Source organism: Ceratotherium simum, chromosome 40 (assembly GCF_057802395.1).
Source record: "Ceratotherium simum simum isolate JZ-2026a chromosome 40, ASM5780239v1, whole genome shotgun sequence".
NCBI classification, from domain to species: Eukaryota; Metazoa; Chordata; class Mammalia; order Perissodactyla; family Rhinocerotidae; genus Ceratotherium; species Ceratotherium simum.
In genome coordinates, this window is record NC_141939.1 from 14,144,016 (window position 1) to 14,216,104 (window position 72,089).

Below are 72,089 nucleotides of genomic sequence, written 5' to 3' on the forward strand. Positions count from 1 at the left end.
TCCTGTAAATCTCTAAGCCATTGGCTGCTCTACAGCCATCGTTCTTGCTGTAGCTTACTTGGAATCTCGACTGGAGATAAAGACGTGGCAGCAGAACTGACTCTTCTGAAGGATTTAAACAAGAGCACTGCACAAACCTCTGATTGATATCAAGGATTTTGTAGACATTAAAAGTGCTTCTTTCTCAATAAAAACGGGAAGATTCCTACACTGACCAAATATATTAAGTGATAAGTTGGTCTTAAATGTAATTGGCTTACACACTTTACCAAACACTATTAGTGGGGGTACTACCTGTTGGTTTCTTTTCCCCCAATATTTTATTATAAGAATGTTCAAATATACGGAGAAATTGAAAGAACTATATGGTGAACACACATAGTCTCATCACCCAGATTCTATAATTAACATCTTGTGATATTTGCAAATTCACACATCTATTCATATTTCTACCCATTAATCAATCCACCTTATTTTTTCTGGGTTTCAAAGCAAGTTGTCCACATCACATTTCAACCATAAACATTTCATTATGCATATTAATATTTGTTTATGGTTTTTGAGGTAGAACTTACAAAGTAAAATATATAAATCTCAAGTGTTACGTTTGCAAAATTTTAGCAAATCTATATACACACACTGCTAGCAAACTACCGTTGAGATGGCAAAATTACCATCATACCTGAAGTTTCCTTGATGTTCCTTTCCACTCCAACAGAGGGAACTACTATTCTAATATTTTGCACTATAAATCAGTTTAGCCTGTCCTAGAACTTCATATAATTGCACTCATATATTCTGTACTCCTTTGTGAAGGGCATATTACACTTAACAAACAGATTTTGAGATTCATCCATGTTGTTTTATAACAGATTTATTGAGATATAATTTACACATCACAAAATACATCTACTTTTATTTTTTTTTAAGAGCAGGGAGTGGAATGAGGCAGAACAATCAGAAAAAGAACGATTTATTGAACATGCTGTATGCTAGGCACAGTTAGAAGAATCACTAACATTTTATTACTCAAGATCCACACGAACAGCTGAGAGGAAAGTATTATATTCAGTTCCATTATACTGAACAGGAAACTGAGGCAAGAGATGAAGAGACTTGTCCAAGTTACACAACTAGTAGATAGTAGAGTTGCTTCTCTCTCTAAACCTATCTTCTTTTTTTTTTTGTCTCTTATGGCTGCCGAAAAAAGTGAGTATCAACTTGGTTTGTATTAACGGAAACATGGCTGTCAGAAGCAGGAAGGGGATAGAGCACTGTGCAACGTCAAGGTCGGTCTGCAGATGGAACAGCATGTCTGGTCTGGTCCCCAGAGTGTCAGGGAGATAAGCAAAGGGATACATGTCAGAGGACAAGGCCTGGAAACCAAGTCAATCAAGAAAGAGTTGACAGCCTCAGGATGTGTCTGCCAGTCTTGAGGTGCTAAGATTCCAAATGCTGTACTGTGTAGTGCAATCTGTGTGGCTGGATTTCAAGGAAGTGGCTGCAGAGGTCAGGGAAGGCCTTTTGGAAGAAGTGAGACCGATGGCAGATCACGCAGGCTGGGTGGGACTTGGAAAGGCAAAGGCGTGACAGCAGTGGAGAGACAGGAGTGAGCGTGAGTAGCGGTGAGTGGGATCAGATTACAGAGATCTCAAACACCTGTTTTAGGATTTCAGGTCCACGCTGTGGTCTTTCTCACCTCAATCTCTAATGCTGCTGCCTACAGTGCTTTTTCTCTAGTTCTGGCCTCAGCAGAAACAGATGGAAACTGCAACCTCATAGACATCAGTCTAGCCACTCTGCCTGCCCAGAGATGCTCCCTGAGAATCCTGAAAGGGGCCTGAGAAAACATTCAGTCCAACCTCTCCCTTGGGCTAGGTCCCAGATCTTCTCTAAACTAACTAGCCCGGTCCTCTGGAAAGCCTGGCTCTAAAGGGAAATCATAGGCATCATAGGGTCCTGAACACTAAGGGTCAACAGGCAGAAGTCCAAGCCTGGCTGAGTGGAAGTCCCAGTGTCCTGACAGAAACAAGAACCTGGGCGGCTATTTGGGGGAGGTGGAGTTATAAAATGGCAAAGGCTAGACTTTTGTCAACACTATGTGTGGATGTGTGTTGGGGCAGGGGTGAGAGAGGGGTCATTTGAAAGGAGTCACATTCTTCCAAAGGTTGGCTACATGGAGAGTCTAGGTTGGAAACAAGCCGAGCAAGAGCTGGGTTCAGGCTTCATGGGGTATTTGGTGAGGAAGAAGTGCCCAGGCATCACTCAGACAGATGGCCTGGTGGAAATGGAGAGTCCCCAGGTGTTATGTACCTGAGGTTCTGATCCTGGCTTCTCTTTCAGAGAAGCTTCACAGACCACCAGAGCTGGACACTGCTGGGCTATGCAGTTCAAAAACACCATGGAGAATGTGGAATTGGATTATGCCTGGAGCTATCTTTTCCTCCCTCTTTGCTTTTTTTTTAAAGAATTTTTATTCAATTTATTTAAACTAAATAAATGTTCCCACATCTCTCCCACCCCTCACTCCCTGCATCTTGCAACCACCAATCTGTTCTCTGCAACCGAGACTGCTTTTTTTTTTTAAGATTCCACATGTAACAGAGATCCTGCAGTATTTTTCTTTCTCTGTCTGACTTATTTTACTTAGCATAATGCCTTTGAGATCCATCCATGTTGTCACAAATGGCAAGATTCCATTTTTTAATTGCTAAATAATATTCCATTGTATATATGTATACCACAATTTCTTTATCTATTCATCCATTGATGGTCACTTAGGTTCTTTCTATATCCTGGCTATTGTAAATAATGCTGCAATGAATATGGGGTATATATACATTTTTGAGTTAGTGTTTTCATTTCTTTGGGTAAATACCTAGAAGTAGAATTGCTGGATGATATGGTTGTTCTATTTTTAATTTTTTGAGACAACTCCATACTGTTTTCCACAGTGTTTGCACCAATTTGCATTCCCCGCCAACAGTGCACAAGGGTCACCTTTTCTCCACTTTCTTGCCAACACCTATTATTTCTTGCCTTTTTGATACTAGCCATTCTAATAGGTGTGAGGTGATATTTCATTACGGTTTTGATTTACATTTCCCTGATGATTAATGATGTTGAGCATCTTTTCATATACTAGTTGGCCATCTGTATGTCTTCTTTGAAATGTGTCTATTCAGATCTTCTTCCCGTTTCTTAATTGGATTTTTTGTTTTCTCACTATTGAATTGTATGAATTCTTTGTACATTGTGGGTATTAGCCCCTTATCAGATATACGATTTGCAATTATTTTATCCCATTCAGTAGGTTGCCTTTTCATTTTGTTGATTTCCTTTGTTGTGCAAAAACTTTTTACTTTAATGTAGTCCCACTTGTTTATTTTTTGTTTTGTTGCTTTTTCTTTTGGTGTCAGATTAAAAAAATCATCACCAAGATGTATGTCAAAGAGCTTACCACCTATGTTTTCTTCTAGGAGTTTTGTGGTTTGAGGTGTTGTGTTCAAGACTTTAATCGATTTTGAGTTAATTTTTATGTGTGGTGTAAGACAGTGGTCCAGTTTCATTCTTTTGCATGTGGCTGTCCAATTTTTCTCAACTCCATTTATTGAAGAGATTGTCATTTCCCCATTGTATATTCTTGGCTCCTTTGTCATAAATTAGTTGACCATATATGCATGGGTTTATTTCTGGGTTCTCTATTCTGTTTAATCGACCTATGCATCTGTTTTTATGCCGATATCACACTACTGTAATTATTATAGCTTTGTAATGTAGTTTGAAATCAAGGAGTGTGATGCCTCCAGCTTTGTTCTTCTTTGTCAAGATTGCTTTAGCTATTTGGGGTTTTTTGTGGTTCCATACAAATTTTAGGATTGTTTGTTCTGTTTCTGTGAAAAATGCCACCAGAATTTCAATAGGGTTTGCAATGAATCTGTATATTTTTTGGATAGTAGGGACACTTTAACAATATTAATTCTTCCAATCCATTTATTTGTGCCTTCTTCAGTTTCTTTCATTAGGGTCTTATAGTTTCAATATACAGGTCTTTCACCTTCTTGGTTAAATTTATTTTTAGTTATTTTATTATTTTTGATACAATCGTAAATGGGATTTTTTTCTTAATTTCTCTTTCTGGTAGTTCATTCTTAGGTTAAAGAAATGCAACTGATTTTGCATGTTGATTTTGTATCCTGAAATTTTGCTGAGATTTTTATTAGTTCTAACAGTTTTTTGATGGAATCTTCAGGGTTTTCTATATATAATATCGTGTCATCTGCAAATAGTGACAATTTGACTTCTTCCTTTCCAGTTTGGATGACTTTTATTTATTTTTCTTGCCTAACTGCTCTGGCTAAGGCTTCCAATACTATGTTGACTAAAAGTGGCGAGAGTGGACATCATTGTCTTGTTCCTGAACTTTGAGGAAAAACTTTGCACTTTTCACCATTGAGTATGATGTTAGCTCTAGGTTTGTCATATATGGCCTTTATTATGTTGAGGTATGTTCCCTCTATACCTGCATTGTTGAGAGTTTTTGTCACATGCTTTTTTTGCATCTATTGAAATGATCATATGATTTTTATCCTTCATTTTGTTAATATAGTGTATCACATTGATTGACTGATTTGCAGATGTTGAACCATCTTTGCATCCCAAGAATAAAGCCCACTTGACCCTGGTATAGATCCTTTTAATGTACAGTTGAGTTTAGTTTGCTAATATTTTGTTAAAGAAATCATCTATTTTAAGTATAAAAATCAATGAATTTTTAGTCATCAATGAAAATATACAGAATTGTGTAACAATACTGTAATTCAGTTTTAAATATCCCCTTTAGCCCAAAAAGTTGCCTCATGGCAGTATGCAATTAATTTCCACTCCCAACCTCCAGCCATAGGCAAATAATAATCTCTCTACTGTTACTATAAATTTACTATTGTATGGAATCATACAATATATAGTCTTTTAAGTCTGTCTTTCACTTAATATAATGTTTTTGAGGTTCATCCATATTGTAGGATGTATCAGTAGTTCATTTCTTTTATTAAATAGTATTCCACTGGATGGTTATACTACATATTGTTTACTCATTCACCAGTTTATGGACATTTGGAGTATCTACCATTAGAGTATTTAGAATAATATTACTATGAACATTTACATATAAATCTTTGTATGGATACCTATTTTCAGTTTTCTTGGGATTTCTGGGTTTTATGTTATGATTATGTTTAAAGTTTTAAGAAACTGCCAAACTATTTTCCAAAGTGGATGTATCATTTTATGTTCCTGGCAGCATTGTACATGATACCAATTTCTACACATCCTTCCCAACACTTGTTATTGCTTATCTCTAATCTGTTCTCTATTTCTAAAATTTTGTCGTTGCAAAATGCTGTAAAAATTGAATTATACCATATGTAACCTTTAGGGATTGGCTTTTTTCACTCCATACAATTCCCTGGGGATTCATCCAAGTAGTTGCATTTATTAATAGTTCTTTTTATTGTTGAATACTATCTTATGGTATTGATATACCACAGTTTGTTTATGCCTTCGTCTGTTGAAAGAAATCTGGGCTATTTCCAGTTTTTTGTTATTACAAATAAAGTTACTATGAAAGCTCTTGTATGGGTTTTTGTGTGAACTTAAGTTTTCATTTCTCTGGGATGCATGCCCAAGAGTGCAAATGTTGGGATGTATGGTAATCACATGTAAATTTTATGAGTGCCAAACTTTTCCCAAAGTTATTCTAACATTTTACAACCAATGTGTGAATTTTATATTTTACTGTCTTACCATTTTATAGCAATATCTCACAGATCCAAGTTTCTCCACAATCTTGCAGCATTTGGTGTTGTCACAATATTTTTTAGCCATTTTATTGGCTAGGTGATGATATTGTGGTTTTAATTTGTATTTTGCAGTTTTAATTACTATTTTCCTAAAGGCAAATGATGCTGAGCGTCTTTCCATATGCTTATTAGCCACCTATACATCCTCTTCAGGGAAATGTCTTTTCATGTGTTTTTCCCACCTTCTAATTGGACCGTTAATTTTTACTGTTGAATTTTGAGAGTTCTTAATATATTCTAGATATTAGTCCTTTGATGGATAAGGTTTGCAAATATTTTTCCCGATCTGTAGATTGTCTTTTTATCCTTTTAACAGAGTCTTTCACAGAGCAAATTTTTTTTTCAATTTTGGTGAGGTCCAATTTACCAACTGTTATTTCATGGATTATGCTTTTGGTGTCAGATCTAAGAACTCTATCAAGAGATGTATCTCAAAGTTTTTCTCGAAAAATTTTATGGTTTTATGTTTTAGGTTTAAGTCTCTGGTCTTTTTTCAGTTAGATTTTTATAAGGTGTGAGTTGTCAGTCGAGGTTTTTTTTTTTTTTTTTTGCCTACAGCTAGCCAGTTGTTGTCACAACATTTTTTGAAAAGGCTATACTTCCTCCATTGAATTGCTTTTGCAACTTTGTCAAAAATCAATTGAGCAATTTGTGTGGGTCTATTTCTGCATTCTCTATTCTGTGACATTTATCTATGTGTCTATCCCTCTGCCAAAGCCGCATACACTTGATTACAGTGGCTATAAAGTTAAGTATTAATATCAAGTAATTTATCCTATTTTATTCTTTGTTAAGATTGTTTTATATATTTTAAGGCCTATGCTTTTCCATGTAAATTTTAGAATGAGCTTTTTATGTCTACCAAAAGCTTCTCTGTGATTTTAAAAAGCATTACGCTAATGAGTTTGGGGAGGATTGACATCTTTACTCTGTTGAGTCTTCCTGTCTATAAACATAGCATATTTCTCCATTAGGTCTTTGAATTTTTTCATCAGTGTTTTGTAATTTTCAGTATGCGAATTCTGTACATGTTAAAAGTTATACTTAACTATTTCATTTCGTTCAGGGTGATTGTAAATGATATATTTTTTTAAATTTTGGTTTCCCCATGTTCATGTGCACATGTAGAAATGTAATTGATTTTTGAGTGCTGATCTTGTATCCTGTGACCATGCTGAACTGATTTATCAGTTCTAGAGTTCTTTGGTAGAATCCTTGGGATTTTCTACTTAGAAAATTATGTCATCTGCAAATAGGGACAGTTTAATTCTTTCCACAATGTATGCCTTTATTTCTTTTTCTTGCTTTGTTGCAGTGGTTAGAATTTATAATACTATGTTGAAAAATAAATGGTGACTCAGACTTCTTTTGTCTCGTTCTTTATCTTTGCAGAAAAGTATATAGTTTCTCGCTAGTAGGTGTCATGTTAGCTGCAGGGTATTTTTGCTGATGTTCTTTACCAAGTTGGTATTCTTTTTCTAGTTTTTTGAAACTAGGAAGTTGGTAGAAAGTTAGATTATTGATATGAGGGTTTTTTTCTTGTTAATAAAGGCATTTGCCACTAAAAATTTCCTTCAAGCACTATTTGTTGTATCTTATAAGTTTTGATATATTGTGTTTTGTTTTCATATTGTCAAAGTATTTTCTAATCAAACTTGTGATTCTTCTGTGACTGATTGTGTTTAATTTCCACATATTTGTTAATTTCCAAATTTGCTTTTGTTATTGATTTCTAATTTAATCCATTGTGTTCACAGAACACACTTTGTACGATTTCAAGTTTTTAAAAATTCATTGAGACTTGTTTAATGTCTAGCACATTACGTATTCTGAAAATTGTTCTCTGTGTACTAAAGAAGAATTTATATTCTGCTGCTATTGGGAGGAGTGTTCTATAGATCTCTATTAGGTTTAGTTCATTTATACTGTTTTTCTAGCTTTCATTTCCTTACTGCTCTTCTGCCTAGTTGTTCTACCTATTATTGAAGGTCAAGTATTGAAGTCTGAAATTATTATAATTGAATGGTCTGTTTCTCTCTTAAATGGTGTTAGTTTTTGCTTCATGTATTTTTGGGCTCTATTACTAGGTGCATATATGTTTACACTTGCTATATATTCTTAAAGGATTGATATTCCTATTGTTACAAAATGTCTATTTTGTATCTAGTAAAAATTTTGGTTTTAACATCTATTTTGTCTGATATTACTTTATCCACACAAGCTCTCTTTTGGTTACTACTTGCTTGATATATCCTTTTCCATACTTTTACTTTCAACCTATTTGTCTCTGAATTTGATGTATGTTTCTTGTAAATCCAACATATGACTATATCATGGGTTTTTTTAATCCAGTCTACCAATCTCTGTGTTGGTTTGGAGTATTAACTCTTTTATAGTTGAAGTCATTATTGATAATGTAAAATTTACTTCCACTGTTTTGCTATTTGTTTTCTATATGTCTTATGCCATTTTTGTTCAGCTATTAGGTTATGATTGTCTTCTTTTGTGCTAAAAAGATAGTCTCTAGTGTACCATTTTAATTATGTTGTCATTTCTTTTACTATTTTTTAGTTATTTTCTTAGTAGTTGCCCAAGGATCACAATTAACATCTTAACTTACAAAAATATAATTTAGATTAATATTAATTTAATTTTAATAACTTACAATAACATTGTTACTACATGGCTTCATTCCATCCCTATTCTCTTGTGCTCCTATTGTGATAAGAAGTACACCTTATTCATTACGTGCCCATTAACACAGATTCATAATTATTGCTTTATACAGTTGTCTTTTACATAGATAGGAGAAAAAAGTTACAAACTAAAAATACATTTATACTGTCTTTTCTATCTATGTAGTTATCATTACCAGTTCTTTTTATTTCTTCATGTAAATTCACGTTACTGTTTAGTGTCCTTATATTTAGTATCTATTTTAAAGCAGGTCAAATAATGACACAGAACTGGACTTTCGAGGACAACATTCTGCCTATTCAGAGGCTACTTCACTGCTCATTTTCACCATAATTATGAAACTATTGTATGAAAGGCCACCATCAAGAAGGAGAGAGACATTTGAAGTAGAGAAGATTAAAAAGCAACAAAGCTTGCTGTTTCTACTGAATTTAGCCAATTTTCTTGAAAAAATATTCCCAAGATTGTTGGTCAATTTCCAGAGTTCTGAAACAGTTTATTTGGAGAATTTTTGTCAGTGCTTTTACCGATTTTACGGAGCAAAAGTATTTTGGAGGTCCTTGTTCCACCATTCTTTCTGAAGTCAGCCCTTTGTTCGTTTTTGACTATATTTTTATATATTTTCTGAATTGTTGCTTTAGGAACTATAATAAATATATTACCTTATCACTATATACTTCAGATTACTACTAACTTCAGTCCAGTTAATTACAGAAACATTGTTCTAACATAGTGCTATTCTTTTCTCCCTCCTTTGTGCTATTAATGTCACATATATTATGTTTCTCTATATATTATAACCCAATAATACAGTTTTATAATTGTTGTTTATGAAATCCAATATATTTCAAACAAGAGAAGCAAGGAGAAAAACATATTTATAGCATCTTTTATAATAATGTACCTATTTACCATTTTTGGTACTCATTTTTTCCTATGGATTCAAGTTTACCATCTGATATCATTTCCTTGCTCCAATATAGCCCCAGTCACTCCACCCAGCTTTATGAGATCATAACCATATATATTACTTCTTTATATGTTGAAAGTCCCAACAGCACAATTTTATAATTATTGTTTTATACAATTGTCATTCTTTAAAATTTCCTTTATAATTACCTATGTAATTACCTTTACTAGTGCTATTTGCTTCTTCATATAGATTTGAATTACAGCTTTGCTTCATTTCCTTTCAGCTTTATGAACTTCCTTTAGTATTTTTTTTTAAGGCTAGTTGACAAGCAACAAAATTTTCTTTGTGTTTATTTATCTGGGAATGCCTTTATTTTTGAAGGATAGTTTTGCTGGATATAGAATTCTTGGTTGAACATATATTTTTCTTTCTACACTGTGAATACATCAATGTATTGTCTTCCAGAATAATTTATTGCTCATGAGAAGGAGTCAGTTACTAATCTTATTGTGCATCCATTGTACATAATGAGTCATTCTTCTTTTGTTACTCTTAAGATATTTTGTTATTGCTTTCAATAGTCTGACAAAGATGTTTTCTAGGGTTAAACTCTTTGTATTTATCCTACTTGGACTTTGTTGAGCTTCATGTACATGTATATTAATGTTTTCAATCAAATTTGGACATTATATTAAAATACTTTTTCTACTTTCTCCTTCTATTCTCCATCTGGGGGTCTCATTATGGGTATATTGAGGTTCCTGGGGGGTTGTTCATTTTTCCTCACGTTTTCTTTCTATTCTTCAGTGTCAGTGTCATCTTATATTCATTTCACTATTTAAACAAGATTTCTCATAGTTCTTGGAATGTATTTATAACATATGCTTCAAATCCCTTGTCTGATAAGTCTAACATCTGGCTCCCTTCAGAGACAGAATATATTGATTTCTGTGTGATTTCTTGTGTATAGGAAACACTTTTCTGTGTCTTTGCATGTCTCACAACTTCTTTGTTGATAACTGGACGTTTAAGATCATATTATTGTAGGAGGTCAAATAATGACAAAGAACTGGACTTTGGAGGAACTCCACAATGTTCTGCCTATTCAGAGATAGGTATCTGGATGCTGATACCCCCAGGGATGGCTAGTGTTGCTATTTTTGTCTGTTTGTTTAATGACTTGATTGAACTAAGCTATAGAGAGTCTGTTTCTCCACAATGTGTGACCTATGATGCCTCTGCTTCATGCTTTAAAAATTATTATTATTTTTATTCTTAAGCCTGGCTTTCTAAATGTCACTTTTTAGAAAGACTTCTCATCTTAACTCAAATCATAACAACAAATAATGCTCTGTGTAAAGGGCAAATTTCTCTGACTTCACAGATAATTTTGTAATTAGGATGGCAGCTAAGAGTAAAAGAAAATGCCAATTGATTTCTCTATCTCACAGTGTTTTGATTTTCTTCCCTTTTTTTATTTTTATTTTTTTGTGAGGAAGATCAGCCTTGAGTTAACATCCATGCCAATTCTCCTCTTTTTGCTGAGGTAGATTGGCCCTGAGCTAACATCCATTGCCAATCGTCCTACTTTTTCTCCCCTTTTTCTCCCCAAGGCCCCAGTAGATAGTTGTATGTCATAGTTGCACATCCTTCTAGTTGCTGTGTGTGGGATGCCGCTTCAGCATGGCCAGACAAGCAGTGTGTCGATGCACGCCCGGGATCCAAACCCGGGCTGCCAGTAGCGGAGTGCGCACACTTAACTGCCAAGCCACGGGGCTGGCCTCAATTTTCTTCCTTTTTTTAAATGAACAGTCTTGAACTTAGTTCTAAGTCAGCATTGTAGCATTTGCCTTGGCTTAAGAATATTATAAATATGTAACAATAAGCAAAGCAACAGCTCTCCAAAACATATGAAGCAAACATTGATAGAATCGAAGGGAAAAATAAACAGTTCTATAATAATAGTTGGAAATTTCAATAACCCACTTTCAATAGTGGCTAAAACAACCAAATTAATAAAGAATAGAGAACTTGAAGAACTATACACTAGTTAGACCTAACAGACATATACAGAACTTCCATATACATTATTCTCAACTGCACATGGAACATTCTCCAGGACAGGACATACATTAGGCCACAAAAAATGTCTCAATAAGGTTAAAAACATTAAAATCATATAAAGTATCATCTTTTCCAATAACAATGGAATTAAACTAGAAATCAATAACAGAAGGAAACTGGAAAACTCACAAATATGTGGAAATTAACATAATTTTAAACAACCATGAGTTAAAGAAGAAATCAAAAGAGAAATTAGAAAATACTTGGAGACTAATAAAAGTGAAAACACAATAACCCAAAACTTATGGGATGCAGATGAGTGAAGCCAGCAAAATGGTGGAATAGGAAGCACCAATGTTATGTTCCTCCACAGAAACATCAAAAAATAATCCGAAACTATCTAAGACAATTTTTAGGAGCTCTGGAAAAGAGTCAAACGTTTAGAGCAACCAAGAAAACACCCAATCAAGAAAAAACCATTCACAGAATGGTAGGAAAGTTTTGTGGTATTTTCATTCTTCATTCCTTCACACACACACACACACACACACACACAGCTGCACACTCACACACACCCATCCATGCAGTGCAGTCTTGGTCTTGAGCAGGCAGCAACCCAGTTTCCAGGTCCCTTTTGAACCAGAGGGGAAGAGCACATGTTATTTGAAAATTATTGCCTACATCTTTTCTAATCTGTCTGTGAGATACCTGAATTGTTGATGCGAGGTGCTTGTCTCTGTTTATTGTAACTCAGACTGCAAAAGAGAAAGGTGACAGGCACTAGCTCTAAAAGCTACAAGGTAATTACAAACTCGCTGATGCCTGGGGCAAGAGATTATTGGTGGAGACATACAACAGACCATCTGAGCCTGGAGAAGCAGCAAGGAGGAGACTGTAAAATTAGTACATTCAAATGTAGCCATGTATATGAGGGAATTTACAAAGCCAAGCACATGCTCAGACAAAAAGACAAGATACATTCTCAGAAAAGTCCTGAGAAGATCTTAAGCTTTCACCTCCGGCTGATCACTAGTCTCAGAGCAAGTCAAGCTAAGTGGTGAAGGAGTACACTGGCACAGAGAAAATCTGGAAGAAGTGGCTATTCTCTCTCTCCTTTCTGTCTCTCTCTGTCTCTGTCTCTCTCGTCTTTCTCTCTATCTCTCTCTCTATTTGGTATTTTTTGTTTGTTTGTTTATTTCTGTTCCTGGCATTTAAGGAAATCTCTGTCAAAACATTAGCTGAATATGAGCTAAAGGAACAGAGACTTCAGTGATCACACACAACAAGGAACAAGTCTTTGTAAAAATAGTTTGGAAATGTCTCAGAAAAATCGACCACTATAAACTTGAACAATCAAAATAAACAGCAAACACCGGGGAAGGGGGAGAATCTAATTTCCAGTTTCCACATTCCAATCGTCAAATGCCCAACTGTCAAAAAAAAAGTCACAAAGCATACAAAGAAACAGTAAAAGGTGGCCAATTCAAAAGAACAAAATAAGTTGACAGAAACTATCCTTGAAGAATCCAAGACATCAGGCGTATTAGACAAAGCCTTTAAAACAACTGTCTTAAATAGGCTCAAAAAGTTAAGGGGAAAGATGGGCAAAGAACTAAAGGAAATCAGGAAAATGATGTGACCACAATGAAAATATCAACAAAGAGATAGAAGTTATAAAAAGCAACTAAACAGAAATCTGGAGCTGAAAAGCATAATAACTGAATGAAAAATTCACTAGAGGGCTTTGATGGCAGATTTGAGCAGACAGAAGAAATAATCTGTAAATTTGAATACAAGATAATTGAAATTATCAAGTCTGAGGAGGAAAAAAAAAGAATGAAGAAGAGTTAACAGAGCCTAAGGGACTTGTGGAACATCATCAAGTGGACCAACACACACACTGTGGGAAACCCAAAAGAGAAAAAGAGACAAAGTGCATAAAAATTATTTCAATAAATAATGACCAAAAACATCTCAAATTTTATATTTATTTTCTCACAGTTCTGGGGGCAAGAAGTCCAAAATCAAGGTGCCAGCAGGATTGGTTTCTGGTGAGATCTCTCTTCCTGACTTGCAGATAGCCTCCTTTTTGCTGTGTCCTCACATGAACTTTCTCTGTGCATATGCAGAGAGAGAGAGAGAGAGGGCCCTGCTGTCTTCTTCTTATAAGGACACTGGTCTTATCAGATTAGGGTCCCATCCTATGACCTCATTTAATACTAATTACCTCCTTAAAGGCTTTATCTCCAAATATAGTCACATTGGAGGTTAAGACTTCAACATACTAATTTTGGAGAAACATAATTCAGTCCGTAATATTCCACATTCTGGCCCTCCAAAACTCGTGTCTTTTTCACGTGCAAAATATATTCATCCCATCCCAACTGACCTGAAAGTCTTAACCCATTTTATCATCAACTCCAAGTCCAAAGTTTCATATAAATATTGTCTAAATCAGGTGTGGATGAGACTCAAGGTATGATTTCTCCTGAGAAAAAATTCCTCTCCAGATTAGAAACTGTGAAACCAGGCAAGTTATATAATGTTACACAAGTTATCCAAAATACATTGGTGGGACAGGCAGAGGATAGACATTCACATTCCAAAAGAGAGAAGTTGGAAAGAAGAAAGAGGTGATAGATTCCAAACAAATCCAAAACCTACCAAGGCAAATTCTATTAGATCTTAAGGCTGAAGAGTGAACCTCTTTGGCTCAATGCTCTGCCCTTCAGGCCCCCTGATGCATTGCCTCTATGGCTTTAGATGATGGATCCTTCTTCTCAGCTCTGCAGGTTGACCTTACCGCTGAGGAACTGGGTAGTGGCATCCTAGCCCACTGAAATGGAGTTGGTCCCACTCTCTGAAACCAGAGAGGAAACAGCCTTGCCCCTTAGTCCTGTGGTCACAGTGCAGCCCTGATGCTCTCTGAATCACCTTCAGAGTCCTTCTTCTCTTTTCTTGAAGGATAACCCATGTCCAAAGCCAGATAACTCCATTGTTCCATCCTAAAGCATCCCAAGAGTCCAACAGCCTTTCTTCATTCTGTCTCCTTGACTCTGTCCTCTTTAATCCCAGCTAGTAGTGTTTATGCTGGAATAATCCTGTCTCTAGTCTTGGCTTTAACTGAGATGGCTGATTAAATCCATCAGTAATCTCTTTTTTTTTTTTTCTTTTTCTTTTTTTTTTTGTGAAGAAGATCAGCCCTGAGCTAACATCTGCCAATCCTCCTCTTTTTGCCGAGGAAGACTGGCCCTGGGCCAACATCCATGCCCATCTTCCTCCACTTCACATGGGACGCTGCCACAGCATGGCTTGACAAGCGGTGCGTTGGTGCGCACCCAGGATCCGAACCAGCAAACCCCAGGCCGCCGCAGCGGAAAGCGTGCACTTAACCGCTTGCGCCACCGGGCCGGCCCCCGTGAGTAATCTCTTTATGAACTGATTACACAGCCATACTCTTGGTGTTTGTTCCAGAACATGCTTTCTTATTTTTGCAATATGAATAAGTTGAGAATTTTTCAAATCTTCAAGTTCTAGTTCCTTTTGTTTAACAATTCCCTGAATTTATCTCTCTCTTCTTGAATTTTATTATAAGCAGTAAGGAGAATCCATGCTGCACATTCAACACTTCGCTGAGAAACCTCCTCAGTTAATATTCAGTTTCATTGCTCACAAGTTTTACCTTCAATAAAACAGTAGGACACAATTCAGCTGAGTTCTTTGCCACTTTACAATCAGGGTCACCTTCCCTCCTGTTTTCAATAGCATGTTCCTCATTTCTATTTGAGACCTCATCAGAAGCACCTTTAATGTTCATATTTCTACCAACATTCTGTTCATTATGATATATGTATTCTCTAAGATGATAAAAGATTTCTCTATAGTTCTCCTCTTTTCTTTATGAGTCCTTACCAGAATCACCTTAAACATCCGTGTTTCTACCAACAGTCTCTTCAAGGCAATCTAGGCCTCTTCTAGTATGCGCCTCAAAACTCTTCCAGACTCTACCATTACCCAGTTCCAAAGCCATTTCCATATTTTTAGTTATTTGTTACAGCAGTACCCTACTTCACAGCACCAAAATCTGCATTAGTCAGCTGAGGTGCAACAACAGAACTACAGACTGGGTAGCTTAAACAACAGATAGTTATTTTATCACAGTTCTGGGGGATGGAAGTCCAAGATCAAGATGCCAGCAGGACGGGCTTCTGGTGAGACTTCTCTTCTTGGCTTGCAGAGGTTCATCTTTTCACTGTGGTCTCACATCACTTTTTATCTGTGCCCTTGCAGAGAGAGGGCTCTGGCATCCGTTCCTTTTTTTATAAGAACGCCAGTTCTATCAGGTTAGGGCTCACTCTTACAACCTCATTTAACCTTAATTATCTCCTTAAAGGCTTTATTTCCATCCAAATAGTCATTGGGGGTTAAGTCCTCAGCATAAGAATTTTGGAGGGACACAATTCAGTCCATAACAGAAGAGAAATCAAACATGTCACTAAAAAAAATTTACTAAACAAAAAGTGGGCAATAATGAAGGAAATGAGGGACAAAAAAATTATAAGATGTATACAAAAGAAATAGCAAACTAAACACACAGTTCTCAAATAATAGTCAGAGACTTCAATACCCCACTTTCAATAATTGGTACAATAACCAGACAGCAGACCAGTAAGGAAATGGAAGATTTGAATAACACTGTAATCCATCTGGACCTAACACACATATACAGAACATTGCATTCAATAACAGCAGAATATACATTTTTCTCAAGTTTATATGAAATATTCTCCAGGGTAGGACATATGTTAGGCCACAAAACAAATCTTAATAAAGTTAAAAAGATTTAAATCATACAAAGTATTTTTTGCAATCACAAAGGAATGAAATGAGAAATCATTTTATGATTTCATGAAATGAGGAATATGAGAAGAAAAACTGGAAAATTCAGAAATATGTGGAAATTAAACAACACCCTAATAAAAATACAATAGGTCTGAGAATAAAAAACAAAAGAGATTAGAAATAATTTGAGATGAGTAGAAACGAAAAGACAACATACCAAAATGTGTGGGATACAATGAAAACAGTGCTCAAAGGGAAATTTATAGCTATAAATGCCTACACTAAAAGGGAAGAAATTATTCACATCAATAAACTAAGTTTACATTTGAAGGAATTAGAAAAAGAGCAGCAAACTAAACCCAAGATAGCAGAAAGAAAGAAATAATTAAGGTTAGAGTGGATATACGTAAGACAGAATGTAGAAAAGAATAGAGAAAATCAATGAAACCTCAGTTGGCCCTTTAAAAACATCAACAAATGTGACAATCCTAGCTAGAATGGCTATAAAAAAGATAGAAAACTCAAATCACTAAAATCAGAAATAAAAGTGGAGACATTACTGCTGCTTATACAAAACTGAAATAGATTATAAGAGAAGACTATGAACAATTGTATGCCAACAAATTGGATAGCCTACATAAAATGTACAAATTTCTAGAAATACATAATCTACCAAAAATGAATCACGAAGAAATAGAAAGTCTGACTAATCTATAACTAGTAAGCATACTGAATCAGTAATCAAAAAATTTCCCGATAAGAAAGGCCCTGAGCAGATGGCTCCACCAGTAAAAATCTACCGAACATTTAAAGAGCTAACATAAATCCCCACATTTTGCCAAATAATTAAATAATTCCTTCCTCATTCTATGAGGCCAATATTATCCTGATACTAAACTCAGATGAAGACACTATAAGAAAAGAAAACTACAGACCAAAATCCCTTGTGAATATGTTGCAAAAATATCCAACCAAATACCAGCAAATGGAATTCAGCAAAATACTAAAAGGATTACACACCATAACCAAGTGGTATTTATTCCCATAATGCAAGGAAGGTTAAACTTAAGAAAATCAATGTAATACACCACATTAATGGAATGAAAGAAAAAAACCTTATATGATTATCTCAATTTAGCACAAAAATCATTTGACAAAAGTCAACACCCTTGCATGATAAAAATACTCAAAAACTAGGAATATAAAAAAAAAACTTCCTCAACATGATAGAAGGCACATACAAAAAAACTCTGCAATTAACATCATATTTCCTAGTAGAGACTTAAAGGTTTCCCCTTAAGATCAGGAGCAAGACAAGGATGTCCACATCAACCACCACTATTCTACATAAAGTTGGAAGTTCCATCCAGAGTAATTAGGCAAGAAAAAGAAATAAAAGAAACTCTGAGCCAGCTCTGACAGCCTAGTGGTTAAAGTTCAGCATGCTCTGCTTCAGTGGCCCAGGTTCGGTTCCTGGGCGCAGAACCACACCACTCATCTGTCAGTAGCCATGCTGTGGCAGTGGCCCACATAGAAGAACTAGAAGGCCTTACAACTAGAACATACAACTATGTACTGGGGCTTTGGGAAGGAAAAAAGAAAAAGAGAGAGGAAGATTGGCAACAGATGTTAGCACAGGGCAAATCTTTCCCAGCAAAAAAAAAAGAATGGAGGACTGGTGACCTCTCTTCTCATGGATCTTCAAGAAAGACCATTAGAGTAAAAAAACAAAAAAGAAATAAAAGAAATCAAAAATGAAAATGAAGAAGTAAAATGATTTTTATTCTCCTATTCCTATATCCTATATTAGACAATACCAAAGAACACACACACACACGCACTTAGAGATAAAAAAATTCAGTAAAGAGGCAGGGTAGAAGATCAACATACAAAAATCAGCTGTGTTTCTTACACCCTCAGTAAACAATCAGAAAAGGAAATTTATAATAGCATGTAAAAGAATAAAATACCTAGAAATAAATTTAACCAAGGAGCCAAAAGACATGCACATTGAAAACTACAAAATATTGCTGAAAGACATTAAAGAAAATCTAAATAAATGGAAAGATATCCTATGTTCATGGGTTAGAAGACTAAATATTGTTAACATGTCAATATTACCCAAAGTGATCTACAGATACAATGCAATCCTTATAAACATTCCAATGGCCTTTTTTGCAGAAAAGGGAAAGCCAATTCCCAAATTCCTGTGAAATTACAAGGGTCCCTGAATGGTCAAAACAATCTTTAAAAAGAACAAAGTTGGAGGACTGATGCCTCTCAATTTCAAAACTTACTACAAAACTACAGTTATCCAAACACTGTGGTACTAGCATAAGGACAGACATACAAGATGAATGGAATAGAATTGAGGGTCCAGAAATAAACTCATATATACATGGTCAACTGATTTTCAAAAAGGTTGCTAAGACCACTCAGTAGGGGAAGAATAATCTCTTCAACAAATGGTTCTGAGACAACATGCAAAACAATACAGTAAGACTACTACCTCACATTATTTCCAAAATTAACTCAAAATAGGTAAAACCATAAGTCTTTTAGAGTTAACATATGGGTAAATCATCATGACTTTGGGTTTGGCGATGGATTCTTAGATATGACACCAAAAGCATGGGCAACCGCAACAACAAAAAATAGGTAAATTAAACTTAATCAAAATTAAAATTTCGTGCAACAAAGGATATTATCAAGAAAACAACCTAAAGATGGAAGAAATTATTTGCAAATCATATATCTGATTAAAGTCTAGTACCCATAATACAAAAAATACATAAAATGCATAATACATAAAAAACTCTTGCAAGTCAAAAACAAAAAGACAAACTACCCATTTAAAAAATTGACTAGAAACTTGAAAAGACATGTCTTCAAGGAAGATTTACAAATGGCTAAAAAAAGCATGAAAAGGGGATCAACATCATTACTCATTAGGGAAATGCAAATCAAAACTACATGGAGGTACCACTTCACACGCCTGCTCCTATGTTGTAATTAAAAAAAAAAACAAGTGCTGATGTGACGTAGAGAAACTGGAACTCTCATCCACTGTTGGTGGGAATGTAAAAGGGTTCAGCTACTGTGGAAAATAGTTTGTGGCTCCTCAGAAAGTTAAACACAGAACTACCATTATTTGCAAATCATATACCTGATTAGAGTCTAGTATCTATAATACAAAAAAATACATAAAAGTGTGCTGAGTGCAAGTATATACTGTATGATTCCATTTATATGAAGTTCTAGAATAGGCAAAATTAATCTATAAGAAAAATCAGAACATCACTTGCCTCTTAGGGACAATGGCAGAGATTGACTCAGAAGGGGTATAAGGGACTTTCTGGGGTCATAAGTAATGTTTTATATCTTGATCAGGGTTTGAGTTACACTGGCATTTGCATTTATCAAAACAGCTAGTATACTCTCAAGATTCATGTATTTCACTGCATGTAAATTTTATTTCAATAGGAAAAAGCCTGTAAAAAATTATTGAACTGTAGTTAATGATATGCTTGCTCAAAGGGGAATTGTACTTATACCATTTCCTTTAAAATGCATCAAGTAAGTGAGATTAATTGATGAATGGATAGAAAGATGTACAGATACATATGAGACAAAGAAATGTTAATGATAGAATCTAGGTGGTGGTCACGCAGGTGTTAACTTTGATAAGTGTTTCAATTTGATATTTGTTTAAATATTTTCATAATAAAATATTAGGAAAATAACCAGAAGGAGAAATATCTTCTGCTACGACCAAGAACTATAGCAATGGTTGCACAGAATGACTTTGACACCACCGTGGAGGAAAATCATTGACCCTAAAATACATTATTCGTCACTGTTATACTTTTTTTTACTATGATGAAGTTATACAATTGGATAATTCCTATATAACTTCTTAGTTTGAAAGTATGAATTTTTAGTCATCATATGCCATTTATCATAAGGACAAAAGAAAAAACTTGGCATTTGTTGGGCAATTGCATTTGATTCTAACTGATTTGTATCCAAGTGATTAATTCTAGTGTTATTGTTATTGTCAGCACATGGAGGTCTATTCTAATGTGCTCAGATCTTTGTTCATTTTGAGCCTCAATCTTTCCTTGTGTAATATGATAAGGCAGTTCAGTTCGACTAAGTTTCTGCTCGTAGATTCCAGGCTAAGTGTTGAGTATACAAGGATGAGTGGAATATGATCCTCTCCTACGAAGAGTTCACGAGCTAATGGAGAAATAGACATATGATATGTGGACAACTGATATGTAGTAGTTAATGCTGTGGGAGAACAGCCTGGAAGAGAGACACCTTACCCAGTCTGGGCATAAACAGGGATCACACAGGTTCTTTTGAATCCATGTCTGAGCTGAGTCTAAAAGAATGAAAAGGAATTAGCCTCATACAAGGTGGCCAAGGTGAAGAAGGTGTTACTGAAAAGTTGCTGGAGACTGTTGGTGAGAACTGAGTGTCAGGCAGAGGAAAAATAAGCAGGCTGTCTCTTCCACATGTATCTCTACGAAAGTGGATTATTGCCACCCCTCCCAGCACTACCTACAAAGACACAAATTGAGTTTAGTTAAAAATTGGTCAATAAGTGGAATTTAGACCTTAGTCTGTGATGTGGTTCATAAAATTTATGAACTCCTGAAGCACCCCTGAGGTTATTAGTAAAACATTTCTTTACCATTAAGTAAGGAAAGAGGCAGAGACATTTATTCACCACACTAGTTGTGTAATTAACTGCCACCAGAGGCTGGAACATCAGCAGGCTGCAATAATGAATCAAAGCAACAATAACAGAAGCTGCTCCAGCAGCAAATGCTTACCACATATTGAGCACCAATGGGAAAATATGTGTTGCACTTAGCATTTTAAAATATACCATCTCAAGTAATCCTCACCTTCTTATGAGATCAACACTAACCTTGCATACTTTTTATTTCCACTTTACAGAAAATTAAAACTTGAAGAATATAAAATAATTTGCTGAAGATCCTATAACTAGCAAATATGAACTAAAGTTGTCTGTTTTGACTTCAAAACTTTTTCCACTCTGAAATGCAGCAGGATCCCCCAAATCTAGCCAATCATCAGGATCATCAGGGAAAGTTTGAAAAAAAAAAAAGATTCTGCTTTCCTGTATACCTGCAATGAACAAGTGGAAACAAATTAAAAACACAATATCATTTACATTAGCACTCAAAAAAATGAAATAGGTATAAATCTAATAAAATATGTACAAGATCTATATGAGGAAAACTACATAACCTTGATGAAAAAAATCAAAGAAGAGTTAAATAAATGGATATTTCATGTTCACAAATAGCATAGGAAGACTCAATATTGTCAAGATGTCAGTTCTTCCCAATTTGATCTATAGATTCAATAAAAGTCTAATTAAAATTCCATAAAGTTATTTTTTGGATATTGACAAACAGATTCCAAAGTTTATATGGAGAGGCAAAAGACCCGTAGTAGCTGACACAATATTGAAGGAGAAGAACTAAGTTGTAGGACTGACACTACCCGACTCTAAGAATTACTATAAAGCTAGAACAATGAAGACAATGCAGTATTGGTGAAAGAACAGGTCAATGGAAAAAGATAGAGAGCCCAGAAATAGGCCCACGTAAATGAAGTCAACTGATCTTTGACAGCGGAGTAAGGGCAATATAAGTGAGCAAAGATAGTCTTTTCAACAAATGGTGCTGGAACAACTGGACATCCACATGCAAAAAAAATGAATGTAGACACAGACCTTAAACCCTTCACAAAAATTAACTCAAAATGGATCACAGACCTAAATGTGAAACACAAAACTACAAAAACTCCTAAATGATAACATAGGAGAAAACATAGATTATCTTGGGAAAGGAGATGACTTTTTAGATATAACACCAAAGGCACAATTCATGAAAGAAATAATTGATAAGCTGGACTTCTTTAATTAAAAATTTCTAATCTACACAAGACGTTGTCAAGAGAATGAAAAGACAAGCCGTAAACTGGAAGAAAATATCTGCAAAACATACATCTGATAAAGGACTTTTATCCAAAAGATATAAGGAACTCTTAAAACTCAACAATAAGAAAACAAATGACCTGATTTAAAAATGGACCAAAGACCTTAAAAGACATCTCACCAAAAAAGATATGCAGGTAGCAAATAAGCATATAAAACAATGCTCCATATCATATGCCATCAGGGAAATGCAAATTGAAAGAAGAACTCGATGCCATCACACATCCATGAGAAGGGCCAAACTTCCGGACACTGACAATACAAGGTGCTGGTGAGGGCCGGGAGCAGCAGGAACTCTTCCCGTTGCTGGTGGGAATGCAAGATTGTTCAGCCACTTTGGAAGATAGTTTGACAGTTTCTTATGAAACTAAACATACTTATACCATGCAATCCATCAATCACCCTCCTCGGTATTCACCCAAAGGAGTTGAAAACTTATATCCACACACAAGCCTGCACACAGATGTTTATAGCAGCTTTATTCATAATTGCCCAAACTTGGAGGCAACCAAGATTTTTTTTAGTAGGTGAGAGGATAAATAAATTGGTACTATGAAGCAATGGAATATTATTCACCACTTAAATGAATTGAGCTATCGAGCCATGAAAAGATATGGAAGAAACTTAAAGGCATATTACTAAGTGAAAGAAGCCAGTCTGAAAAGGCTACATACTGTATGATTCCAACTACATGACATTCTGGAAAAGACAAAACTATGGAGACAGCAAACAGATCAGTGGTTGCCAGGAGTTAATGAGGAAGAAGGGATGAGTTGGTGGAGCACAGAGAATTTTTAGGGCAGCAAAAATACTCTGTATGATATTATATCGGTGGATACATGTCATTATACATTTGTCTAAACCCATAGAAAGTATACCAAGAGTGAACCGTGATGTCAGCTCTAAACTCCGGGTGTGGATGTGTCCATGCAGGTTCATCCATTGCTGCAATGTACCCTCTTCGTGGGGGATGTTGATAATGGTGAAGTCCATGCATGTGTGGGGGCAGGGAGTATATGCGAACTATGTTCTGCTCAGTTTGCTGTGAACCTAAAACTTCTTTTAAAAAAATAAATTCTATTAAAAAAAAAAAGATTTCTGTACGCTTGCCCAAGATTTACTGAGTCAGAATTCCTGCTGTGGGGCTCGAGGATCTGCAATTTTTAAAGCACTGATGATTACTCTAGTTTGGAAATGACAGGCTACAACGGCAATTGAAGCTGAATGTAATCAATAAAAAATTATGAAAAGTTCAAGTAAAAATTATATGAGGAAACTGGGACATTATGAAGGATAACAACTTAAGGAAAACGGATCCCCCAAAATCTCATTACTCATTTTCATTCTTATCTGAGTCATGTTCATGTCAAGTGACATCCTTCTCAAATTACCAATATTGTTAAAAAAAAAAAAAAAGATAATGCTGATGCTGATACTGTTGTTCCATGGGCTATACTTTGAGTAACAAGATTGTAAGATTGTAGACTGTAAGCTTACCGAGGATGGGGTTCTTTTTGTTCAGTCACAATTCCTGGCACATACTGGGTGCTCACCATGTGTTTGTTCAACGAATAATTCTCCCCCTCCTCAGAAAAGAGTACCCCAGTCTGAGTAAGGCCTTTTGTCTGTGTTTTCCCTGTAATCTGTGTGTATAGATATGAGGCATCTTTCCCAGCATTTATAACAATACACTGAAGTGGAACTTTTGCTGGTTTGTTCCTTCCTTCCTTTCACTAATGATAAATTGCTTAAGGTCAGGGGCTATATAATTTTCTACATGTTTCTCAGTACTCAGGACAGTATTTAGAACATAAAAGGAACTTGGGAAATATCTGTTAAATAAATAAATGATTTGGAAAGGCAGAACTTGCTTTTTATCCCCCAAAGCTGCAACTGATTTCCCACTGAGATGTATTTCTCTAACTCCAAGCGTGATCACGTGTTCTCAGGAGAGTGTAGGAAGGTGCATATTGAAGACAAAAGATGAATGGCTGTCTGGGAGAGTACCTGAAGGAGCAGAAATTCACAGCAGCGTCATCCTTAGATCAGACCCAGGAGCTCAAAGGACTCAGAAAATGAGGAGATGTCTCCACAAAAGTAGACTCAATACATCAGCAGCTGTTATTTTCAACCGCTGCTTTTTGTCGTGAAGGACAGCTGCTCTGCCGGGTCAGAACGGATTTGGCCACCTTCAAGATCACTGTGCCTTCCCAGAGCTGGCACTGAATCTGGAGTCTGGCAGGTCTGGCTCCTTAAAGTGGATTAAGTGGGCCCCACAGAGAGCCTCGTGTCCTGGCTGCATTCCTGATTCTTACACCTAAGAACCCTGGCGATATTCTCTGAGGACAGCAACCCCTTTCGTCCTTCTTGGGGTTTGTGTCCAGCTCCCTGCCCTCAGCCTTGTGCACTGTTTCCTCCACTGTCACTGCCCATGCCTGCCCTCCCACAACCACAAGCTTTTGTCATCATCACCTTAAGTAGATTCTGGCAGGAAAGACATAAGTTAACCTGTGGCCAAGGTCTAGAACCAGAAATTGAGTTATGGCTGTCACAAATAAAATGAATGAATGAACAAATGAATGAATCTCTGTGTAAAAACACTTGAGTAATTATATGAAACTCTATTTCTCTTTTCCCTCAGTTCCTTAAAATTGCTTAAGTTCATAACCTTTGCATATAAAAATGAGGTTACATTCAAAGGCTATCTAACCCTTTTCCAGAAAAGCAATGAACTAATCATATAAACCAGGTGAGATAACTGTCCACGTGGGCCCTTCTCCTCTGTCTTAATTTCTGTTTGAGCTCCATAGGCTTTTGTATCTCAAATAGGGTGGTTGGACACAGTGATTGTTCATACAGAGAACAAAGACAAGGAGTGGCGACAGAAGTTTGAAAGTTCATTTCCAAATCCAGTGGAAGAAAATGGGGGATGTTCTGAGATTATTCCTAGAGAGAGACAGACAGTAAAGAAATACTCTCACTTATTCTATCAGTGATTAGATTTTCATATTTCACTAATACACTGGTGTGGTAGAATAGGGAAAGAAGTGAGAAAGTGGCCAGAGGCCTGTGGCTTTGTGTCTGGTTGCTCTTCTATACTTTCGCTGTCTGTCTTTTTCCATACACACACACGAACACACACATGTGTATGTAAATATACACAGATATCTATATCTACCTAGATATCTATCGAGATATATAACTATAGCTACATCGAAGTATAGCTATAGATATATAACTATATCCATGGATATATAAATAATCTAGGTAATAAATGCAGATATCTAGGTATAGATAGGTATTTCAAACTTATGTAGCAATTTTTTTGTAATGGTGGAATAGGATATTTTGGTGGGCAAGCAACCTAGTTGGCTCTACAAGGAAAGCTATCTTGTCGGCTTATGTGATAACTTCATTGTTATTTTAGACAACTCCTAAAGTCTTTCATTTTGATTCTATTTATAAGCGGAAAGGCTATGAATTTAAAAATGACTTTAGAAACCTTCCTGAAACGTCTCCCTCTGAGAACTCACCAAGGAAGCCAGATTAAGCCTCCACTTGAGGCCCATGGGAGGTAGTGGGAGAGAGCCGCTCTGCTCTCAGCGAGCGACAGCTCAAGAAACCGTTCCAGGCAAAGTCTGGGAACACAAGAACCCTCAACTCCTCCTCTCTATTGGACTTACAGCTGCTCCGTCTGAAAACCTAATTCTCTGAGACCCTCCCAGTCTCCCCATTCCCTGCTTCCAACCAGAGTCCTGGGAAGTTGGAATTGGAAATGACCCTAGGGAATCGCGCCCGCTTTCCTGGAGGCGGGAAGCGGGAGTGGCAGCGACTTGCCCGCATCCGTCAGGGACGGGGATCTCGCCGAGGCGCTGGCCCGGAGCGCAGGCTCAGCCCCAGCTCCTCAGGTCGCGTTCCCTTCGCACCCCCACACCCCCGCTCGCGAGGGCACTGTCTTCAGCACCCGCCCCAGCACCACTTTCCTCTGACGTCCGTCTCCCGAGCTCTGACGATCGCCCCCACCCGCCGCCCTTATAAAGGGGACTTTTGCCAATCCCGGGATCCACCAGCACCTCGCCCCGCGCCACACGCCCTCCGCCGGCGCCCACACCTGTCAACTCCGCGCGCGCCCCGGTTCTGGGAGACGCTGGGCGAGGAGCCGCCCAGAGACCGACCCCGGCCGCCCGGCCCTGCCCCCGCCCACTGCACCCTTGCACACACGCGCGCGCGCGCGCGCACACACACACACACACTCGACACTGCACCCTTGCAGCACCCCCACCCCCACCACCACGGTTCCCGGGCACGGCGGTCCCGGGAGGAGCCCGACCCGGCGGAGCGCTTCCCCGCGCGGCGACCACTCCAGGTAGGAGCGGAGCGGGCATCCCGGGCGCCGCGGGGCCGACTCCCTCGGGAGCGCGGTGCGCGCCGAGCCCGGCGTTTTCAGAGGGACGCGGCTCTTTGCCTCTCCGTGGGGATGCGCAGGCGGGTCAACTGTCTGGCACTCATGGCTCTTGGGATGCGAGGCGCTGGAAAGTCTGGGCTCAGGAGGGACCAAGTCCGGAAGCAGGAGATGAGCAGAGGGGGCCAGGAGGGACAGTGGGGGGCCGGGGAGCGCTTGGCTGTGGTCAGAGAAAGAACTTTCCGGCTCGGTTGCTCACAGAGGCTGAACCCCTCCAGCCCGCCGGTGCTTCTTTTCTTCTCCCTGAATCCGAGGGAGGCTGGTTCTTTTGCCCAAGGTCTCATTACCCACCTGCGTGCACAAATATCTGAGTTTCCCCCAGAAACTTGTTTGTGTGAACTGGGGTGTATGAAATAGCCATGGTCACAAGGAGAATAAAATATCAGAGAACAAGAATTCCAGAAAGGGAAGATGTGAGAACTCGACACCTGTCATCTGAGCCTTGTTTTTAGTATCTTTGACCCTCTGTTATGTTTTTAGGCAATTCTACATTTTTAAATCGTTTTCTTGTATATATCATTGGGGGAGGGGAATAAAAAGAACAAAGGACAACGTATGAGGAGGAAGAGTTGATCAAGAGGGTGGACCCTTTAGCAACACAACGTCTTTAGTTGCTGCAGTAACTGGAACCACCAGCACTTGTTGAAAATTGGAATTGCTGTGTTTTTGAAATGGATTTTCCTAAAGCTTTTTCTTCCAGATGTTTGCATGTCACATTACTGTTGGAACTATTCTCTGAAATTGTTTGAAAGGCGTGATAGTAGAATGAGTGAATGAGTGAATGAATGAATGAATGAATGAATATGTTAGAATTCTCCATCTTTTGTCATACACTTACATTACTGAATAATTCTAGATCGAATAGTAAGTTAGTTCCAAAAGCAAATACAGACATCCTCTTTGTGATTTCTTGACCAACTGACTGAGTTAAGATACAAGACAAGATAAAGTTTAAATTGAAAGAATGTATTACATACAAAATGATTATGATTACATTTGTTAAACAGAATTTCCAATTTTTTCTGTTTCAACTCAAAACAATGTTAAATTATTAAGTATAAATATAGTAATACAATGGACACTTGTTGGTAACTACTAGGTTAACATGCGATTTCAATGTACTTTTTCTTTAAGTGGCACAGGATCTCTCATGAGCCAGCTGGTGTGTTTGTGGTTGCTGTGTATGCTTGGCTGGTGTATAATGCGTTACTGTATTTTCTTCAGAAGTCTTAATGAAGTAGCCAGCTGTGAAAGAATCCGGACCCCCTAGATAAAAATGGCTTTCCACGTGGAAGGACTGATAGCTATCATCGTGTTCTACCTTCTAATATTGCTGGTTGGAATATGGGCTGCCTGGAGAACCAAAAACAGTGGCAGTGCAGAAGAGCGCAGCGAGGCCATAATAGTTGGGGGCCGAGATATTGGTCTGCTCGTGGGTGGATTTACCATGACAGGTAGGTTCCCATCTGGCCCACCCCTCCTCTGCTTCTCAGAGTAACAAAGCAAACATTGCTCTTTGTCCTTTGGGGATTCTTTATGTTCACTACTTATATGTTTTTTAAATAATTTTACACTTATTAAAAACAAAAATAAAATGATTTCAACTCAGTAGTACTTGAACAAAATGGTTTTATCATAAATCACTGGACAGAATATCAGTGAAACAAATCTGGGCTACTGGGCTGTTTAGTGGGTGGAAAAAGAATTAAAACAAAGAGGTGTAGGAAAGTGCAAAAATGTCTTAGTTTTACAAGTTATGTATCTGTAATTAATGTGATCAAGCCAGCGTCTCATCGTGTTCGTTAACACGGGAATGAAGTTGTGACTTCAAGTTGTCTTAAATGATGAATGCCAATGAACACTAACTAGTGATGGCTTTAAACCTGAATAAACCAATTTGGGGGCAACACAATTCCAAATTGATTGATACTCTGGTTTGAAACTTAATTCTACCAGTTAATAAACTAATTTTCTCACAGGAAGACAATCATATGTTAGGAATCCACATCACTGAAAAAAGATTTCCAGCAACCTTGATATAAAAGGAAAAACGCTAGGGTGTGTCCTAACAGGAATCCCTCAGCCATGTCTGCAGCTCTCTTGCATTCAAACCTTCCCTATGCTAGGAGGGGCCCATACTTGCCTCATTTACCCAGAGGTAGTTCTGTTTAAGTGGTGACTTGTGTCTCTTTCATATTCTTCTTAAGAGGTCATTGAAAATATTTCTGAAAAACAATAATTTAAAATTATATCTTTAGTATTATTTGATACATATTCACTAACAACACACATTTCGTTTTAGAGTCTTAGTAGGTTTTTAAACATTAGCAACATAACCTATAATAACAGGAACTCTGAGTGACCATTTGAAAATATCCCGTTGAAAATCATATCCAAATGATGCCCAATTTCAGTCCTGAAGTGCTATTTGAAAAGGATTCACTCTGTATATGAAATAGTTTACCAAACCAATCTGTGAAGACCACATCCCTGTTTGGCCATCTGAAACCTACAATGTTCTAGAATAATTTACGGACTACAGATTTTATCTTCAGATATTCACATTTTACGTTTAACTCTTCACAAACTGTGCATTTCATTTGATCTTCGTGAAGATCTTTATCTTTGTATTTGACCACTGGGAGAGGGCTTTGGGGCTGAGTGAGGACAAAGACTTGTATGGTCAACAAAGACAGAGCCAAGGCCTGACCTAGTCTCTGGGCGGATCCCCCGGCCGCACAGTGTGCACGTGTAGCCCTCCGCTGATCTCATTTGATTTCTGTGTAAAGGTACACAGTTTGTAAAGAGGTCTCCTTTTTACCCTCTGTTTCTCATTTTTTCTACATACACATGTATATAGAACAAATTGTATTTTGCAAAATATTTTCTGTGATGCCTAATATACAAAATTAGATAAATACAAAAACATAAAGAATAAGAATCATCCACCTGCAGATAAGTGTACTGAAACATTGGTGTAGATTTTCCAATGTTTTTTCTTATTACCACCCGTTGGTGAATAGTAAGCACAGCTTTGTATCTTTATTTTCATTTTTCATTATAGCACACGCTTCGCTTCTTTCCCCTAAAGATCCAGATGTGATACTGGCATCTGAAGTGGATTAAAACATTGTGATTATGTTTCCTTCACATTTCTCCTATTACAAAGAAAATGAGAAGAAAAGCAAAAATAAAACAACAAAAGTTGTTGATTTCATTCAAAAAAACTGTTGAATAAACGTGCTGTTGTACATCAAACTATTTTGTTCATTGTAAATTATAATGTCCTATTACCGTAGTTTAATATTATATTTATTATGCCCATAAAGGTAATGTTTCAGAATTTGTTCTTTTATCATTTAGAGTGATTTTTTTCAATCTAATAGGCTATTAAAGTACATAGAAAAAATCTGAATTGTAATATTTCTTATAAATTCTCATGATCTAGCTCAGGTTTTAAAGATTTTTTTTTTATCTCTTAGAACTGAAAAGAACCTTGGTCAATATCATAATTTATTTAAAATCTGAACGATATTACCTAAACCTTGTCAGATTCATCGATTGTATATATTTAATAAAGAATAAAGACTGAAAATAAAAATGCATATAGTTTAAAAAAGTTCTTGTTCTCATTCATGAATCTGACATGAAATATACAAACATGCAGAGCAAATTCCGGTATATAAGGAACTAGATTGATAAAAATGGAGGAATTTTAATCAGAATAAATAACCAACCCTTCACCTCTATATTACAATATTTGCAATCATTCAGGCACCAATATTCGTTTTGGATGAGGAAGAGACCTACACAATGAAAAATGATCACTAGTAAGCCTTGTGCTTGTAAGACCATCAGATCGTTTATGCAATGAAACGCTGCTGGTGTGTTGTTAGCTGTTCCACTTGCCTAGCAGGAAGATAAAGTCTCAGATTCTGGGACTGTGAGAATTCATCCTAGTTACACATCCAGTGGGGGAAAAAAAAACTCTTTAAAATTTCAGCAGGGCTTAGAATGAGAAAAACAAATAAAAGCATTTGTTATTTGTTAACACCCATGTAAAAGCCACTACGAAGATGAAATTGGCTGCTAAATACGTATTTATCCACTTTAGGACTTTGTGTATAAACTTTCCATTTAAATGTACTTAAAATTTCTTTTCAGGAAAGTCTTTTCAGATTAACCCTTTAAAGATAGTATTAACCCCAAAACAGTCTCTATTCTTTGCTTTGTTTTTCAATTAAAAGCCAGATAAATTCTGGCATGAACACAACAGAAAAGCCTGTCTTTGATAGTTTCATATACATATTATTTGTTTTACTTACAGTCTAACTGTGAGATTTTAGAGAATTTTTCGGAGTCAAATTTTATTCCCAATGTGTTAATACAGCCTAGAATTCAGTCTCATATCTGATAAGCTTCTTGCCAGTCTGTGTCCCTCGTAATTCTATTATACAATTCTATGTACACAAATTCTTCATAGGGATTATTTTAAATATTTTGACTACCCTCTTAAAAAGATATAAACTGAAAAGATTTAAGTGTTCCATTAATCTTAGTTTTTCAGCAAGAATCAAATATTATATTTTCTTCTTGGAGAAAATGGTAGATTTTAGAGATCATTCTTGGCCCAAACTTGTTTAACCAAAATGTGTTTTCTTTGGTTCCTTTACCTCCCTCCTTCAGCTATTATGCTACAGAAATTTTATTAAATAAATCTAAAGAAGACATATTTCTTATTATTCTCTATGATATATCAAATATCTTGCTAAAAGACCCAGATTAGAACAAAGAATTTCAAGTAGGTGTGCAATCAACATTTAAAAATTTTCTGAGGGCTAGTCTAGGCCCTAACTGTATGTTGAGTACTTGGGAAGACAGAGGGGAAAGATAATAAACCCACTTTAAGACACCTTGGAGTAAAAGTGTCATATCTCTCTTCCCTTCACACTCTTAGCAATTTAAGGTAGTACAACTTAATTATGATGCAGCACAGATTTGCCAGGATTCTGTGTCCCCAGAGTTTTTAAGAAATGACTCTATCAATGAAAAGCATGCTCACAGACACACGTGCACATGCACCCACATACATCACTCCCTGATGACAAGAGTCATGATCAATGTGAAAAGATCAATACAATTAAAACAGAAGGCCTTGAAATTAAGACACCTGACCCCATGTTATGAAGGCTGGGGAAAAAGTTGCAGTATTATTGAGAATAGAAATAGTCATATAATATATTGTTTATGCTCTCTGACTTGATGATATATAATAATATCATTTAAAATTGTTGATGACTAAATGGATTTAGAAAACGTCTGGGACCACACTGTCCAATAGAAATATAACGTGAGCCACAAATGTAATGTTAAATTTTCTACAAACCCCTTTACAAAACATGAAAAGAAATAGATGAATTAATGTAAATAATAGAATGTATTTAACTCAATACATTGAAAATATTTTCAGTTCACCATGTAGCAATACAAAAAAATTATTGAGATGTCTTCTATTTATTTTTCCATACTAAGTGTTTGAAATCCAGTGTGTATCTCACACTCACAGAACACGTCAATCCAGACTAGCCACATTTCAGGTCCTAATAGCCGTGTAAAGCTAGTGGCTGCTCTGTGAGACCAAGCAGGTCTCGGGTCTGACGGCATGGCAGTGTCTTTCTCTTTCTTTTCATTCTATTCCAGCCACCTGGGTCGGAGGAGGTTACATCAACGGGACAGCTGAAGCAGTGTACGTACCAGATTATGGTCTTGCTTGGGCTCAGGCACCAATTGGATATTCTCTTAGTCTGATTTTAGGTAAGTGAAAGTTTAAACCTCAGCGACCAAGTCCGTAAACATACAGAACAGGAGTATAAATCACAAGTGAAATAACAGGTCAAACAATGTGAATGGCTATTGTGTAGAAATGTTACCATAAATCTCTAAGTGGCTGTTACCAGAAATCGGTAAGTAGCAGAACACTAATGCTTAGATTGTTTGATCTCTTGATTACAGAATATGTAAAAAAATCCCTTGATCGTATGACTCACAGAACAGTAAATTTCTTAAGGTGATCTTTTCTTTCAAAAATAGTGTGGATATATCATTGAGAATGAATCAACTTAAATTGTATCTGAATTTCTTTTTGTAAGTCAAACTAATAAAAGGTCAAGAATATTATATAACAGAGTTCCTATTTTTTTTTTTTTTGCACTTAAAATACTTTTATTGGATCTTGTGTTTATTCAAAATGTCGGAATGCTATACTGGATGTCACAAATGTGTCAAGGCATTTTAGTGAGTGCTGTGCTGGCCCATGTTTTTAATCCACATGCCTCAGATGTACCATTCAGTTGTACTTTGGATGCATACGGTGATAAATGTCTTAAGAAATTTAAATTTGGCTGCAAAATATTTCTTAGTTCTGTACTCATAGGGTATTTCAGATTGGTTCCTCAACATATACAAGTGTTCTAAAAAATTAATTTCCCTTGAGAAATTATAGCATAGCAAAAGGTTGGCAAACACTATTATATTACGCATTTTTTATTTTCTCTTAAACACCTGTTTAATTTCTTTTAGGTGGGCTGTTCTTTGCAAAACCTATGCGTTCCAAGGGATATGTGACCATGTTAGACCCGTTTCAGCAGATCTATGGAAAACGCATGGGTGGGCTCCTATTTATTCCTGCACTAATGGGAGAAATGTTCTGGGCTGCAGCCATTTTCTCTGCCTTAGGTAAGGATCAAAGAAATGTTGTTCTAGCCGCCTTTCTCTGGCTGACTGAACAAATACACAACTTTACACAGGCCAGGCCACCCCCAGCCTCCCTCACCTGGATTAATGCAACCGTCTCCCTCCTCGCAGTTCTGCCCTCTTCCTGTAATCTCCACATGGTAGCCAGACTCATCCTTCTAAAATGCAAATCTGATCATATCTCTTTCCTGCCTAAAACCTAACTTTTTAACTGAGATCATAAGGCTTTTTATGACTTTGGCTCTGATTTTCTCCTCTCATCATTCCCCACACCTCCTTCCTTCATCCAGAACTGTAGTCCTCCTGCCACACCTCTGACACTTTGCAAGCCAGGGTGCCCTATGCTTTGGACTCCTGTCCCCTCTTTCCTCTCGCACATCTGCCTAGATAACAGGAGTGTCCTTCAGATCTTCTCAGTCACTTCCTCAGAGCAGTCATCCTGAACTGGCTGGATGCCTTTCCTATGGGCTTCCTTAGGCACCTGGAATTTTGTTCTCATTGGACTTACCACTTTGTATGATTAAGCGCCTGTTTATCTATTTCATGCTCAATTTCCAACCTCAAAAAGGGGATTATAAATTTCTTGAAAGCAGGACTTGTGTCATGTTAACAGTTGTAATCCTATCACAAACAAATGGATGAATGAATGAATGATCTATAGCTATAAAGAAAACCAGTGCTGCTTCCTTTTTCCTCAATGTAGTCCCATTACATCATAAAGGATTGGGTTGTGGATATGTTTAGGGATCTAGAAAATGAACTTAGACTCTTTAGAGTCTGACTTACTACCAAGATCAGTTAATGCTAAGGACAACCTGTCCTCGGCCCTTGGCTTCCCAGCCCACTTGTAAGATTTAGAAAACAAGTGATTTCAGTGGCATTCTGGGAGGTATTTAGGCTCGTTCCTCTACGTTTTGATCAAGGAGAACCTTGATCGAACCATCCTGCTGAGCACTGAGTTCCTTCTTGAAAACCACGGAGCTGGAAGTTCCACAACCTTCATCAGTGAGCTATGTCAATGTTGAGCATCCAGGCATTCACATATGTTACTCTCCATCTCTTCTTACAATTGGAAATAAAGAGCTTAACTCGATAGCTGCACGTTGGTCTGAACAAAAGTAAGATAAGATGAATTTCCTTCTATGTTTTATATTCTAGACTACAAACTTATCTTCTGGTTTCAGTATTATCATCAGATCTGGCCTCTATAATATCAGATAATTTACACTACATTTCATTCCTTTCTTTCTCAAAGTCATATATAATCTTATATTATTCTCTTGGTCTCCAACTGTAAAATGAAGCAGTGACTTGATGTAGAAAAGAAGATAATTTGGTAGTTATAAAATAATCTAATAACTCAGTGAAATATGTTGCAATTTCCTGGTGCTAGATAATAACTCTCCACAATAACATGCCACTGTATTTATGTCCTAATGAAATTGTGTGTAAAAGTACACCTCCCTTCCCACCTTGCTCTCATTAGCTAGGAAGCAATGGTAGTTTATTTGTCATTGGTTTCAACACCAGAAAATTTTTGTTTTAAGAGAAAACTGCCTGCTGAGATGTCAAAAAAGGAGTGGGCTGAATATCTGACAGAATAAAAAATGTTCACTCTCACTGAATAAAGATCAACTTATATAACAGAGCCCTGAAGAGAGAATAGAATTAATAAACTAATATTTCTAAAGTATTTTGGAAATATAAAACATAATAGCTAGACTCTGAACTTTGTTGCAATAGTTATTTTTGTACATATATACACGTGTGTCTTTGTCTGTGTATGTAAATACATGTGTAAAATATATTAATACCTCTCTCTCTCCACACACACACGCACACACACCAGACAACATATATGCAAACATTATGATATTGCTTGACATCCATGCACTGGTAAAGAGAATGTGTGTGTATTTTTAAATTAACATCTATATTTTCTTCAAAAATAATAGTTGCACATAATTCAAAGTTAGTGTTTATTAGAAATAACTTGGGATACTTAAGAACAGGCAAATTTAAGATCTATTACCACCTTACTGTGAATGTGCATAGTTCACCACTGAAACAGGAGAATTTTAAACTATCTTCTTGGTATAAATGGACAGCATCCTTACAAGTTTTTAGAGAAATATATCTTTACACTTCTAACAGCTCAAATTCAGTGAATTTTTTATAAGTATTTACAGTATATTTACTTTTATGGCTGTGTGAGAACACTAATATTTCACAGCAGATCTGAAAGTATAACTTTGATTTTACTCCAAATAATTGAATTATTTAGAAAATATTTTAGAGAAAATTTATTCTAACCTTAATAGTGATAGAAAACTGGGTAACTTTCTAAAACCACTGAATTACGACCAAATGGCAGCATCTACCAGAACCCCAAATCTTTAGGATCCTAGTCCAGTGATCTTTCTTCAATAACGCACAGCCTCCCTACCTTTTGCAGATGTAGAATGAGTAGAAATTTAACTAATGTGTGCAAAATTAAGAAGCATTCAAAAAAGATAGTTAAACTTTCATAACTCATGGAATATAACTTAGAAATGTTGTTATTAAAGTAGAGAATTAGACCAAAAGAAGAATGGCAAAGATTTGCAACTTATGTTTCAACATGAAGTAAATAATTTCAGGAAAAAAATAGCTTGTTAAATATCTGTAGAATAATAACTCAGTCAATTATCCGAAGTCAATTATAAATAATTGACTTCTTTCCCTTGTCTTCATCCTCCAACTCCTTACCATGCTTGTCCTTTTATTAATTGTTTTTTACTTACGAAAGTAATTTAATTTTGTTACCAAAGCCAAAACACTAAGAAAAAATTTCTTGAAAAACATTTTTTATTGTTATCTTAGATGAAAATATCACATACTGTTCTATGAGATAAATTTTCATGAACGGTGGGTTGCATACACTAGTAGCATGCAATTGAGGAGTCATAGTAAAATGTAAGATTGCAAATGATGATACAAAAATCACAGATTTGTTGCATGTATGTTAGCATTCCCAGCATTGCCATGTTTAAAAATATGAAATATAAACTATATAGCTTTTGAAAACAATGGGGAAAGAGTTTGTAGAGCAAGAAATGAATTCTGAACTGGCAGTCCAGGAACCACAGTGGTCCAATTGTCCATACCATAACATTCTCATTGGAAATATAGATACCAACAAACACAATAAACAAAGTCATAAAGTCAGAAAATATAATTTGATTTCTAAGGCAGATTTAAAATTTTGTTGATGAAAATTACTTAAACTTATGATATTTAAATCTAGGGATCTTCTGTACATTGGTGTCCTAGTGGCAGGACTGGAATGCTGCACCAATTAAACAAAATAAAAGTGATCTTTTACCAAATTGAAAGAGACAATGTTGATAGATGCAATTTACCAATTTTACTGTTTTCTCCTATAAATTTGTCTCAAATCTTGCTACCTTAGACCATCTGTCATCCAACCAAAGCTACTATGGGTCAGAATTAATGCAAAATAGCAAATTAATATTAATTGTAAAATGTGGAAATGTATGATTATGCTTATCAAAAAGACTTGTTTTTCTCATGGATGTGCGTAAATATATTGCAGATATTTAATTATCAGAGTTTCAGATAGTTGGTGGAATTATTGTAAGTTCTTATATTGGTATTGTTTATCATATTTCATGGAATTTTGTAATCATATCATGAATTTCAGGTGTCCCCACATAAATAAATTAGCAAAGCACTAATTTCAAAAAGAAAGAATATTTTAAAACATACATATATACACGTAAATATATATATGTATATGTATATTCAATTTACTGAGATATAAAAATTTCAATATGAAAATTTACTTTAGCTTTACCATGCAATACACTTCATATGACACAGGAAATATCTGCTGTCGCTGAACTGTCAGTACGTTTTTGCACAGGCAGTGGAATGCAGTTGTGCACCTTGACCATGGCCTTCTCCTGTTTGCTCTCTTCCAGGAACCACCATCAGCGTGATCATTAACGCTAACGTACACGCTTCTGTCATCGTCTCTGCACTCATCGCCACTCTGTACACCCTGGTAGGAGGTCTCTACTCTGTGGCCTACACGGATGTTGTTCAGCTCTTTTGCATTTTTGTAGGACTGGTAAGTGGGGCCATTCACGGATTTTCTTCTTCCTTCCTTCCTTTGTTTTTCTTTTTTGTTGCTTTCTTCTTTTGTACAAGATAATGTGGTATTTTATACTAACTCAGCAACAATTTTAAAAATGTTATTTTCCATCAGGAGTAATACATAGTAAGTCATATACTATTTGAAATTTTTAATTTATCTATGAATTAATTGGATGAAAAACTCTAGTCATTTTGTTAGATTTTGACAGAAAAGTGTGCCTTCAGTTTAATTCTTAGAAAGGTCTGGGTCTTCTTTTCCTTCATGCCTAGATTTGATGGAAACTTATTGTGATCTTCTTTAAGTTTTGAAGGCAACACACTTTCTTCAGAGTTAAAATTTAAACCTTAGTGCTAATCTGTACTAGTCTCTTATCTTTCCCTTATATTAGTTTTGGTTAATCCATAAGCCTGCTCATAGGACATAAAAATTACCCCACTGGAGGGGCCAGCCCCATGGCCTAGCGGTTGAGTTCAGCGTGCTCCACTTCGGCAGCCCGGGTTTGGTTCCCAGGCTTGGACCTCACCACTCTTGGGGCCATGGTGTGGTGGTGACCCACATACAAAATAGAGGAAGATTGGCATAGATGTTAGCTCAGGGTGAATCTTCCTCAAGCAAAAAGGGGGAGATTGGCAACAGATGTTAGCTCAGGAGGAATCTTCCTCAGGAAAAAAAAAAAATTACCCCACTGGAAAAACTGTGGGTTTCAGTATTAACATCACTATTTGGGATCTAAAAACAAAGAAAAGGCTTAATTATGTAAGTCACTAGAAAGATTTATTGTGTATTTCTTGTGAGTCCTAGATTAAATTAGGTAGTATATGTGTGTTTTATTAAGTAAAACATACTGTATAATTATGAGACATGAGTATTATTAGTATTTAATTAAAAGCACTTTTGCATGTCATGAACAATTTTAGTCAGTGTTAAGCTATTGCAAATTCACATCTTAAAATGTAAAGATTGTAATTATACAAATAATAATATCCAACACCTAAGACATATCAAAGGAAGTGTAAAGAAAATGGTATGTCCACTCTGTGCTAGGGGCTGTAGTGGGTTCATACACATATGTTATCTCAGTTGTACATACTGTAGGGGTAGGGGCAATGCCCTCGTGCAAAGGCTACGGACAGAGCAAGCTACGACGGCAGATCATGACTCATTTTCCCAAGAATGATCAAAGCACCCTGATTCTCCTTGTTTTTCTTTACTTTTCTCAAAATGAAAAGCTTTTGACTTTTAGTGTTTACACTAGACATTTAAAAATGAAAAAAGAAGAACGTATCTTATACCCACTCTCTTTTTACTTTCTAACATCTCTAATAATATACAGAAGAAAAATTTAAAAGAACTGACTACAATTAAAATTATAGTCTAGCCATAAATTTACATATGCTAGCAATGATTGTAGTGTTTCCTCCTTTTCTCCCAGACATTTTATTTGCAGTTCATGGAGTTTCATTCACTCAAATTTTAGTTGAATTCAAGAATACTTAATTTGCTCTAGGACTCCTGCTTCTTTATTTTCAAATTGCAAAAAGCAAGTAGATAGTGCTGAAATTCTGAATTTTCCTTAGCATCATTATAAACTTCCGGAAATAAATTTATGTTCAGACTATCAGTGGCAAGGTTAGTTTGGCAATGACAGCTCTCATAACTGATGCGCTTGGTATTCTAAGAAACACAACCCCAGGGATTGAATCTGTTTATCGATGACGTATGTGATTTCTCATTGCTCTGCGTGAGACCAGAACTTAAAACACGCAGGTGCATAGTATAAAGTGTGCCAGTATAAAGATGATATGGCAAATATATGCAGGAGTAAATGTTAAGAGTGGTTTTCTGCTACAAAGTGTAACTAAATTGATAAGGAATCAAGTTCTGTTGATTACTAGTTAAAGCTGTATTGAATTGGCTGAATATAAGGCCAGTTATAGTTTGTTTTCCAAGCTTCAAATTGCTATACATGCAAACATAATTAATTAGTTAACTTATACCTTAAACCATCTTTTCTGAAATTCTCTAAATCTGTTGATTTTATCATCATCTTTGGAGCTCCACAACCGTAAACTTGAGGTTCGTCTGTTAGCTTTCCCTCTCTCTGACCTGTTTCTTTTTATTATAATCTAAGGGTTATTGAATCTCTCTTTGTAATCCTTTTTAGTACCAATATCGTTCCATTTCCACTCTCACCTCTCGACGTCAGGCCTCTATCTGGGTTATATCAGTGCTGCCTTACTGTTCTTCCTGACTCTTCCCTTCATCTGAACTCACTGTTTACAAATGATGTTAAAATTCAGAAGAAATTCTACTAAAATATTTTTAAAATGCAGAAGAAATTCTTCTAGCTTCCAGTTGCCAAACAGACAAAATACAGATCTCTTAGCTTGCAATTCAAGGTTCTCTTCACTCTCTTTATCTCTCCCACTTCCCTAAGCCACCCCCACGCCAACCAACCCTGTCACCCAACAGATGTGTGCACACACACGTACACACGCCATATATTCTTCTGCTCTTTGTCTTGATCTACCGAGACCGTCTCTCCCTTCAATTCCTTCTTCTTCTACCCATTAGAAGGCTCACCCTTGAAGGCTTATTTCACCCTCAAATTCTCAATCAAATCTTTCCTTTAGTGAATGGATGTTTTTTCCTAATTCAAAGAGAACATAAAATGTTTATATGTAAATGTATATAATGTTCTCAAATTTAATGTTTTGTTCCCAAAGCTTCCTGGTGACTGCTCCTATAGTTGATACGATATAGTATAATTCAGCACAGAAGTACACAATATGTTACCTTAATGTTTCTAAATCAATATTTCACGGTGTACTGCAGAGAACATGATTCCAAGTTCTTCTCTGTCTGAACAAGAGGAACTACTGAGCTATGTGGTCTATGAAAATCAATAGGTGGCTGAATCTTATATACATTAGTTAAAAATCATAGCCTAACATTCTAATGTCGCTCTTTGGTTACAGTGGATCAGCGTCCCTTTCGCACTGTCACATCCTGCCGTCACCGACATTGGATTCACTGCTGTGCATGCCAAATACCAGGAGCCTTGGCTTGGGACCATCGAATCATTCGAAGTCTACACTTGGCTTGATAGTTTTCTGTTGTTGGTGAGTGATGCTTTTACCTGAGGAATGCAATCTAATTGTTCCTAAAATCAAATGCGATTTTGAATTTTATATGTAAAATCCACTGACTGGCTTATGTCCATTTCTGAATTGACTACTTTCTACTGGAAGGATGGAGCCACTTACTGACTGTGGTAGCTGACTAGTATCAAAGTGGAGAGCAAATGAGGCCTTAAAGGAATAATGTCCATGGAGTTATGTGTGGTGTGTTCACATTTGTGTTGTACTGTAAGTTGAAGAACACCATGCCCTACCCCCAGATACCTATCCCAATGTGAGATCCAAGACATCTAAAAATTTTAATTTGTATTAAGGCATTAAAAACCAATTTCTTCTGAAATAAGTAACTCATTTAGTCTCTAATTACACACTAAGTAAATTAGTGGTGTCATAAGGCCTTAAGTGCATAAGATAAGTTGGGAAAAGAGGAATCACTCAGGAAAGATGCCAAGAAAGAAGCCCTGGGGAGTAAGAGGCAGCTTGAGATCATGCAGAGCCTTGGGAGGAAGGGCACAGATCAAGGATTGAGGGAAGAAAGAAAAACCAAAAGAACCTACCAGATTTTATGATTTTGCTAATTAGAGGGGTTGTGTATACAAATAAAACACTGTATTTGACTTCAAAGGAATAAATAGATTACTTTTTATATTAAAATTAGGGAAAATTGTTTACTTTTGTTTCCTCTTTAGAGGGTTCCCAATATTTTGTGATTTAACTTTGTGTTTGTGGCACTTTGCTAAATGTTAGCATTAAAAGGAGATGTATCTGTCCCAGGAAAGACAGCATGAAAACACATATTTCCAGTGGTGAGGAGGAGGGCTTTTTTCCCAAGGATTGTTAAGAAATATATTGGCTGAAATTTTTCTTGAATAATTTACAATTATGTATTGAATGGAGAAAGGGATTAAATATTATGTGTGTATGTAATTATACCTGCAGGGCAGGTATTTTTATGGTTATGTGGAGTAGATGATGAGACTCAGACAAGTTAGGCAATTTGTTGATAATCACACCATTGTCTGAGCTGGAGATTGAAACAGAGAGTCAAGACCTCAAATTCCTTTCCTCTACACCCCACTTTAGATTCAGATTTACTGATCTTCAGGATAAGGCATTATACCCAGTAATTGCTAAAGTTTTTTCCATCTCAAAAAATTGTATGACCGAGTCATGTTCATTACTCAAATTGTAAGATAAGTTGAAATGAAATAATAGATGTTGAATGAATGAATGAATAAACTGTAAAAGTAAGCCTTGAAATGTTTCACCACTGGTCTCTCATCTTCCAATTGTCTTTCAAGCATCCCCTCCATGTAAATGATTTGTCAAGTCCTGCTAATGACACTATCAAAGTATCTCCCAGTCTCACTCTGAACTGGCCCAGTGTCCCTATATTGTCACTATATTTAGCTGACAGCATTCCTCACCTGGCCTATTGTGATAGCCCCTCACTGGTCTCCCTACTGGCAGCCCACCCACATCTCACTCCTCCAAGCCTATTTTCCACCTTCCCATAGAAGCTGCTGTTTGCCAGTGGAGGTCAGATTTTATCTTACTTAAAAACTTCTGATGACCTGATGATCTAAATGTCTAAGAGAATAGGTATGTAAATTATGGTATATCAATCCATATAGTCATAGATATTATTGATAAATATTCATTGACATGGAAGATGTTAGTAACATATTGATTTACAGGTTGCAAAACAAAAGTTTTGGAAGAATATAGACTTGAGTCATGGAATTATGAATTTTAGAATTTCCTCTTTTAGCTTTTTTATTAATTCAATTTATTTAAACTAAAAGAATAAACAACAGTTCAACCATTTCTCCCACCACCTGTCTCTGACAACCAGTCTGTTCCCTGTATCTATAAGCTTGTTTTTGTTTAATTAAAAAAAATTTTTTTTAGATTCCACATATAACAGAGAGCATATGGTATTTCTCTTTCTCTGTCTGACTTATTTCACCTAGCATAACACCCACGAGGTCCATCCATGTTGTCACAAATGGCAAAATTTCATTCTTTTTCGTGGCAAAATAATATTCCGTTGTATATATACCACATCTTTATCCATTCATCCACTGATGGACGCTTAGGTTGTTTCCATATCTTGGCTATTGTATACAATGCTGCAATGAACACGGGGTGCATATATCTTTTTGAATTAGTATTTTTGGGTTTTTTTGGATAAATACCCAGAAGTGGAATGCTGGATCACATGGTAGTTCTATTTTTAATTTTTTGAGAAACCTCCATACTGTTTTCCATAGTGGCTGCACCAATTTGCATTCCCACCAACAGGACAGAGGGTTCTCTTTTCTCCACATTCTTGCCAACACTTGTTATTTCTTGTCTTTTTGTGTATGTGTGAGGAAGAGTGGCCCTGGGCTAACACCTGTTGCCAATCTTCCTCTTTTTGCTTGAGGCAGAGTGACCGTGAGCTAATATCTGTGCCTGTCTTCCTCTATTTTGTATGTGGGATGCCGCCACAGCATGGCTTTGATGAGTGGGGTAGGTCTGTGCCTGGGATCCAAACCTGCAAACCCTGGGCCACCAAAGCAGAGCTCGCCAAACTTAACCACTGTGCCACCAGGATGGCCCCCTTGTCTTTTTAATGATAGGCATTCTAACAGGTGTGAGGTGATATCTCATTGTGATTTTGATTTGCATTTCCCTAATGATTAGTTATGTTGAGCATCTTTTCATGTACCTGTTGGCCATCTGTATGTTTTCATTGGAAAAATGTCTATTCAGATTCTCTGCCCATTTTTTAATTGGATTGTTTGTTTTTGTGCTGTTGAGTAGTATGAGTTCTTTATATATTTTGGATATTAACCCCTTATCAGATATATGATTTGCAATTATTTTCTCACACTCAGTAGGTTGCCTTTGCATTCTGTTGTTGCTTTTCCTTGCTGTGCAGAAGCTTTTTAGTTTGACATAGTTCCACTTTTTTATTTTTGTTTGAGTTGCCTTTGCTTTTGGTGTCAAATCCAAAATAATCATCTCCATGATGAATGTCAAGGAGCTTACTGCCTATGTTTTCTTCTAGGAGTTTTATGGTTTCAGGTCTTATGTTCAGGTCTTTAATCCATTTTCAGTTAATTTTTGTGTATGGTGTAAGATACACCAGTTTCATTCTTTGCATGTGGCTGTCCAGTTTTCCCAGTACCATTTATTGAAGAGATTGTCTTTTCCCCCTTGTATATTCTTGGCTTCTTTGTCATAGATTAATTGATCATGTATGTGTGGGCTTATTTTTGGGCATATAAATAGTATATATATAAATAGTGTATATAGTGTATAAATAGTGTATCTATTCTGTTCCACTGATCTATATGCCTCTTTTTATGTGGTACCACACTGCTTTAATTCCTATAGCTTTGTAATATAATTTAAAATCAGGGAGCATGATGCTTTCAGCTTTGTTCTTCTTTCTCAAGATGGCTTTGGCTATTTGGGGTCTTTTATGGTTCCATAGGCATTCTAGGACTGATTGTTCTATTTCTGTGAAAAATGACATTAGAATTTTGATAGAGATTGCATTGAAAATACAGATTGCTTTGGGTAATATGGACATTTTAATGATGTTAATTCTTCCAATCCACAAGCACAGAATACTTTTCCATTTATTTCCTCTTCAATTTTTTCATCAATGTCTTATAGTTTTCAGTGTACCAATCTTTCACCTCCTTGGTTAAATTTATTCCTGGGTATTTTATTCTTTTTGACGCAATTGTAAATGGGATGGTTTTCTTAATTTCTCTTTCTGATATTTCATTATTAGTATATAGAAATGCAACAGATTTCTGCATATTGATTTTGTATCCTGCAGCTTTATTGAATTTCTGTTCCAGAAAATCAGTTTATTAGAATAATAAACAAAAAATCTGTTTATTAGTTCTAACAGATTTCTAATGAAGTTTTTGGGGTTTTCTGTATGTAATATCATGTCGTCTTCAAATAGTGACAATTTTACTTCTTCTTTTCCAATTTGGATGCCTTTTATTTCTTTTTCTTACCTAATTGCTAATACCTAGAAGCTAGGACTTCTAACACTATGTTGAATAAAAGTGGCAAGAGTGGACATATTTGTCTTGTTTCTGATCTCAGAGGAAAAACTTTCAGCTTTTCACCATTGAGTATGATGTTAACTGTGAGCTTGTCATATATGGCCTTTATTATGTTGAGTTGAATTCCCTCTCTACCCACTTCGTTGAGAGTTTTTGTCATAAATGGATGTTGAATCTTGTCAAATGCTTTTTCTGCATCTATTAAGATGATCATATGATTTTTAGTCTTCGTTTTGTTAATGTAGTATATCACATTGGCTGATTTGCAGATGTTAAACCATCCTCGCATCTCTGGAATAAATCCCACTTCATTATGGTGTACGATCCTTTTAATGTATTATTATTATTATTATTATTATTATTATTTTTATTGTGGTAACATTGGTTTATAACACTAGATAAATTTCAGGTGTACATCATTATATTTCTATTTCTGTATAGATTACATCATGTTCACCACCCAAGACTAATTGCAATCCGTCACCACACACATGTGCCTAATCATCTCTTTCACCCTTCTCCCTTGCCCCCCTTCCTCTTTGGTAACCACCAATCCAATCTCTATCTCTATGTGATTGTTTGTTGTTGTTTTTATCTTCTACTTATGAGTGAGATCATACAATATTTGACTTTCTCCCTCTGACTTATCTCACTTAACATAATACTTTTAATGTATTATTGAATCTGGTTTGCTACTACTTTGTTGAGGATGTTCTTTTAACTTTTTTTTTAACTTTTGAACATGTATGTTTTATATAAAAAGGAAATTGTTCTAGGATCAATATGTGACAAACACTTTGCTTGACAGAATTTAGAGCCCAGTTAGAGAGAGGCAATTAAAGAAACAACTTAAATATATTGTGATATGGGAAGTTCATTCATATGATAAATATTTGTTGAACACTGACTTTATGCCAGTCAGAGGACTGTGGCAGTAATCCAGGGGAAAGTATTTTCCCAGCCTCCTCTCTAGTCACTCCCACATATCCTGACCTCTAATTATACCAAATACACGGCGGTTTCATAGCTGCCTCATTGTTTTTTTCTTTCATTTTTTTATTGGATTTTCTCCCTGCTACTCTCTTCTCTCTCCATCTCCAGCTAGTGACACCCTATCAATGCCTAAGGACCGACTCAAATGTCATTTCTGTAGATCATCCTGATCACCATGCAGTTGTCCTTCCTCCCACCTTTTCACTTCCCTCTATCACCCCCAGATAATTAATTGTTTCTCCTTTTTGCTCCTATACATATAGCGTGCAACATGTTATATGCCTCCAAACATTTTTGATTGTATATCCTCAGTAAGACTTTTAAACATACCCACAAGGTAGATATATGTAATTTTCAATTGCTTATATGTACTGCACTAAGATGGTATGTAAATTATTTAATAAAAACAACTATATAACATTTAGGTACGAGGTAAAAATGAGTATAAATAGAAATTCCAATATTTTCTTTGATGCTCCACTATATTGCCTTGAGTATTCCACATACCTCACCTTGGAAGACACCGTAATGCATTGACTCTCCCAGCGGACAGTGAGCTCCAGAGCAAGAACCACACCTTATTCATCTTTGTGCTCTGACAACCATTACATTGCCTGGCACATGATTGAGGTCCAGAAATATTCATTGAATTGTATTGATTCAGATTAAACTTCATACTTTCAGAATCTTAATTTTTTGAGACTGTTTTATGATGGTTAAAACCTCCAGATGAGAACAAATAGAAGGCTTCTAGGTAGTTGTAATGCACTTAAATTAGCTAAATTTGGGAAAAGAAAAGATTATCCTATGTAATTATGTAAGAAAATAACTTGAAGAAATTCTGCTCAATTGAAAGTATGACAATAACATAGTGATGGCAATTGAGATGTGTGTCATATAAGACCATTTTCTATACTTTAGAGCTCTATCTATACTATTATGAATGTGATTGTAATAAATTTCACTTTAAAAATACCTAATACATGCTATTTTCCTGCAATTCATTCTGAGTCCCTGTGGTTCCCTTGCAGATGTTGGGTGGAATCCCATGGCAAGCCTACTTCCAGAGGGTTCTCTCTTCATCTTCAGCCACCTATGCTCAAGTGTTGTCCTTTCTGGCAGCTTTTGGGTGCCTGGTGATGGCTCTACCAGCCATACTCATTGGGGCCATTGGAGCATCCACAGGTAAATATTTTACAGCTTCAGTAATTGACCCACTTAAGCTTCACTGAAGTTACCAAGTACCACCCAGCTGCCCTTCCTCCCCTACTTTCCCCCTACCCCACATAGTTCATTGTTTCTCATCATGCTCACATATATTCCTTTTTATACTATTCAACAAATTGTATTATAGCTCAGTGGTCTCCAAACTTTTTTTGATTGCTCACCCCATCAATAAAGTACGTGTGAGCAGGGCCTGCCCCGTGGCTTAGCGGTTAAGTGCGCGCGCTCTGCTACTGGCGGCCTGGGTTCGGATCCCGGGCGCGCACCGACGCACCGCTTTTCCGGCCATGCTGAGGCCGCATTCCACATACAGCAACTAGAAGGATATGCAACTATTACATACAACTATCTACTGGGGCTTTTGGGGAAAAAAAAGGAGCAGGATTGGCAATAGATGTTAGCTCAGAGCCGGCCTTCCTCAGCAAAAAGAGGAGGATTAGCATGGATGTTAGCTCAGGGCTGATCTTCCTCACAAAATAAATAAATAAAACTGTTTTTTAAAAAAGAAAGTACTTGTGAGCATATCTACCTCCTCCAATGTTGGTATATTTATCAATTGTGTATGTGTAATCTTGTCAGCAGTGGTTCTCAACCAAGGTGCACATTGATGTCACCTGGAGAGGGGGAGGGAGTCTTTAAAAAAATATCTATTTCTGGGATACCACACAGGGATTTTTTTTTTTAATAATCTAAGATAGAACCAGAGACCAGTGTTTTTTTAAGTCCTCTTGGTGAGTCAAAATGCAGCCAGAGCTGAGAGCCACTGGCTTAGAAAAAGTTCACCTGTCATCACCATGACTACCTAAGGACTGCTTTGAACTTGAGATTTATGTTTCATATTTTTGATAGTTTGTTAAGTAAGAGTTTTCGTTCTTGGAGAAGTCAATCTATAAGCGTGTAGGTAAAGAAAAACTGACGTACTAAGTCACTTAGAGAATAACTTACACAAAATTGGTAAAAAAAAGGGTTATGAAATGCTTATTTCCCAGTTAGACTCTACATAGAATATTTTTTAACTCTCACACTTAATATGATTGAACTTATTAATTACTCCTGACCCTTGTGTTCCCATGCTATACAGCTTTTAAGAGCATTTCGTGAAAATACATCACATTAAACTCAAATTTAAGGAGTCTAGGTAGAGATAATTAAAACAGATTAGAGAAGTTCACCTTTCACTCTGTTGTGTTTTGTAAAGATAATCCAGGATGATGCGCATCTGGCTACTTTGACTTTCAATTAGTAGAGCTATTTATTGAGTTACTTAATTTTTAAAATATAGTCATGGCTCATAGCCTACACTCTCTATTCCAGCTGTTCCTCCAAGACATAAATAAACACTTAAAAAGACAGCTGACAAGGACCGGCTCAGTGGCCTGGTCGTTAAGTTCTGCGTGCTCCGTTCCGCTTCAGTGGCCCGCGAACCCAGGTTCGGATCCTGGGCACAGACTTATGGCTGTGACAGCAGCCCACATACAAAATAAAGGAGGATTGGCACAGATGTTAGCTCAGGGTTAATCTTCCTCAAGCAAAAAAAAGAGGAAGATTGGCAACAGATATTAGCTCAGGGCAAATCTTCCTCACCAAAAGAAGAAAAAAAATGATGGCTGACAAAGGTGATTGTGTGCCTTTGAATAAAAGATAGCATTAATGTCACAGTCATAAAACAGATCTGACCATTAGTTTGTGTGTGTGGGTGTGGGTGTATGTGTGTGTGTTGTAGGACAACAGACTGATAAAAGCAGTTTTTCTTGGATTAGGTACACATTCTTGGTCGATATTTCTGATACCATAACATCTCAGTTAATGCTATAAAATTGGCTACATCAAAGCATGGCTTTGAGCAATTGTAATGGAAAATGGGGGAAGAAAAAATGGTAGGATCCGGGGGAAACCACTCCTATTTCATCTTGTAATCATGGCATCGAAGAAGTTCAGCAAATAAAAAAGGAGCTATGCTAAAGTACATTTAAAGTTTCCATTGTCTTCTTTAGCTCATGCTAGTATAACTAAACAGCAAAGCAGCTATATATTCAAAGATAATCTTATGTTTCACATCTTTTTACCACAGAGTCCAAAAATGTCCTGAAAATTTCAATCCCATACCTGCACTTTTTATTCAATAAAAAAGAACTGTCCTTTATCTATCATGCCTCCCATTTCCAGTAAGTGGAATTTGGAGCAAGAAGGAATTTAGTTGGGAGAAAAATAATGCTGAGACAGCTCCAAAACCAAATTTATATGCAGGAAGAGGATGGGTGAGAATAGCCCCACTACTGTCTTTATCCATTTATACATGTACAACTGAGGACCAAGGAACGAAACAGTAAGTGTCCTCTCACATCTCCAAACGGTTGAAGAAATACTCTATGCTTCAGTTTAAGATCATCTCTTTTCTATGATTCTGCACAATGTAATGCCACCATTCCAGAAGAGAAATATATGTGTATATATCTTACAACCATAATCTGTGCGGATCTTTTGAATAAGACTAAATGCAACCAAAACCCATTAGAACCCAGGACGTATAAGACAATTTCACTTGACCAATACATGACTTCCCATCTAATTAGACTAACATACCTAATTAGACTAATTAGACTTACTATCTGTTTAGACTAATTCATACGTTCTGAATTTATTTCAAAAACTGCTAATAAATAGGATGACCCCCAGAAGGATAAAGAATGTATGTCTCTTTGGTGGTTGTTATGTTGTTTCCTTTCATCAGACTGGAACCAGACTGCATATGGGATTCCAGATCCCAAGAGTAACGAAGAAGCAGACATGATCTTACCAATTGTTCTACAATATCTCTGCCCTGTGTACATCTCTTACTTTGGTCTTGGTGCAGTTTCTGCTGCTGTTATGTCATCAGCAGATTCTTCTATCTTGTCAGCAAGTTCAATGTTTGCTCGGAACATCTACCAGCTTTCATTCAGACAAAATGTAAGAACAGGTTTTTTTTAAACATAACATAATTATTGTTGTTGTTGTTGCCATGGTTGTATTTATTGTGTATTCCATATTATATACTTATTAATATTCTATATTAAAATCTGGCCCTACCTTGATTAAGCACACAAGGTTAAATAGTGATGAACTTTATTTATGCTGTAAATAAATGTTTTAATGCATGTTATTGTTCATGTTAATACTGAAGGGAACAAATCAATATAACTATTTCCCAAGAGATACGGTCATATTGCTATAATTTAAACTTCTTGTCCTTCTAGTGAAAGAGTAATGAAACTCACACTATCTTAGAAAAACTTTGAGTTTAATTAAATACGATAAGAAACTTGAGAACCCCAGTGTAAGCAGAATATGGTAAGTTGTTTCTAGGGTATTTGTGTAATATCTGTCCTGCTGTTGGCTTGACCTCCACGTCTACCTTTGTCAGAAAATAGCCTCTTGATTTTATTTTCCTTATTGAACTGAGTAGGTGCAGAACAGCATGCTGTTGTAGTCGCTGAGGGGCCAATAGTCCCCTCCACATTTCTCCTTGACTAAAGCTTTGCCTTTCTCTAGGTTTTCCAGGTCAAAGTTAACAACATGGTTCCACTTGTGTTTTCAGATGTTTGGCCCTAAAGATGGTAGGGCCCCTATGTAGAGAGGAAGCAAGGAGGAGCCATGCCTCCTCACTGCTGCATAAGAACTATTCCTTAATACGTAAAGTGAGCAAAATTCTCCCTTGCACTATTATTTCTCTATGACAACACATTAGCTCATCTCATCTCTCCCCCTGCACATTCAGGGAAAGGCACTGGTGGTCTACGCTTCCTGCATGTGGTACACAGAATCCTCTTGGAAAGGCCCATCCAGGGAGCCACATAGATTGCTTGCTTCTTATGCTGTGGTTTAAGTTGGCTTTTCCCATAGATTGAGTCATTTGAACCGGGGGAATTCTCTAGACCAGCTTTAAAGCACAGAAATGCATCTCATTCTTCACCTAAATGAGCCAACACATTGTGTGAAAAGTTGACACTGGCAATTTCTTGCAGGCATCAGACAAGGAGATCGTTTGGGTCATGCGAATCACAGTGTTTGTGTTTGGAGCTTCTGCAACAGCTATGGCCTTGCTAACGAAGACTGTGTATGGGCTCTGGTACCTCAGCTCAGACCTCGTTTACATCATCATCTTCCCACAGCTGCTCTGTGTGCTCTTCATTAAGGGAACCAACACGTATGGGGCTGTGGCAGGCTATATTTCTGGCCTTTTTCTGAGAATAACTGGTGGGGAGCCATACCTGTACCTGCAGCCCTTGATTTTTTACCCTGGTTATTATTCTGATAAGAATGGTATCTATAATCAGAGATTCCCATTCAAGACCCTCGCCATGGTTACTGCATTCTTAACCAATATTTGCATCTCGTATCTAGCCAAATACTTATTTGAAAGTGGAACCTTGCCACCAAAATTAGATGTATTTGATGCTGTTGTTGCAAGGCACAGTGAAGAAAACATGGATAAGACAATTCTGGTCAAAAATGAAAATATTAAACTAGATGAACTTGCACCTGTGAAGCCTCGACAGAGCATAACTCTCAGCTCAACTTTCACCAATAAAGAGGCCTTCCTTGACATCGATTCCAGTCCAGAAGGGTCTGGGACTGAAGATAATTTATAATGACCACATCTAAATAAAATACTGCTTTCTCAGACAGACAGCAGGCTAGTCCTGGAAGGATGGTTTGCAGCATATAAAAAATAAGTTTCAAAAATAAACAACACTCAGGAGGACAAAAATGTATATAAAAGTGCAATTGCACAAATACAAGCCAAGCTAAAAGGAGGCACCTATGAAAGCAACAGCTTTCTTTCTCATTGATATTTCTTATTCTCATTTGATTTTGACTCTAGATAGTTTTGTTAAGCATTCAAAAATGAATAAAGCCCCACTCAAAGAACAGAGGGCCAAGCAGAGTATTTATCTTTATTATGAAAAAAGGAAGTAGATATGAAAGAGCCAAAGAAATTGGATAGTCTTGATCCAGACCTTGTTTGCTAGTGCACTGGTGAGTCTAGTTTAATTATGGCACTGAAGCTATGAGAATAACTCACTGTCACTCCAAGGAATGGTGCAAGGAATTAACCAGCTGATTTTCTTCTTTCATGTTCTTAACTAAAACATTTGCTGAATGTGCAATTTGTTTTTCTTTTAGTGGTGGCATGTATTATCCTGAGCACATGCAAAGCAAACACAAAAAATATTGTATAGTGGCCTATGTGCAAGGTGATAGGAAAATAGAATCCATCTTTGTAGAGGAGCACTGGGCTCCTTTGAGTGTGTCTACAACTACCATATGCGGTGAGAAGAGTACCTGGAGCGTGGAAGGCAACCTTAAAGCAATAAATAAATCAAGAAGGCCATTAAGCAGAAAAAAGTTACAGGAAGAATGGTAGATTTTTATCTTCATCTGAAGTTTGTAAAGTTTTGCTTCATGATAAAAGAAGTAATATCTTGGCTTGCTCTCTAAATTAGTTTTGGAAGTGAAAATGAGCCATATGTAAGGTAAGGTAGCTACATAGCACCAATTAAGGTTAATGAGAGACAAGCCGCACCTCCTGATAGTAGTAAACCTAGGAAAACAAAACCCACTCAACTTTGGATACTCATTAGTGAGGATGATTTAGTGTCAAGAAAGATACTATGTGGCACTTTTTCACATAAGCTAGTCTTAGGTATTGGGCAAATCACCTCTACAAAAAGTATATAGTGAAATTTAAAATGCAGAAGAAAGCAGAAAGAAAAAATAAGTCCTAAAAGGAAGAAGCCATCAATCTTAACATTTGGTGTCTGCATAACTTTCATGAGGTTGGTCTAAATATTTTGATCCTTTTCTGTGTGTGTGTGTGTGTGTGTGTGTGTGTGTGTGTGTGTATGTATATATATATATATATATGTAATGGTTTGTATCCATTTTAGAATTATAAATGCTTTCCCACCAGTCACTTTATAGACATAACTGGAGCTGTGTCTACAAAAGCAGAGTGAACTGATAAACTGAAAAATTATCTGAGCTTTTGATCCAATAAAGAAAAGCAGCCTGAATTATTCAAACTAAAGCACTTTTTTCCAAAAATATTTCTTTTTTGCAATTCATACACAAAGTGAAGTTAACTCAGCGTTCAACGTTAAGTATAAAAGTTGTGTTTGGGAAGCTAGAATTCCTTTTTTTTTAAATCCTAATTGTCTAAAAGCATCTAATAATACATGTTTTTTGTTACTGAACATGAATTAAAGTAGCAGGGTAATTTTTAAAATATGAAATTAAATAATTTTACATGTTGTAATGTCCCTTACTTTTAATGCTTTATCAAAACTTGATGGTGAATATGACATTGCATTCAGAATTTTACAGAACATCATCTATATCTAAAGAGAATTCTTTTTACTCATCTATTTGCTCAGAATCTATTCTATGCCAGTACCCTATGGAGTACTTGGAAGGAGCACATTTTTGGAACCAGTAAGTGTGAGAATCTCAAGGTTCTCAGACATGGATTGAGAGAGGAGCCAGGGACAGGAAACACAATAAGAAAAACTACAGAGATGGAAACGTTTGACATGTAAAAGTAATTAATTGATGGGGGTCTACAGTTCCTGGAAAATATGATACTTCAGATGTGCCGTGCTTTCCAGCACACTGCCTGAATAATTATTTTTACCCACTGCATCGCCATCAGTTTTTGTTTCAACCTACTTAGGCAGATGCTTCCATAGAAACACATCAGCCGTATTGTAACAGAATACAACAGGGAAGTATAGTCTTCTTACAAACATTAGATTTTACAGTTTTGTTGGGCAACAATTATCCAAAGAGATAACCATATTTAAATCCAGTGACAAAGAATAAATATTAATAGTGAAAATTTGTTCCATTCCATTCATTTTATAATAATAGAAATATAAAGTAGGAAAAAAACTTTACCTTTTCCAAAATATTAAAAACTAGATAAATTAAATAATTTAAGCTAACAAATAATGTTCTATTTTTATTTAACTCATTATTTACTATCTACTTTCAAATTAAATATATAAAAAACTAGTATAAAATCCACTAATAAATGTGCCAAATATTAGCAAGACGATTTTTTTAAAAGGACAAAAAGTTGAAAATCAAAAGGGATGGAACAACAATCACAGGGTCTTTATTTAGGCACATTCACACCAAATTGCCCCCCAATTTCCAAGGAAGGAACAAAGTCGTGAAATGTAGAAGACGATGCTTTGTGCTCATCCCTTGCTCTGTTTTAACTTCATGGGTAATGCAGACGGCTTTGTATTCTTTCAGCTTTGCTCAGTGAGCCTAATTTTCAAAAGCCCGTTCTCAATGAAAATAAAACAATGGAAACAAAATGTTTAATATATAGATAAATATATAAATGTTTAATATATATAGTTAATATAGACACTGGCTATATTAACCTGTGGAGGCAATACCTGTGAATAAAGCATTAGAATAAAACATTTTATTTTCATACTTTTACAATAATTGTAACGTGTTTCTTGGGTAATTAAGTGTTTTTTCACATATTTTTCAAAACATCAGGCTTGTAGCTGGACTGAAATGTCAACAACAAGCACTCAGTGTCAAAATCCAACTTTGTTGCTACACTTATAAGTAATGAATTTTATGTGAGTATCTGATGAATGTAAGCTTGAAATAAGTGAATCTAATGTAATGGCTATTAGCTTTTTTATTTGAAAATAATGAATTATCATTGTATTTTAAACATAAATCATGACTTCTTTTTTAGCCTTCAAGAAAATTACTCTGGTATAATGTATAATTTACTGTAAGTTTGCTAATGAACAGACAAATACATATAATGGTCCTAAAAGCATATTTTTGTCTGTCAAAGTGTTATATAAATTATGCTTAAAATAAGTATATTTGCAACTGTACATGTAAATGTTATAAATGTAATGGTATTGTATTAAATTGTGCTGGTACAATTCAGGATATCATTGTCTAGGTTTGGCTTTTTGGGGCCCTCTCTTAAAACAAATATAAATGGTGCTTCAAGACAATCATTCAATGGAATTGAAATAAACCATCTCAATTCTGTTGAACATATGCAAATGCAAATGGAAATGTTGCACCTCGCCTAAACCTTGAGGCAATATATTACATCATATCTTTAAAAAGACATGAATTATTCTTCTTGGAAAAGAAGTTCTACCACTGTACACAGGCCTTTCTTTGAATCAAAGAAATCAACAGACATAATATCTATTCTGTTGATTCCAAGATCTGCATGTTAAAAACCAAATAGCTGTCTGATAATTCTTGATCTAGGATACACAACCAATCACTAAGTGACAAACTTGTTCTTATTGTGCTCTAAGTATGGACTTCATATCTCTAACCTAACTCTCTCAAGGTGTCTTTAAAAGTGTAATTGTATATAGTCTCGGAAGAACTTTGGCCTGTTACACCTTAATCATAAGCATTTGTGCCTTTGGATGTATATAGGGAGGAGGGGCCTAGAATGAGCTTAAGGATGAATGAAGGAACGGAAAAGTAGTTATGGCAAGAAATATCATACCAATTTGCCTGCCATCATGAACATACTTCTAAAGAGCATGTATTTTTGCTTTATCTCAAATACGTACTATAGGAGAAATTATTAGGAGCTAGAAAAGAGAATGTATAGAATATGATGTTGCAGTCTGTGTATGCTTTCTTCATTTTAACCATTGTGTTTAGAGAGTTTAATTTGATTATTAGCATTCTCCTAGGACAGATATTCTGAAAGAGATCCAGGGAGCTAAAGGATAATGATTTTTTTTTAATTTCTTTATATGATCACCTAAAGAAAGCTCCAAAACAGTAAAAACAGCCATCTCATATTATTTAAATTCTCTAAAATCAAAGAGTGTATGGTAATTTTGTTTTGATTTTTAGTTGGAAAACTATGGTTACCTATTTAAAAGAAGCACTGCATATGTATTTTAAAGCCAAAATGCTGTGTTGGTTTACTAATTTTTGAACTAGAATCAGTTAAAAACATATATCAGATAGGACTAAAGGCCTAATGATAGATAGAGTTAGATTAGTGGGTATTAATGAAAGAAATAATTGACAACAGCCCCCTGATAGCGATACAAAATGCAGCTGAAGTGAACCACAGCACACACATGGCTCCAGGAGTCAGACTCGCTGGCTGCTGGCCTGAAAATGTAGTTGGCAGAATTATTGAAACTCTCTGGGTCTCTGTGTTATCTACATAAGGCTTCTGATTTAGATAATCTTTAAGGTCTCTTACATCTCTAAGTTTTGATTACATCCTTACTTGGAAACCTATTTAGGGCATTGTAGCATAACTTGGTAGACAGTGGATAAGAGTGGGAATTAGAGTGAGACATATATGGCTTCAGATAGCAGCTCTGCCCAGATTGAGAATCTTAACAGTCATATGATCTTAGCCAAGTCACTTAACCTCTGGGGCCTCAGTTTCCCAAATGAGGATCGTATTTGCCTGTTATTAGGCTGAAATTATATGATACATAAAAGGCTACATGGTAGATCTCACTTAAAAAGTGTAAAGATATAGAACTATAAATATAGCTCTCCAACTGGAAAAATTGTGACAAAACACATCTAGCTATTTGGGAAATCATTTTGACTTTGGATCTTGTCATATTCAACCAGTTTTAAGCACGGATTCTACATTAGGGATGAAGAAAGAAGAGTCATGTTTTAAAGTATATTGAGCTATTGGTAGTGTTTGCTTTATTTGACTTTTTAAAAATCTAATTTACGAGAATTTTAGTACTTCTCTGCGTGCACCTAAATTGTGTTTCATGTATGAACATATGGGCTTAAGTACGAGTATTTAAGTCTATGGGAAAGCTTACCTCATTATTCATATTGGAATTTTCAGGCAATACCATCTACCCAGAATACTTTGTGCTGTGAGTAAGGAATAGAAAATCTATGAGAGGTTTGTAAGTTTGGAAAAGTCAGTGAAATTTTTCTTTAGTTGCTTTATATATTTCTGATAATTCCATTAGAAAGCATCACATGATTCAAACAATTCTTAAAAAGGTAATAAAAGTGATGGGAGATTGTGAAAGCAAATTTTATTATTTGAAAACCACCCAAAGCTGTCCTTCAAAGCCCATAAATGTGTAGGTTGTGGTGGGAGTGAGAAACAAGTGCTCATGGGTACCAATAAATATTAACATGAAATTTAAAAACATCAAAGTCAAGAAAGTATGGCAAACCATGTTACTCTATATAGGTTAAAATGTCCCAGGCATGGATGGCCATGGGCATAAAATATAAGCTATGACTTAAGTGCAGGGAACAATCTGGGTTGAAGCCATGCAAGGCAATCACAGTCCCAACCACTTTTGTTTGGTTCACAGAGCTTGAATAGACACAATGGATGCTATATGAGCTATTTTCTGCTAATCAACGTTAAGTCAAAATTTAGCCTTTAGAGAAAGCTAACCTACATAGGCTTCTGTTTTATAACAACTCCCTTTTCATTTTATTTTAGTTTTTATAGCAAAATTTTTACTAAATAAAACTATACTTAGTAAATATTTCCCACATTTCATTTTTCAGAGAGAACCACGAAGCTCCAGAAAACCAGTTTACACTAGAGATTCTAAAACATAATATAAAATAAAAACATCTGACTATGGCCTCATACATATTTGATTCAGTCTTCTACTTTTTTTACATCTATTATCTACAAAACAGTTCTAAGATCATTGTTATTTAGAAAGATAGCTTAAAAAACATTTAATTTTAGTTCACTCTACCTTCTAATTTAAGAAAATACTTGAGACTTTTAAACAATGAAGTCTGAAGTAAAAGCAAGTTTTCAACATTCGTGTCGATGACCTCTTAGGGATTCTACTTGATTACCTTCATCACCTCCTGAACCAAGGAGTTAGGAGAAGTTACCCTTCATTCCTGGTTTTGCTCCTGTTTGATCTTGGATAAGCTAATTGACCTTTCTTGATCCCAAGTCATTTTCTGTAAATGATGATCTTCAGGACATCACTCTGGCTTGGAATTTAACAACTACATGAGTCTACATCTCCCCTCCATATCAGTCCAGACATACTTCATTACTCACTCGGGAATTATTCGAGTTATTGAGTTTCCAGGATCTCAAATTTAGTGATTGCTGTGAATTGGAGCATTACGGCATTACGGGAGTGGCAAGAGAAAATTGTGGGGATGGATCTGTTCTGTATCTTGATTTTGGCAGTGGTTATACAAATCTATACATCTGATACAATTGCGTAGAACAATGGGGAAACAAAACTTTCCTGGATATCTCAGTGTTCTTGTGAGAGTCCAAGCTTTCTGAAATGCTAAATTGCACAAGAGTTAGCTCTGTATCCATTTTTCTAGCTAATTGATCTGATCTAAAAGTGGAATAAAACTTCTCTTATCCGAAATGACGATAGCCTAGAATAGGGCTCTAGATTACACTTGAGGGTGTTAGGAAGACTGGAATGTTTTCTTACTACGTATTTATATTTCAGGAGGAATGAAGCCCAGAACTTGGAGAATTCTCTAGGTCATAAAAGCCAAAACACATGGGACTCTCTGAATTTTGGAGAGATTTTATTTAAATACCAACAGGATTGGAAGTAGGACTGATTCTCATTATCCTTCCAGGGACACTCAGGAATTAAGGGGGACAGTGGCCACTTTCACCTCTATAAGCAAAGAACAATCATTTTTCTTCATCTCTCATCTATGGAGTGACAGCCCTGGTAGTCTAGTGGTTAAGATTCAGCGCTCTCACTGCCGCAGCCCGGGTTCGTTTCTGGTCAGGGAACCACACCACTGATCTGTAGGTTGTCATAGTGTGGCAGCTGTGTGTTGCCGTGATGTTGAAAGCTATGGCACCAGTATTTCAAATACCAGCAGGGTCACCCATGGTGGGGAGGTTTCAGTGGATCTTCCAGACTAGACAGACTAGGAAGAAGGACCTGGCCACTCACTTTCAAAAAAAACTGGCCATGAGGTGCCGGCCCAGTCACGTAGTGGTTAACTTCACATGCTCCGCTTCAGTGGCCCAGGATTCACAAGTTCGAATCCTGGACATGGACCTATGCACTGCTTATCAAGCCATGCTGTAGCAGGTGTCCCACATATAAAGTAGAGGAAGATGGGCATGGATGGTAGCCCAGGGTCTATCTTCCTCAGCAAAAAGAGGAGGAATGGCAAAAGATGTTAGCTCAGGGCTAATCTTACAAACAAAACAAAACTGGCCATGAAAACCCTATGAATAGCAGGGGAGCATTGTCTGATATAGTGCTGGAAGGTGAGGGGATGGTGCAAAAGACCGGGCAGGGTTCTGCTCTGCTGTATACAGAGTTGCTAGGAGTTGGAATCAACTTGACGGCACTAACAACAACATCTGTGGAGTGTCTGATGCCGATGAACACTGTGTGCCATCAACCATCTCCGTACCTTTTTGTGAGTCAAGCCCCCTTAATGACCACTTAATCTTGTTGCTTACTACAATAATTGTGTCTTCTGCTTTCTGATAGTTGAGCACTCCCACTTGGACTCCATTGTTTTGGAGTCTTATCTCTTATTATCCTAACTGCTATCAGTGAGTCCCTACTACCATCCCCCTTGGCCTACAAAGGAAAGCCCCACTGAATTTCCAGCACTATTTAGTATATCCGCTCCAGTAAGCCCACTTCCCAGAATACTTTAACTCCTTCCTCCACTGTCTAACATGGCGATTCTTGTATTTCAACTTCATTGAGCTATGCCAAAACTATTTTATGTTTCTAGAAGCCATCCTAGTAGTGAGTTCACACCATTTCCAGCGGCTCTTGCCAGGGTATTAAATCATATATCTCAGATGAGTGGTCTCATCAGAAAGCTTTTACTCTGGAAGAGGCACTAATGACCAAGTATACAAGATACCAGCCAGCTCTTGTCATCAGCCACTCAAGTGCTGACATAGTGAGCACATGAATGAAGTGGTCATGGTGGCAGAGATAGAAGCTATAGATGGGCTGCGAACACAGGCTCCTTCTTACCAAGTCTGATCTAGATACTACTACCCCAAGTATCTAGTCTGCCAGTAACAGAGACCAACATTGAGTTCTGATACAGCACCATTCCTTGAGAAAACCAACAGGCCACGTGGTGGCAAGTTGATTTAAGTGGGCTTCTTTCACTCTGGCAGAGTAAGCAATTAGTTCTGGAAAGAATAGCCTATCTATATATTCTGAGTATGGGTTGGCTTTCTTGACAGCACCACCATCTGAGGGTTTACAGTATTGCTTCACCTACACTGGATCTCTCATAACCTTACGTTAAACCGAGGGACCTACTTTACAGAAACGGAGGTGCGGGAGCAGGCCTATTACCATGGGATTCTTTGGTCATGTTCCATAACATCTGACCCAGAAGCTGCCTGACTGTCAGAGAGTGGAAGTAGCCTGCTGAAGGTACAGCTGAAGCAGTGCTTCAGAGGAAACACTTTATGATAAAAGAGTGCCATCCCTCAGGATGCAGTGCACACCTTGAATCAAAAACCTTTATATGATATTGTGTGCCCAGCAGGAAAAGTAAATGGGTCTGGGAACCAAGGGGTGGGGAAGCAAGACTGACCCTACCAACCATCACTCCTGTTGACCCAATGGGGAATTTGTGCTACCCATCCCTACAGCTTGGAGTTCTGCATGGTTGGAAATCCTGACTCCCAATGGGGAAACACTTCTGCCAATGGAAACAGCAAGAGTCCCATTGAATTAAAACCACAGCTGTCACCTGGGTACTTTGAGCTCCTTTTATCAAGGCACTAGCAAGCAAGAAGAGAACTTACCATCCTATTGGGGATATTGATCCTAATCATCAGAAGGAACTAGATTTGCTGTTACCCAATGAGAGCAGGGAGGAATACATTTGGCATTCAAGTGATTACTTTGATGCATTTTGGTACTCCCTTGCTTACTTGTGAGGATAAATGGACAAGTGCAGCAAATTGGCCTGAAAAGGGACATGGTGGTTCACCCTTAGACCTCTCAGGGATGAGGATTTCATATGTTACCATGTTTGCCACCAAAACCAGCAGGCTTCCTAGCTCAGAGTGAAGGGAATTTAGAACGGCTAGCAGAGAAGAGACAATGAGCACTAGTTGCGGCCCTGATACCAGGTGCAGTGGTGGGGGCTCCATTTGCTTTCCTCTTCCAAGTTTCCCCCAGGAAAAAGAGAGCCACTGGAATCCCGAAAGAGTCATTTAAAACTTCTGGACCCCTAAGTAATGCTTGCCTACTCCCTCCTTCCAAGTGGTTCTTCAGTCCACATTGGAACATACCAATGAAGGATGCTCTTGAGTCAGCCTACTCAAATATTAGAAAGTTCCCACTATTCAATACATATTCATTTTATTGAGCAAAATCTGCATTTCCCTTAAATTTGAAACAAAAATTTTATCTATATAACAAAGTGCAAAATTAACATTCTTTTCCTACAATTTTGGTTGAAAAGAGTAACAGAAGAGTCCCACCCCTTGCCACTTAAACCGCTACAGATGATGTCATATGGGTAGTAACAAATAATCTGATTAACATAGTGAATTCCAGTCATCTTTCATCCTCACTTTAAAAAATGTAGCTAAGGTAGTAGAGGGGTGGCTAACTGCTAAGATAGCAATCAGAATGAGAAGTCTTTGTCAAACTGTGTTTAGGTTGAGTATTCCAATTACCGAATAATGTTCCATTCAGAAGAAATACAAATTCAAGTCTAATATACTTTAAAAATAATATAATTTTCCATTTTGAAGAGGTGACAAACGGAAAATTCCACCACTCCACATAGAGTTAAATTTACCCACATAAGTCCACAAAATCCCATAGTGTCTGGCCCTGCCCTATCTCCCTTCTCTGTCTTTCTTTCTCAAAATTTCTGCCCAGTATCTCTCTGTGACTCTCTCTTGCCTTTTTTCCTCATGTAGAAAGGGATTCAGCCATTTCTGTCTCCGTAAGTCCTGTATCTTCATGTTGTACCTGGATCAGCAGAACAAAGGTGGCAAACCTACAAAAGCTATTTTTAGAGCATGAGAAAGAGAAAAGCTATACACATTTCCATTTTTATAAAAATGTATTTTCCTGGTATTTGAGCATATCAACTCCACTAATATTCTAATAACACAAATTTCTCATGGTTTCTAAAACCATATTTAGGTGTGTTTACAAAATCTAGAGCCAAAATAAACTAAAAAATGAGAATACTTTTAATTTTACAGGCAAAAGGCCCTGCTTATCAAAGACTGCTGTCATCATGCACATGGTCAATGGACACCATATTGTGTGCATTCATCTCCTCCTCTTCACTGAAAGAACAGCCTCCATGAGCGCAGGAACTCATCCATCATTTATGTGGAGGCTACTTATCCTGTCTGGCCTCTTGCCTTCAGAAAAAGGTAGTTGGTTTTAGCTACATCTCACCTAGTACTTCAAATAAGTCAGGGGAAGTGTCCTATTTTATGATCATTATAAATATGTCAAAAAATGAATTTAATAGAGAGATGGAAGCAAAGCATATGATTCCCTGCCTTTGTCCTTTGTAGTTCTCTTACTAGGGATATTTAAGTTAATTAAGGGTACAGAAGAAACAAAACTGTGCACATCTTCCATTCTGGCTCCTGCTCATAGGGGAACAGATCTTCTATTGACTAGAAGCCAATCCATATACTCTAAAAACATTGTTTTGTCCATATTACCCAGTCGTTATACAAAGAAAACTTAGAGATGCATAAAGGCTCATGGACCTCAGATATCTTTCCTATCTTTCACATAGTAAATCCACAAGTCAGAAGCATAATTCCAGGTATTACCTAGCACCCACATACCAACCTTGGTTAGCCAAGGAAGAAGGGCCTGAGGCTATTAAGAGTATTTCTGGGTTAAGTTGTTATCAGCTTAAAATAGACTGTTATATTAATAAGATGTGTCAAGTAAGCCTCAGGCTAACCACAAAACAAAAACCCCTAGTAAACATGTACCAGATATGAAGAAGGTAATCAAAGTATATGACTACAGAAAATCATCAGTTCACAAAGAAAAACAGCAAAGGAGAAGGAAAGGAACAAAGGAACTACAAAACAGCCAAAAAACAATTAACAAAGATGGCAATAGTAAGTCTTTACCTATCAATATTTACATCAAATGTAAATGGATTAATTCTCTAATCAGAAGGCATAGAGTGTCTGAATGGATAAAAAACAAGCCCCAGTTATATGCTGCCCACAAGAGACCCACTTCAGCTTCGAGGATACACATAGGCTCAAAGAAAAGAGGTGGAAAAGATATTCCATGCAAATAGAAACCAAAAGAGAGGAGGAGTAGCTATACTTACATCATCAGACAAAACAAACTTTACATCAAAAACTGTAGGAAGAGACGAAGAAGGTCATTATATAATGATAAAGGGATCCATTCATTGAGGTGATATAACAGTTGTAAATATATATGCACCCAATATTGGAGCACCTAAATATAATAAGCAAATACCAACAGATTTGAAGAGAATAATAGACAATAATACACAAATAGTAGAGGACTTCAATACCCCACTTTCCACAATGGGTAGGTCATTCAGACAGAAAATCAAAAAGGAAACATTGGTCTTGACCTATAATTTATACCAAATGAACATAACAGATATATACAGAACATTTTATGCAAAAACAACAGAATATCCATTCTTCTGAAGTGCACAGGGAACATTCTCCAGGATAAATCATATGTTAGTTCACAAAACAAGTCTTAGCAAATTTTAAAAGATTGAAATCATACCAAGTATTTTTTTCCTACCACAACATTATGAAACTAGAAAGCAATAACAGGAGGAAAACAGGATAATTCACAAATATGTGAAGTTAAACAGCACCTTCTTGAACAACCAATGGGTCAAAAATAAAATCAAAAGAGAAATCAGAAAATATCTTGAAACAAATGAAAATGGAAATACAATATGCTTGTATTGTATCCCAAAACTTATGGGAGGCAGCAAAAGTAGTTCTAAAAGGGAACAATAAATGCCCATTAAGAAAAAATGAAGATGTCAAGTAAACAACCTGATTTTATAAACTTAAGGAACTAGGAAAACAGAGACAAACTAAGCCCAAAGTTAGCAGAAGGCAGGAGATATCAAAGATCAGAGCAGAAACAAATGGCATAGAGAATAGTAAAAAAAAGATCAACAAAACTAACAGCTGTTTTTTTAAAAACATAAACAAAATTGACAAATCTTTTGCTAAACTTAGCAAGAAAAAAAGAGAGAGGACTCAAATAAGCAAAATTATAAATGAAAGAGGAGACATTACAACTGATTCCACAGAAATACAAAATGTTCATAGGAGACTACTCTGAACAATTACACACCAACAAATTGGACAACCTGGAAGAAATGGTTAAATTCCTGGAAACATACAACCTACAAGGTCTGAATCAGGAAGAAATAGAAAATCTGTACAGGTCAGTAACAAGTCAGGAGATTGAATCAGTAATTAAAAACCTCCCAACAAAGAGTCCAGGACCAGATAGCTTCCTGGGTTAATTCTACTAAACATTTAAAAAAGAACTAATGCCAGTTCTTCTCAATCTCACCCAAAAAATTGAAAAGGAGGGGACACTCACAAACTTATTTTATGAGGCCAGCATTACCCTGATACCAAAGCCAGACAAGGACCCTAGAAGAAAAGAAAACTACAGGGCAATATTCCTGATGAATATAGATGCAAAAATTCTCAACAAAATACTAGGAAACTGAACTCTATAGCATATTAAAAGGACCATATGCAAGATGATCAAGTGAGATTTATCCGTGGGATGCAAGTATGACTCAATACATGCAAATCAAAAAATGTGAGGGGCTAGCCCAGTGGCATAGCGGTTAAGTTCACACAATCCACTTCAGCAGCCCGGGGTTCATAGGTTCAGATTCCAGGCGCAGATAGACACACTGCTTGTCAAGCCATGCTGTGGTGCAGTCCCATATAAAGTAGAGGAAAATGGGCATGGATGTTAGCCCAGGGCCAATCTTCCTCAGCAAAAAGAGGGGAGTTGGCATCGGATGTTAGCTCAGGGTTAATCTTCCTCACACACATACAAAAAATGTGATACACCACATTATTAGAATGAAATACAAAAATCGTATGATCATCTTAACAGCTGCAGAAAAAGCATTCGACAAAATTCAATATCTTTCATGATAAAACCTCTCAACAAATTGAGTAGAGAAGGAACATACCTTAACATAAGGTCTATATATGACAAATTTGCAGCTAACGTCATACTCAGTGGTAAAAAGTTGAAAACTTTCCATCTAAGATCAGGAAAAAGACAAGGGTCCCCATTCTCACCACTGTTATTCAACATTGTACTAGAAGATCTAACCAGAGCAATCAGACAAGAATAGGAAATAAAAGGCATCCAAATTGGAAAGGAAGAAGTAAAATTGTCTCGATTTGCTGATGACATGATTTTTTACATAGAAAATCCTAAAGAATCCACGAACAAAATTGTTAGCACTAATCAACAAATTCAGGAAAGTTGCAAGGTACAAAATCAACATACAAAAATCAGTGGCATTTTTATACACTAATAATCAGCTATCTGATAAAGAAATAATGAAAACAATACCATTTACAAAAGTATCAAAAACAATAAAATACTTAGGAATAAATTTAACTAAGGAAGTGAAAGATCTGGATACTGAAAACTATAAGACATTGATAAAAAAAACTGAAGATACAAATAAATGGAAAGATATCCCATGTTCATGGATCAGAATTAACATTGTTAAAATTTCCATACTACCCATAGTGATCTACAGATTCAATACAATCCTAACAAATATTCCAATGGCATTTTTCACAGAAATAGTAAAAACAATCTTAGTGCTCTCAGGGGACAGAGGCTGGTGGACATCATCTTTGCACTCTCCTTCTGCCTTGTTTCAACTCATGACTATCTCCTGGAAATAGGCACCCCTGTCACCCCTGTTTTTGTAGCTGTCACCCAAGGAACATATCTAGGCTACTTGGCTCTGGTGGCCAGCAGGGCTTATGCTCACGAGTCCCACAGGACTGTAACCAATGGAGAAAGAATTCTTAAGCAACTACTACCCCCAGGGCACAGCAAGAGGCATAGACTGAGGCATTCAGTGTTTCCGTGAAAAAGGCCTATTAGCTTAATCACAGCTGCAGCCTGAGACGCAGGCTTCTAATTAAACACACATCTAAGGGCCGACTGCAGTCCTCTACAGAGACCTTAAAGGGCAAGAGCTATCTTCACGCTCTCTCTCTGCCGGGCTCCAGAGCCCCAGTATATTCCAGAGGGGAGCTTGTACACATGTCTGCTGCCTTGGTTTTTATGTCTGGTTCCCTAGTTTTTGTGGCTGTTGCCCAGGGAATGCCCCTTGATTGCCTGGCTGTGGTGACCAGTGGGGCTTGCTTTCCTGGGTCCCACAAGACTGTAACAATCAGAGAGACAGTTATTGCTGGCTACCACCCCCAGGGCAAAGTGCAGCCTGCAATCTAAAGTGCACCCTTTTTTATATTGGTCTCAGCCCCTCAATAACCAATGTTGTAGCTGAACTGGCCCTTGTGGTTTTTATTAGGATTGTAAGATGCCCTCAGCAATAACTATCAGGAAACTTTGAATGAGAAAATATTTAGTACTTACAGGTCCTGGAAATTACACGGCACTCCTGGGGACACACAGCACAGTCATTGGGAGAGAGAGAGACAGAAAGTGTGGGCCTAGAGTTCTGCTTTTATTGGGGTTGAGGGCAAGGCCTAGGGTTTCATACTCTTTATTGATAAATTTAAAACATAAGAGCAGGAATTTAAAGCATAGGAAGAGGAAAAAACAAGCGATCCAAATGGTCAGTTATAGAAATCAACCAAGATTTCTAAAAACAAAGGAGCCTGGTAGGGAGGGGTGGCCTGGCTCTTTATCTAGGTGTGTGGCTGGCAATGTGTTTCTTCAAGATAGCCATCTCTGAAGTGGATGCTTCTTTGAAGTAGATACCTCTACAATCAAAGCTTAAGTCAGGCTCTTGTATTACACAAAAAAAATCCTGTCAGGGTTAATACTACACATCCCCAGTCTTTCTGTGAAAGGGCCTATTGCTGTTCCTGGATCTTCAGCATGAGGTGGAGGCTTCTGATTTGGGACACATCTGGGAGCCTTCCATGATTCTCTCAGGGAATGGAGGCTGGTGGATGCCATATTTTTCTGTTTTCCTTCTGCCATGCTCCAGTAAAAGAGCTTGTATCTCCTGTAAAAGAGCTTGTACCATCATCTGATGCCCTGATTTTTGTGGCTGCTGCCCAGGGAACATCTCTAGATTTCCTGGCTCTGGTGGCCACCAGGACTTATGCTTGTGGTCTCACAGGACTGTATATATTTGCATAATTTAAAAGCTGTTGCCTGAGGGTCTAGTTTTCAATCAGCCTGAATCTAGGTGCTGACCAAGATCCTTCCCTTTGTGACACTGACAAGTCTTGGCACACCTTCAATAACTGGAGGCCACTAAAAATTAGATAGGCTGCTTAGACAATCACAAAGCTGTAAGAGACAACCAAGAGCTTGGGCAGGGTTGAATGAAAAAGTTCATGTCTTACATGAGGTCACTGCTTCAAGACTGGGAGAGGCTACTGTTTTATCTAATGCATGGAAACCAACACAGAAAATCAAGGCAAATGAAGAAACGAAGGAAAAGCTTCCAAATGAAAGAATGAGAGAAAACCTCAGGTCATTAATGAAAGGGAGCTAAGTGATTTACCTTGTAAAGAGTTCAAAATAACAATCTTAAAGATTATCACTGATCTCAGGAGAAAAATGGATGAACAAAGTGAGAACTTCAACAAAAGACAGAAAATATAAGAAAGTACCAAACAGAAGTTACAGAACTGAAGAATACGATAACTTAACTTAAAAATACATTGGAGAGGCTCAACAGCAGAGTAGATGATGCAGAAGAAAAGATTGGTGAACTCAAATACAGAGCAGTGGAATTCATCCAATCAGAGTTACAAAAAGAAAAAGGATGGAAAAAAAGTTAAGATAGCTTAAGGGACTTATAGCACAACATCAAGTGGACTAACATTCACATTATAGGGCCTCCTAGAAGGAGAAAGGAGAGAGTAAGTGGCAGAAAACTTACTTGAAGAAATAATGGCTGAAAACTTCCCTAATCTGGGGAAGGAAACAGACATTCAGGTACAGGAAGCTGTGAGAGTTCTGAAAAAGATGAATCCGAAAGACTCACATCAAGACACGTTATAATTAAAATGTCAAAATTTAAAGATAAGGAGAGAATCTTAAAAGGAGCAAGAGAAAAATCACTTGTCATATTCAAGAGAACCCTCATAAGACTATCAGAAGACTTTTCACCAGAAACTTCGCAGGCCAGAGAGTGGCATGCTATATTCAAAGTGCTGAAAATAAAAAACTTCCAACTAAGAATATATACCCAGAAAAGCTGTCACTCAGAATTGAAAGAGAGATAAAGAGTTTTCTAGACAAGCAAAAGCTAATGGAGTTCATCACCATTAAATCAGCCTTATAAGAAATGTTAAAAGAATTTCTTTAATATGAAATGAAAAGGTAACAGGGAAACCTATGAAAGAATAAATCTCACTGGTAAAGGTAAATATATAGTAAAATTCAGAATACTCTAATGTAAAGGTGGTGGGTTAATCACTTATAAAGCTAGTATGAAGGTTAAAAGACAAAAGTAATATAAATAACTATAACTACAATAATTTGTTAAGGGATACACAAGATAATAGAGGTAAATTGTGACATCAAAAATGTAAAATGTGGGCAGAAAATAAAAATACAGAGCTTTAAAATGCATTCAAACTTAAGTTGTTATCAGCTTAAAATAGAGTGTTATAAATATAAGTTGTTTTACATAAGCCTCATGGTAACCACAAAGCAAAAACCTACAGCAGGTATACAAAAGATAAAGAAATAGTAATCTAAGCAAGCCACTACAGAAAACCTTCAAACCAGAAAATAGGAGAACAAGAGAGGAAGAAAGGAACTGAGGAACTACAAAACAGCCAGAAAACAATTAACAAAATGGCAATAAGTATATACTATCAATAATTATCTTAAATGTAAATTGACTAAATTCTCCAATCAAAAGACAGAGTGGCTGAATGGATTAAAAAAAAGACCCATCTACATGATGCCTGCATGAGACTCACTTCAGACATAAAGACACACACACACTTAAAGCAAAGGGATTGAAAAGATATTCCATGCAAATGAAAATAAAGAGAAAGCTGGAGTGGCCATACTTATAAAAGACAAAATAGATGTTAAGACAAAGACTATAATAAGAGACAAAGAAGGTCATTACATAATAATAAAGGAATAAATCCAACAAGAGGAAATAACATTTCTAAATATTTATGCACCCAACATAGGAGCATCTAAATATATAAAGCAATACAAATCTAAAGGGAGAAATAGACTGTAATATAATTGTAGTAGAGGACTTTAATACCCCACTTTCACCACTGGATAGATCTTCCAGGCAGAAAATCAGTAAGCAAACATCAACCTTAAATGACACATTAGACCAGATGGACATACTAGATACATACAGAACATTCCATCCCAAAGCAATAGAATACACATTCTTCTCAAGTGTACATGGAACGTTCCCCAGGATAGATCACATGTTAGGCCACAAAACAAGTCATAATAACTTTAAGAACATTGAAATCATACTCATATAAGACAAGTATGAGTATTTTCTGACCTCAATGATGTGAAACTAGAACTCAATTACAAGAAGAAAACTGAAAAATTCACAAATAAGCGGAGATTAAACAACATGATACTGAACAACCAATGGGTAAACAAAGAAGTAAAAAGAGAAATCAAAAAACACCTTGAGACAAATGAAAATGGCATACAACATACCAAAACTTATGGGCAGAAAAAGCAGTTCTAAGAGGGAAGTCCTCAAGAAAAATCTCAAATAAACAACCTAACTTTACATCTCAAGGAACTGGAAAAAGAACAAAAGAAGCCCAAAGCTATTAGAAGGAAGATAATAACAAAGATCAGAGCAGGAATAAGTGAAATGAAGACTAAAAAGGCAATAGAAAAGATCAAAGAAACTGAGATCTTGTATTTGGAAAAAATAAACAAAACTGACAAATCTTTAACTAGACTCACCAAGAAAGAAAAAGAGAGAGGACTCAAATAAATAAAATCAGAAATGAAAGAGAAGACATTACAACTGGTACTATAGAATTACAAAAGATCATAGGAGATTACTATGAACAATTATATGCCAATAAATTATATAACCCAGAAGAAATGGATAAAATCCTGGAAACATATGACCTACCAAGATTGAATCATGAAGAAATAGAAAATCTGAACAGATTGATTACTAGTAAGGAGATTGAATTGAAACTCCCAATAAACGAAAGTTCAGGACCAGATGGCTTCACTGGTGAATTCTAGTAAACATTTAAAGCAGAATTAGTACCAATCCTTCTCAAACTCTTCCAAAAAACAGAGGAGGAGAGAACACTTCCAAACTAATTTTATGAAGGCAGCATTATCCTGATAACATAAGCAGACAAGAAGCCACAAGAAAAGAAAATTACAGGCTAAAATCTATGATGAACATAAAAGCAAAAGTCCTTAACAAAATATTAGCAAACTTAATTCAACAATACGTTAAAAGGATCATATACCATTATCAAGTGGGATTTATTTCATAGATGCAAGGATGGTTCAACATCTGCAAATCAACCATACAGGTACACATTAAAAAATGAAAGATAAAAATCATATGATTATCTCAACTGATGCAGACAAAGCATTTGACAAAATTCAACATCCATGTATGATAAAAACTCTCCACAACATGGTTATAGAGGGAATGTAATTCAATAAAATAAAAACCATCGATGAAAAGCCCACATCTAACATTATTCTAAACAGTAAAAAGCTGAAAGCTTTTCCTCTAAAATCAGGAATAATATAAGGATGCCCACTTTGACTACTTTTATTCAACAGAGTATTTGAAGTCCTATCCAGAGCAATTAGGCAAGAAAAAATAAATAAAAGGCATTCAAATAAGATAAATTAAAACTGTCACTATTTGCAGAAGACTTGGTATTATATATACAAAATCCTGAAGACTCCACCAAAAACTGTTAGAACTAATAAACGAATTCAGCAAAGTTGTAGGACACAAAATCAATCAATAAAAACTTGTTGCATTTTTATGCACTAATAATGAACTGTCAGAAAGAGAAATTAAGAGAAAAATCCCATTTACAATTGCATCAAAAAGAATAAAATACCTAGTAATAAATTTAACCAAGGAGGTGAAAGACCTGTACACTGAAAACTGTAAGACATTAATGAAAGAAATTGAAGAAGACACAAATAGATAATTTGTCCACATGGATTGGAAGAATTAATATTGTTAAAATATCCATACCACCCAAGCAATCTACAGATTCAATGCAATCCCTATCAAAATTCTAATGGCATTTTTACAGACATAGAACCATCCTAAAATTTCTATAGAACCACAAAAGTCCCCAAATAGCCAAAGCAATCTTGAGAAAGAAGAACAAAGCTAGAGGCATCACATGCCCAGATTTCAAACTGTATTACAAAGTTATAATCAAAATAGTGTGGTATTGGCATAAAAACAGATACATAGATCAATGGAACAGAATTGAGAGCCCAGAAATAAGCCAAAGCATATATGGTTAATTAATTTATGACAAAGGAGCCAAAAATATACAATGGAAAAAGACAGTCTCTTCAATAAATGGTGTTGGGGAAATTGGACAGCCACA

At 36.5% G+C, this 72,089-nt stretch overlaps 1 protein-coding gene across 1 annotated transcript; it reads left to right on the forward strand.

Annotated features, from left to right (window-relative positions):
- Window positions 1-28,106: 28,106 nt before the first annotated feature.
- On the forward strand, window positions 28,107-52,013 carry SLC5A7 (solute carrier family 5 member 7). Its single transcript, XM_004435884.3, has 8 exons — window positions 28,107-28,330; window positions 32,577-32,690; window positions 33,456-33,611; window positions 37,613-37,761; window positions 40,767-40,910; window positions 47,029-47,182; window positions 49,953-50,170; window positions 51,226-52,013. Exons 1-8 carry the CDS (start codon window positions 28,153-28,155, stop codon window positions 51,850-51,852), a joined length of 1,740 nt encoding a protein of 579 aa, XP_004435941.1. The 5' UTR covers window positions 28,107-28,152; the 3' UTR covers window positions 51,853-52,013.
- Window positions 52,014-72,089: the final 20,076 nt, after the last annotated feature.

Coding starts and splice junctions, on each gene's coding strand:
- SLC5A7 (XM_004435884.3), top strand. CDS start 28,153: ATGGCTTTCCACGTGGAAGGACTGATAGCTATCATCGTGTTCTACCTT. Junction 28,331..32,576: donor GGGTGGATTTACCATGACAG/GTAGGTTCCCAT, acceptor ATTCTATTCCAG/CCACCTGGGTCGGAGGAGGT. Junction 50,171..51,225: donor AGCTTTCATTCAGACAAAAT/GTAAGAACAGGT, acceptor AATTTCTTGCAG/GCATCAGACAAGGAGATCGT.